The following is a 72089-nucleotide window of genomic DNA, read 5'->3' as shown; positions in this document are numbered from 1 at the left end:
TTGGAATATTGGGAATACAACGTGGCTGTCGAGCTCCTAAAAATTTAAGTATTTTAAATTAAATGTGACGTTGATTAATTATTCCTACATATTTGTTTTACAAATTAGCTAGGCTTACGATTTTTATAGATAAAACAAATTTTTTTTATAATTTAAAGTGCCATACTTAAGTTCGAAAACAAGAATTTTAAAAATAAATAAGTCCTTAGGAAAAATGAAATATAAACTCATTTCACCAACATATATATTTGGATTTTTAAAATTTTTGAAAACAAGTCGTATTTCTAAGTCTTAGAGAGCGGTACCTGAATTAAATTTTATAAAAATTAAACCTATAAAGCTGACCCTTTAACTTTTATTATTATTATTTTTTTTTTTCTAGTGCTTTAATCCATTTTTATCTATGTATGTAAAAAATTATCGACAACTTTATGAAATTTTCTAAACAAATGAATTTCTGGCTAAAAATTTCTAGTTATTCCAGTCTAACTAATTCTTTGTGCTTATTAATATATTTTTTTATTTTTTATTTTATTTTTTTATCTAGAAAACTTGTTGAGCTTTTTTTCTTCTTGAAGGCTAAATTAAAAAAAGTGTTTCAATTAAAAATAAAACTCGATATTGGTATTTGTTATGAAAATTCTAAACGACCAAGTTTGAAATGGTATAAAAACAAATTCATAAAAATTAAAATTAAAAATTTAAATTTTTACAAAAATTAAATAATATATACATAAATGTGAAATAAAACGAAAATTTCGCTTGTTTTTCTCATAAACAACATTTTAAAATTTCGACCGAAACACAACAAAAAAATACAAAAACAAGTAATTAAAAGAAAAAAATAAAACGAATATTCGCCAGCTAAATACTAAAGTTGAAGAAGGTGTCTAATAGTAAATTTGAAGAAGTTATCTAAATAAATTAAAAAAAAGAGAACCCTAATTTTTTTTGCGAAAACAATCACAAAAAAACTCAACCTTCTCAAATTCGGGTCACCTGACAAGGAGTCAGTTTTTTCAGCAGAAAAAGTTTTAACAAATTTTTATAAAAAATTAAAATCTTTTTCGTAAAAAAAAAAACAAACAGAAATATTACAAAAACAAAAAATTAAAAAAATACTGAAAAAATAAAATTTAAAATTTTTTCACCAAAATCAATTTATAATTCAATGTTTTAAACTGACAAAGCACAAAAATTTTAAAAAGTTTCTTTATACTTATTTGTTTATAATATATAAAAAAATAAATAATAATAATAATAAATTAAAAAATGTTTTAAAGCAAATAACTTTTAGTAAAAAAAATCCAAAAAATTTCCAGGTTATTTGACTAATAATATTTTTAAGCCAAAGGCCATTGATTGACGTAAGCCGTTAATTTGTATTATTCACGCTGAAAAAAAAGATAATTTTTATAATAATTTTCATAAAAAATTACGTTTAGTAAAAATCTTGCAATTTCTAATTAATAGTTTTCGTGCCTACTAGCGTCACTGTCAGTTATCATGGTTGTTGATATAAGTTTTTTAATCGTTTTTTTTTTTTATGTCTGACCCACTTTGCTTCGTGTCGAATGCAAAGCGTATAACCAAAATCATTATTTATTTTTTTAATTTTTTTAGTCTATTATTACACGGCCATCTCTTATGCATAGCTCAGTAAAACATTAACACTTCACACCCGCTTACCGCTCCACTGCACCCATATTAAGTGCCAATGGTTTACTCAAGCCAGGGATGCTTGTCTGCTGCCCGAGTTCACCAATTAGCTCTTTTACAATTCTGAAACCTTTACTCGCTTTCCTCGCTTCTTTTGCTGTTGCTTTATGTTGAAGCTGCTGTTGCTGTTGTTGTTGTTGATATTTTTCGAATGTAATTAAATTCGCACGCGGATAAATTCTTGTTAGGCGACGATTTGGTACAAGCTCCTCCGTTAACATTTTTCACACAGCAAATGCACGCAAGCAAAAAATGTTTTTAAATCGAAAAAGATCTTTAAATTTTAGTGTTATATATAATTGAATTTAATTGTTAACATTTTCTCATTTTCAACACCTCAGCAAATCAGCGATTATTTGCGCGTACACTTTCACTTTGCTGCGTTCATTGGCGCCGCCAACGATTTTATAAGCGCATTTAATATAATTTTTAGCCATACAAAGTAGCATACGGTGCTGTTAGACAGTTGCGTGAGTAAATCTAAGAGTATCCACCCACATGTTGCAAAGGGATTTGTTTGGTCACTTGATTCATATTGACAAGTGTCAACTGTTGATCTTTCATTACTCGAGCAAGTATGTGCATATGTAATGCTAATGTAACTATGCATAAATAAATATGTACATACATACATATGTACGTGTGTATGTATGAGTTATGTGGCCTGTGCTATTTAATTTATTGTATGTAAATATGAGTAGCGCAAATAGGGTTAAATTTGATTGACATTTGATTGTGGTTGAGCACTAAAAGGCGATAAACTTGTGGGCATACTTTGTTGCATGCACTGTGAATGCATGCAACTTTTTATTGGCCTACGGCAACACGTGCAACGTTTTTATTTTAAGATTGCGAAAGTATAATTAACTTTGTTTAGAAACGGGCAAAAAAAACGTACTACATACTTACTTTTGTTTGCATTTACGTGACATTTTACTACATTAAACCCAATGTGTTAAGCCCTGCTTAGAGCAAATTGCCGCTGATAAATAGGTACGCTAATTTCTCTGAATGGTCAACACAACTCATTCGCCAGCCTTTGAAGCCAAGAGCAGCAAAGATAAATCCTATTGAGGGATGGCATGAACCCAGGTTCATACATATTTACATATATCTGTTATGAACCTCAAGGATACTCAAGCAGGTATCCTTATCAACCGCTTCGGCGCGTCAAAAGGCAAGTTTGCAATTCATCCAATGGGCTGAAGAAAATTCCAAATGGAATTTTAAGTCGGAAAGGGATGCTTCCCACTCTTCTGAAAAGACTAGCCAAAGATCCCGCGCAGGAATTAAACCAGGCACAGATGAGAAGCCGGTTGCATTTCAAGGTTGCTTTGAAAATTTAATTAATTTCTACAGAGTTCACTCGATAATTCTGAAGAAATTCTGACACAATCTCATTTATCAATGTCAGAAGGGGTTAGTAGATGAGCCAAGAGCATCTTATTCGTCAGTCAAAACCGACAAGAGGCGGGAAAGGTCTCAATTTAGCATTATCTAAATCATTAGTTACTAGGGATCTAGGATAAAAAAGGTTAAGTAAGGAGGATTTTACCGTCAACAAAACCAAGAGTTGTACGCCATCGAACAATTCGGTTCCAGATAACCTTCCAAAAAGCTTTGAAGTCGTTTAGATTTGTCATCGCAGGGCGTTCAGGTCTATCATTTCTCGTTGGATAATACCAAAACTGTAATCTAACAAGGTTCTTAAGGCAGGTCTGCAAAGTTTAAAATGTTTATGTAAGTTCCGTACTCTTCAAAGAGATACAAATATATTCCAAATATGAAAGGAACTAACGAAAAGTACAGCTAAACTGTATAAGAACTTCGAATATAGGCTGGGGAAATTTAGTTCGCTAAGAATCTTTTGGCTAGGGTTACGATATTTATCAGGTCGAGCACAAGTAACTATCTTTTACTTAGAATCTGTTGGGTCATAGCGTGTACGGAAGATATCCGAAGAAAACTTACTCGAAGTCTGTCGTGGCACTGCAGACGTAGGCCTTTAAGAACTGTGTCGTGAAATATTTCAGACTCAGTGTTCGATGTTTTGGTCACTGTAGAAGCTTTGTGTGTCTCCTGCCAGAATTCGGACATGGAAAGACACAATAAATTTAATCCAATTTAGACTGAGCTATGGTAGGCCTAAACTAAAGCCCTTTAATTAGCAATACACTTTATACGTGTTAAGAAAATTAGTTATATTTCTCTAAAAAAAATTGGTCAAATAACTTGCTTCTCTTCTTAATCAGAAAAACTAAAAAACTTGGCCCATTTATTAAGTAGATCATTTATTATTATTGGGCACAACTTTAAATGTAATAGGTGTCATTACTACACTGTTCCACAAACAAAATCATCAAGAAGGAGGTACATATGTACATACATCCATACATATAATAAAATTGTAAAAGACCAATGTGTGTACATTATTTTTGTGGAGGGTTGCCAGCTATCTACTGTTTACTGTCGAAAATATTTTTGAGGCGGGTTGCCACCTATTTGAAAAATTGTATTCAGTTAAATCGATATCTTCAACTGGCAAATAAACCCCTGCTTCTCGGCGCCCTCAAAGAATTTTTGTTTTATTACTGTAGTATTTGTAAAGTAGGCATATTTTTTTGCAAATTGCCAAACAAATTGGACTTCCGCCTTTTATGGAAGATAAATATACGGTATTTGAATATTTTTTGCGCCAAATATTTAATTAACACACCTTTGAAGAAGGTGAGCGGTATGTAGTCTCGGTACTTTACCGACTTTCTAGATAGCTTCGAAAATATATTAACCAACACCCGCATTCATAAATAAAGAATTCTTCATAAACCGAAAATATGCTTGAAAATCTCACTTCATAAAGACAAAGAACAAGATAAAACTATATGATGAGATAGTTTATATTATGTTATGGTATGTTATGTTATGTTATGATATGCTATGTTATGTTATGTTATGTTATGTTATGTTACTTTATGTTACGTTATGTGAAGTACTGTAAAGCTAGGTTCTGTTATGTTACGTTATAATATGTTATGTTACTTTGTGTTACGTTATATAAAGTAATGTAAAGCTATGTTCTGTCATGTTATGTTATCTGTTATGTTATGCTATTCAACACATTTCACCTCAACTCACAACAGCTCAATACAAATCGCCTCAACTCCCCTCATCTGAGCTCAACTAATCTCACATCAACTCCTCTCAGTTTACCTCAACTCACCTTAACTTATCTCACCCCAGCTTACCTAATTTCATCTCAACTCAATTCATCTCACCTCACTTCAACTCCCCTCAACTCAACTCACTCAACTAATGTTATTTCACCTCAACTCACCTTAACTCACCTCAACTCACCTTACCCTATGGACCTTATTCTGTGTGCGATACCACCAGTCAAATTTTGTCACAAAGTGTTATATAATATTTTCCTTTCTTCTTTGTCTTTCTAGGGGGAAACCCTACTAAGTATGTTAAGATTTTTTACATAGCATGAATCATTTTATTCAAGGTTACTTTTAATCAATAAAATGTGATAAATGACACATAATGCTAGCAGTTAAGGCATAACTCTGAAATGAGCCAATCCCACAATTTGATTAGCCATATATTTTGTAATATATAATTCGATTTGTAATACATCATCAATTTTGTCTGATTTTCCAGTAGGTTATAATTATTTAATATTATTCTTATTTTGTACGAGTAATTTTTCGAAACAGTATCTAGCTTTTTACTTGTGAGCGTGGCCAAACTTGCAGTTTATAGCGCATATGCATTCAAATAAAATTAAAATTTTTAGTGCGTTTTTGCATAAAGAAAGAAAAACTCTTGCTCGCTATACGTACATATATATGTTTATGATTAAAAAATGAAAAGAAAAAAGTGGTTTCGTTTGTGGATTTTAAATTACCAAAACTAAGTACCAGTCCTTAACTTATCACAAATGAGTGTCATGGTTTTGAATTACCAACATTTATGTCCATTTTCAAGTGACCAATAATGTTTGTCCATTTTCAATTGACCAGAAAGTTAGACAGTTAAGTTTTTTAATGAAAAGAATTTATGTATAGGTATGCACAGTTTTGAAAATATGTACATACATATATGTACTATATATATATATATATATATATATATATATATCTATTTTTTATTCACCGAAAATGTATGTCCAATTATATCCAGTTTTAAGTAACCACAAATTCGTGTCCAGTTGAGTGACCCGTTTTTAAATGTTCAAAACTTTAAGCCCACTTTTTTAAACAACAAAAATGTATATCCGATTTTGAAAATACCAAAAGTTTATGTCCAACTTTTATATTACCAATTTTGAAGAGACCAAAAATATATGTCCAGCTTTTATATCACCAGGAATTATGTCCAGCGTTTAAATTACCAACTTTTTGCCGTTTTTTGAAGTAAAAAAAATTTAAGTCACATCTTAAGCGAGTAAATAGTTTTATTAAAAATTTATTCCCGGTTTTGAAAAAAGCAATAATTTATGTCCAATTTTTATATATTCAAGAATTATGTCCAGTGTTTGAATCAACAATTTTTGGCCTTGTTTTAAATGAACAAAAATTAATGTCCAACCCAGATGGTACAGAGTAGTAGTATGCCACACTAACCACTCAGCTACAACGGCAATTATTGCCTTGCTTGTGCTTATTTTTAAGTGAAAAAAATTTGGCCAATTTTTTTAACGAACAAAAATGTATGCTTAGTTTTCAAAAACTAACTTGCCTGTATTTAACTGAATATAATTGGCCGAAAATTTATGTCCATTTTTTAAACGACAAAAAATTGATGACCATTTTTGAGTGACCAAAACGGGAGGCTAACTTTTTTAACGACAAAACTTTATGGCCAATTTTTTAAATTACTGAAAATGTATGTCTGACTTGAAAAATGTTATATCAGTAACACAATTATGACCACTTTTGAGTGGCCAAAACTTTAAGCCAAGGTTTTTGTTAACATCAAAAATGTATGGCCAGTTTTTCAAATTAGATACTGAAAATTTTTGTCCAACTTGAAATGTATATCAATAATAAAATTAAGACCATTTTTGTGTGGCCAAGACTTGAGCCCACGTTTTTTTAACGGCAAAAATTTATGGCCAGTTTTTAGATTTTTGAAAATTTATGTCTGACTTTAAAAAATTTATATCAACCAAAATTTTAAACCAAGCTTTTTTAACGGCAAAAATGTATGCCCAGCTTTTAAAATAGCTAAAAATTTGTGTCCAACTTTTTAATGGCCAAACCTTATGTCCACTGTTTCGATGACCAAATATTCTGCCTATTTTTAAATTACCAAAAAATGATGTCTACTTTAAAATTTAACAAAAGTTTAGTGCAGTTTTCTAATTAGCAAAAATTTATGTCCAGTTTTCAAACTTCCCACAAGGTAAAGAAATATGCCACGACAGTCTTATTTTACCCGCTCAAAAAAACATGCATGATTACTTTATTTTAATAGCGGTATTCTCTTAAACTCGAAAAAGGCCGAAAGTCTCCAAAAATTTGCTAGTTCTCTGCTTTCTAAGTTTTTTGTGCATAAGATGTACAAGAAAACGTACATACTCGTGTATTTATATGAACTCAGTTATTTTCTGAATAATCAAGTTAAAATTTTTGTTGTGACTTGTAAAGTTCACGATATTCTCTTAACTTAATTTTGCTCTGCTCTACCCTAGATGGTCGGCGCTTAAAATTTTTAGGCTGACTACGTTCATGTTCCTTTTTAATGCGCCTTGGTGCTACGACAAAGAAGAAGTACACAAGCTCCACAAGACTAATCAGTGAACAGCCCAAAAATAAACCAGTTGTGCCACCAAACGACACTGAAAGAAGAAGGCGACAGTGATTAATAGACATACTTATCCAGTCCTTCGATAGTTTTTCACTCACCAATCAAATCAATCCAAGTGAAAACCAAAATCGTTTTATATTTCGTAATGGCGTTTCTCAGAAAATACACATCGAGTAGTACGACCGTTTTATTTTTCACAGATTCAAAGGGAGCCAAGTCTCTAGATTTTATAGAAACGAAATAACGCAGTGAATCACAGCTAACATGACAGCTACAAACTATGCCCGGATATTTGCTAGTCATATACTTTTCCTGACCAGGTATCTCAAAGTTAAGTAGATAGTCTGCGAAGAACAAAAAATTACTTTACAATTACTACTTAGCCAATAATCAACTGTGTGCTCGTAGAGTTATATTATGAAAATTGGTGCCAAATATCACTAAATTGACAATAGCTAAGCCTAAAAATATGCAATGACTGTACTTGATTTCATATTGTACATCTAAGGCGTTTTTGTCACATACTTTTAGGCACACCTGGTAGGTAATAAATATCTAGAATTATATTGCGGCTTAACTGTTATGTTCCGCCAAACATGGCAGGTCCACAAGTTTGCAGTGGGGAACAGGACTTGGTGGGAAAAAGATATCTAGAGAACAATTGCAATACTTCATGAGATGCTCCAGTTGACATTGAGAATGACAATTCTCGAAGCGATATCTATAGCCATAGAGAGTTTTAAAATCGTCACTGTTTTGCTCGTCCTATAGCGAAGAGGTAAAATTTTAAATTTTCAACAAAACTTAAAACCACATTTCCCATGCCTTCCCACTCACCTTAAATACGCAGCCCCGCTCGTTGGATGGCACACGTCTAGTCTCTTCTTCATATTTGTTAAGAAAACCATCTAAAGTTATGCGCGTACGCGTCTGTCCAGCAATATCCATTGGTGTATAATACCAAACGTTCGGTTCCACAATCATAGCCTGCGTGATTGAAAATTCATTTGTTTTAAAATACGTCTACTATTTTTAAATATCATTTCACAACTAACCAGTATTCCGTCAACGTCACGGTTAAAATGCTGCTGCGTACTCATTGCCACCTGTACGCTGAGTCCCGAATCAATGCCACCTCTGTCGGTGCGCAAAGGCCAATAAGATTCATTTATAAACGGTTTAGGTGATTCCATCGAATTAAATGCCAAGCAGAAACCCAATTGTGAACGTCTCTCAACGAATATGTCACAACAGTCACGCTTGTGACTACGCCATTCACAATTGGTGAGTATTTCCCAGCAACGCCAGGCCATAAACCGCGCCACGGCTGTAAAGTTTACATAATTCAATTCGTGTATTGGATATTTCTCCAACTTTGCAAAACGATCGAATGTGCCATAGGTAAAAGTGTTGTAGAGTGCAATTATTTCGGTGAAAAGCTCTTCATTGGATGTATTACGATGCTCTGGTAGAAGAAATTTAGTCTTTGCTTCTGGTAGACGCGACCAGTTCAGGCGATTTTTATTGCAAATGGCCACTTCGGGAAATTTCACTTTGTACAACGGATAGTGTGTGTCTTCAACGACTGTCTTGAATTGTCCCTTTGAAAAACGTGAAGCGAGAAATAGGCAAACACATACAAGTAGAATAAAAGCGATGATGAAGGCAACGGTGCTGAGGGCACTGAAAAGAAAAATATAGAAAATTGATGAGCTAAAAAGGTTTACTTCAAAAATCTTCTTCTAAATATCATAGTGCTACTCTCGGATATCAGTGGGCTTGAGCAAAGTGTTGAGATGGTTATCAACACCCTACTTTTTCTCGGATTCCTTGGTTTTTTTTCATTTCATTTCTTAGTTTTGAAAATCTAATCGCTGAGGTAAAATGTTTCATGCCTTAAGGTGCAAATTTCGTTGATAGCAACAGCTTTGTAGCCTTAGACTCACCGATGCCTACTAAAGCTTAAAGCTTATTGAAGATTAGGGTAGGATAGGTTGGAAAAATGTTTTATGTTTAGCTGTACCCACCACCCAAAAAGCGCACAAATCTCTTCTTGTCAGATAAGGGGCGATCAACGCAGCAAATTTCTACCCTGTGACCGAAAGTCATCGACTTTGACAGTCGCCTAAGGAATGACGATAGCTAACTCTCGCTGAAAGGGAATGGTCAAGGCTTACTTTCATCAACTGCCGGATCTAAAATTTGAGAATCTTTATGTCCGACCACCAGATGCGTATTGAGATTAATCATTGGAAAATATTTCCTCTGGCAAACTATGCACGCAAGTCGCTGCAGCCCTAATGTTCCTTGATGGTCCAAGTAATCAAATGTCTGCTACCAAAAGAGATACTAAGCGAGGTTTGAGTTGCATTTGACTGATTTTTCAGCCCTGCAAATTTCGATTAGCTACATGGGTTAGACGGTCTGAGGCACTGAAAGCCGCTTATTAGTTCGCCTACAGAGACTGGACTGGAGGGAAATAAAGGGGAAAAGAGAAAGGTAAAATATTACTTTAGCGAGCTCAAGGCCCCTTGTATGATATTTGACCACGTCGACCAATGGGCCATGACCGGAACAAGTTATATTTATGACGATCTTATTTAAACACGGATGAAGGCATACTTAGCCTAGCACCAACCAGCTCTTGATCAACCCATATCCCATCTACTGATGAGTGGATGGAGGGCGGTATATGGAGGGAGGCACCGAGGAACTTTTATACGGTTGGGTCGAAGCTTGACGGAAGGGTCGGTGGATGGTGGATGGGATGGGAAGCTCTCCATAAGCCCCAAATTTAGGCTTCAAGATCACTGTATTTCACTGATCACTGATTTTCAGAGCCCTGAGCTCACTTAGACCGCCCATATTTAGTACCGTACCCGGACCCTTAAGGAATTATCACCTGGAAGAGAGACGCTACGAGTTCCGTTGACTACATATTGATTTGTCTTGGAAATATGGGTCGCAACAAGTCAACTGAAGCGAACGCTGGACGATAACCAGGGCATGTGCTGCGGTCGCGAAGCCAGACTTCTCGATTCTAGTGGGTGCACTGAAAGGCCATTGTCCTTTCTGGGTGCACGCACTGAGATTAAATATCTTACCCGGACCCTGTTTGTTACACTGATACATTAACGAGGTGGAATCATCTCAGCATATCCTGCTAGACTGCCCAACATTTGCTAGATTGCGGCTTAGGCACTTGGATTCATATTTTCTGACACAAGCCCTTGGGAGCTCTCGGTGACTCAGATTTGCCGCCTGCGGAACTTCGTTCTCGGCACTAAGTGGTACTCGCTCTAACTTAGCACGTACCGTTCGCAGTGGTATTTCAAGGTCACCTGAATCTAATCTAACCTGACAGAGCTATGAACGGAACATCATTCTAACAGAACATTTATAATATTTTCTTTTCTACAAAATACTCATTGGTGCGGATTTTGTAGTAATTTTGAGGTTAGGTTTGCATAGGAGGTATGCTTTAAAATAAACCGAATACGCCCATTTTTAAATTTTTTCTTGATTTTTGTCCATAAAAGTTACAACTAAATAATCGACGCCTTATCTCAACTCTTTTTAATTTTTCCAAAAAATATATTGGGGGATCTCCCACTGTCAGCCGTAGAACCCCAAAACATCTTCTATACAAAGGCGATCTAATGTTCTGGGGTACCTAAATGCCCTAGTAGCACTTCCTTTGTGATCCAAAGGCAGAATATGACTACTGGGGTTCCATTCGTTGCATGCTACGAATCTTATCGAAGTTAATTTCCAATGCATCGGCACTAGAGAAGAGTTTCTAGATTGAGTCATGATTTTTAGGAAAATGCGTATTTAACAGAAAATTGCCAAAAACTTTTAATTTTCTTTCTATAAAGCTCTGGAAAATCACCCAATTTGCACCGTACCTTGTAGCTCATTTATTCATATTTTTGTAAAACAACATTTTTTTTAACACTTTCAACTCGACCACTCCACCATCACTTACCGCTCAAATTTACCTACACCTGGTGCCAACATAACGTTCATACCATGAAATGTAGTCTCTTGACTGAATTCCCGTACCAAGTTCACCAAAACTTTGCAATCCTTCTCACAAGGCCTTGACCTTTGACCGCTCGCTTTTTGAGCAGGTGTTAAACACCGCACACCCGGCAAAACTTTGATGCTGCGGCGAGGTTTAAAAATCTTGGATACCAACATTTTCTCTAACAAGCGCGGTAAATTTTTTATTCAGTTATTCCAAATGTCTACGCAGCACTCAGTAATGAGTACAACATCTGCGCAGCTACTAGTAAAACGTCGTATTTAGCAATGACGCTCGTAGGCAGTTGACTGACATTAAAAAGTGGAAGTTTGCATGATTTTTATACTTATACCGCACGCCTGGCTGACCTTGTGCTAATATTTATGGACAGTGCAAACACTCACATTCGAACACACTCAAATTTGTATTTGCAATGCTAATGTTTTGCTTTTCAGATTTTTATGAGTTCTTTACATTTATGCACGTTTAATTGACATTTGATTGAATTTGAAAATTTTCTGATAAACCATGGCACATTTATTAAAAGCCTTTTGACACACAATTCGCTATGAATAACGGTACAGACATAAAAGTACATTATGATTGCAAACACGTGGGAGTAAAGTTTACTTTTTATATTACAAATATGTACGTAGTTCGCACATTTCTTAGTTACAAAGTGCAAAGAGTTTTCAGCGACCAGTCAAAAAGTGGCACGCAGGCAATTAGGAGTAACGTACGTTCACAGAACATTATGGGTGAGTGAAATAGAAAAAATCAGTGAAAAAAGTTTTAAAATATCGCAAAAGTTGTCAAGAAAAAATTTTGAATAATAAAAACACCGAAGTGAAAACAAAAAACTTGAACTTCAACTGAAACTAAAACTTAAACTCAAACTTAAGCGCACACTCAAACTAAAAATTTGGCTTTTGCCAAAATCAACCTTAAACCCAAATTCAATTGCAAACTCAACATTAAACCGAAACTTAACTTCAAACGCAAACGAAGACTCAACCTATAACTCAAGCTAAAACCGAAACTCAAACTCAATTCAAAACTCTAACTCGAAAACAAACTGATACTCAAACTCAGTTTCACACTCAATGTAAGCTCACTCGAACTCTACCTCAAACTCAAGTTATTTCCTAAATTTAAACTCATATTTAAAGTCAATATCCAACTCAAAATGCATCTCAAAGTCAAACACAAACTCATATTTAAACGTAATCTTAACTCTAGCATAGACTAAACTCAAACTGAAACTCAAAATAAACTCAATTTCAAACTCAAACATAAGTACAAACTCAAGTGTAAATTCCAGCTCCAACTAAATCTCAAACTCAATCCCAAACTCAAACTCTACATAAGACTCAAACTCAAACGCAGACTCATACTCAAATTTAAGCTCAATTTCAAAAATTAACACTACACTCAATTTCAAACTCAAGCCCAAATACTAACTCAAGCGTAAATTCTAACGAAAACTAAATCTCAAACTCAAACCCAAAGTTAAGCTCAACATTTCACTCAAACGCAAAACGCAGACTCGCACTCAAATTTAAGCTCAATCTCATTAGCCCATAATCATATTAAAAATCAAAATAACTCAAACGCAAATCAATCACACTCAATCTCAAACTCAAGCGTAAACTCAAACTATATGTCAAATTTAAAACCAATCTCACACAAACTCAAGTTCAAACTCAAGATCAAAATTTTACTCCAGCTCGAACATAAACTCTCACTCAAAATTATTATTTTACTGAAGCTCGAACCTAAACTCACACGCAAATTCAAACTCAAAATCATTATTTTACTTAAGCTCGAACCTAAACTCACACTCAAATTCAAACTCAAAATCGTTATTTTACTCAAAGTCGAACTTCAGCTCACACTCAAGTTCAAACGCAAAATTATTATTTTACTCAATGCTCGAACCTAAACTCACGCTCAAAATCAAATTCAGAATCAGTATTTTACTCAAGCTCGAACCTAAACTCACATTCGAATTCAAACTCAAAATCATTATTTTACTCAATGCTCGAACTCACACTCATACTCAAATTCAAACTCAAAATCATTATTTTACTCAAGCGCGAATCTAAACTCACACTCAAATTCAAACTCAAAATCATTATTTTACTCAAGCGCGAATCTAAACTCACACTCTAATTCAAACTCAAAATCATTATTTTACTCAATGCTTGAACCTAAACTCACACTCAAATTCAAACTCAAAATCATTATTTTACTCAATGCTTGAACCTAAACTCACACTCAAATTTAAACTCAAAATCATTATTTTACTCCAACTCGAACTTCAGCTCACAGTCAAGTTCCAACTCAAAATTATTATTTTACTCAAGCTCGAACCTAAACTCACATTCAAATTCAAATTCAAACTCAAACCCATTATTTTACTCAATGCTCTAACCAAACCTCACACTCAAATTCAAACTCAAAATCATTATTTTACTCAACTCATATTCAAATTCAAACTGAATAATAAACTCAAGCGCAAACTCAATCACGAATATAAACTAAAATTCAAACTCAAATTTCGATTAATAACTCAAACTCCTTTATCGTTTGGGTTCTTTTGTATCTACATACACTGCTTACGATCTTACATACTCGTATACACATTTCGATACAAATCTAAATTATTTTCACTACGCAGTCTGTATGAACGCAGCGGCGGTCTTTTGTGCGGTGTAATTATCCTTAACTTCCTGGCGTTTGTCGATTTTCCTAGTCTTCGCTGTAGGGCCTTCACAAGGCCAAAATATATCAGCTCCACTACGCTGATGATGGAGCAGCCAAGAAAGAGCACTGTAATGCTGCCAAAGCTAACTGCAGTAAAATGTGTATTCATGACAAAAAAAAATAAAATTTAAACCAAACGTTTTCTACTCACATAAAAAATCCAGCCAGGTGTAAACTAGATCCGTTTTATAAACAATGATTGAGTCTTTCCTAAAATTTATATCCAGCAGCACTGTGTCATTAGTAATCCACCTCTCGGATTGAAACAATGCTCTGGAGCGCACCTTCACCACATAACGCCACGAGCGACAGTTGAAGAAGCAATTACAATTCATGCCAGGGTTATTAGCGGTAAAGGGTGACTTCGTTGGGTCTTCAAAGTATTTTAGTAGATCTACAGTGAAAATGCTCAATAAATATAAGAGTGTTTCGACCCGTAAACTTACGATTATGGCGCACCAAGCACGGCATATCAACCACCTGACATATCGGGTATGGCCCAATCGGAAAAAATATGTCCACGGTACAATTACAATAATGCATTAGATACTCCTGCATACACTCCGCTTGACAATTTTCGAACATGTAAACATGATGCAGAAGTGTTTTAAAATGGGGACTATTCGCTTCATCCTGAAAGGGAAGAGAAGAGAGTTTTGGCTTCGTTTTTACCACAGCGTATATTTTGAACAAAATTCTATACCATAAAAACGCACTGACGCACTTTTGATGGCACTCGTCTGGTGCGTGGATCATAAAAACTCATAAACGCATCAAGATGAACATGCGCATGGGCATTGGCAGGTATCTCGATAGGTGTGTAACTCCAAACTTTCGGTTGAACCGTCATTAACTTGAAAGTGAAGAAACACATCGGATATATATTTTACTCCTTCCGCCAGTCGACTCACCAAAATTCCCTTAGAAGCATTCGAGTCGGGCGAATGTTGCTTTTCATTCAGCAATGCACGCACCTGTAGACCCCTTTGTGGCCCTGCCACACTCACACGCCACGGCCATTTCGAGTCCATTTCCTTTTTTAATCTGCCGCCGGTTGACTCAACCGAATTAAAAGCCATACAAATACCCAAAGTCGAACGCCGCCGTATGAATATATCACAGCAGTTCAACGGTCGACTGCGCCAAATGCAATCCGTTAGCAGCTCCTCACAACGCCACGTCATATGCCGTGCCACTTCTGTGAAATTAATGTAGCTGAGTTCCGCAATTTGTCTCGACGCCAGCTTTGCAAAACGATCAAAGGCGCCGAACGCAAAGGAATCATACATTGCGGTAATCTGAATAAAAAGCTGTTCATATGAAGTATTATGATGTACAGGCCAGAGGAATTTTCGCTTCACTTGCTCCAGACGGTCCCAATTGAGTCGATTTTTATTGCAAATTGTCACCTCAGGAAAGGGTACCTTATAGAGGGGGTAGTTGGTGGAATAAATGGTAGTTTTGAGTTCGCTATGAGTAAAACGATTCGCTAAGTGTTGGCTGAAGTAAATGAGCAGCCCAATAGCGAGCACGAAAACGAGTGTCCATAGGGCGCTGCAGTTGGGAAAAATGCATTGGGTTTTTAGTTTGCTTTTGGGATTTATGAAACACATATTTCGAAAACTTGCCGCTCAAATCTTCCAGTTCGATTGGAGAGCATACGCCGCAATACAGGTGTGTTCGTTTCTTTTCCATATGCTTCAAGCTCCTGTAGACAGTCTTTTCGCCAGCGTCTCCCATTGGTACAATCGACTTTTTCACTTTCGCTGGTTAGCGCGCCATCTTCTTTTGGTTTTACTTCAATGACCTTATTTTGCCTCATTATTTTGGTTTGGCCCTGAAAACATGCAGAAAAAAGGGAGACATTTTCCAAATTCCTACAACGAATATGCTTTTGAGTGCCATAGATGGAGTACACCATGATAAAAACATAGCAAGGTATAACCGTTCTCTCAATTTGTCGGCCATGATTTTTTTTTGAAGTTTGCCAACATTTTAAAATCATATAAATGTGAAAATAAAAAAATGAAATTGTTCGAAATTGTTGTTGCTTGAGATTGAAAATGAAAATGTGTGTGTGAGTTTGTGAGTAAATTTAAAAATTAAATTGTTTGGAAACGTCAAGAATTTTAAAAGTGACTCTCAGCGGTTCTACCTTACTATATTTTTATCATGGAGTACACCCCACTGCCGGAAAAAGCAAAGATATTTAGAGGATTTTCACTTATAGTTAGTGACAAGAAATGTTTTTTTTTTTATGAGAAGCCAATCTATTTTACCAAAGCTTCCTTATATTTAATTTCATTAGTTATTGGGACTTCCTGAGCATCTCCGTGGTCTTCGCCGAGCCGGGACAATAGAACGTCAGGAAACTTCCGATCGATAATAGTCGGAATTTTAAAAATCTTCTTTTACTCTAAAAATTCTAAAAAGGTAAGCGAAGTTAGACATTGCAAAGACCACTTCGAATTAAAAAATAAATAAAAATTGCAAGCCTGCTGGTGCTACCTGTTTAATGTGCCTAGGGAGGATCATCATCTCTCTTATGAACGAAAACTCATTTGGTATCTGCCTCGAACCTGCGAACCGAGGTTGCTCGCCCTAAACAACAAGGGGGAACGAGTTTGCAGAGGACGGCTGGCATGCTCGTCAAGGGAGCACTGCCTACTAAACCCTTCAAATTTCTGGAAGTAATGTTAAATCATCAACCTGTAGATCTCTTCGGCAAATTTCGGACCGGCTGCAGTGCGGCCAGGTTAAATACGATCCAGCCGTGGAGGGACTCCAGATTCAGATACGCAAAGCTCCTTGAAATTTTACCGGATCATCTACGACAGTTAGATTAGGCCACTCCTCAACTCTGTTTAGACAAGAAATTCTCCATAAAAATCCCTAAGAGGAACGAAAAGGAAGGGGCCACAGACTTAAATCCAGGGTCGGCCAGATGGTTTCAACATTAACGAAAGAGTGGGTAGCGGGATATATTCTTTCGAACTCGCGCTAAACCTCAGTTTTCTCTTAGAGAGTATTTCTCAAGCAGCCCATAATGGAGATTGTTTGGATACTCATAATCTCTGATAGCCAGACTGCTATAAAATCTCTATGATCTCGCTGTTACGGCAAATTAGTCCCACGGTCTTATTTATCGCGTGTTCGAATAATTTTTGCGCTTAAGTAGGTATTCAATTTTGGGCTGTTATATGTAGTATACTTTTAGGTATTGTGTATCAAAACAGTTTTTCAAGCACCGCTTATATTACTTTCTTTTGTGAAAAAAAGAACTGCACTGCACCCGAAAATATTCCGCGTTCACTTAAATATGAAACAAACATTTAATGAAAATCATTATTATACTCACATACATATTTACATACTCATAAAAGGGCCAATGATCCTTTCTAAATACACAGACAATTTACTAAATCAATTAACAGCGCAAACATCAGTTAAGTGTCGCATTTTCCCTTATGCCATCAACATCAGCATTTAAACAAAATATAGTTCCTGCCAACAAGTGACAAAGCAAAACACAGAGTATAACTACGGTGACCATCCGTTCTGTTTTTTGCAGGACCGTACTGTTTTTCAAAGGTCGGTCCTGCGTAGTTTTCCAAACCTGAAAAACCTGAAAATGTACTGCTTTTTTCCAAGTGTCCTGCATTTGTCCCGCATTTTATCCGTTATTTTAAAATTATCGGACAATGGATGAATTTTTTCAAAAAAGTGTTTCTTGGTACTTTTCGTAGCTTTTCTTCAATATCTCATGAAAAAATCTCCCAATCAACGTAAGCGACTTACATCTCGAAGGGTATTGATGTGCCTCTTACCAAAATATATAACTTGTGGCGACTTCAATGGAAATTATTAGTGCTACAGGCGACCATTTGCATTTTGTCGTCAAAGTCGAAAAAAGTGAGATTTTCAATCAAATACGCAGTTTTATTTGATTATTTTTTTCATTCGTTTAAAAATTCAATAAAGAAGATATATCATTACAGTAAATTTTGAGCCAGAGATAATGAAAATCGGATTATAAATGTAAATGCAATGAAGTGCAATCTGCACAAATTATATATCTTTGTAAAGGGCACATAAATACCTTTGTAACTCGTCGTTTACGTCGATTCATGACGTCGATTTTTGACAAATAACTGCGAAAAGTACAAAAAACAACAAAAAAATGGTATTGTTTTCGTTTTGAACGACTCAAAATTTGCCTATAAAATAATCTTTTAAAGATTTTCACTTTTCGTGTAAGCTATTGTAATTATAATATGTTTTACTATACTTTTATAAATATTCATGTAAAAAAAGATTAATATCGATGAAGAAAACGTGATTCGTGTTTAAAGTTTAAAATGTACTAAGAATTTAGAATCATAAATACTCTTTTGATATTTTTATACTACGTAAATATATGTAGGCTTATTTTTGAAAAATTGTCCTTCATTTTGAATCCATATTTATGGTCACCGTAAGTATAACATGCAAATAAAACATACAAAAAAGTCGCTTCGAGTTCTCCCTCCCTCCTGCAACACAATGCACAGAGGTCCAGAATTAATTACTAATTTTTTATTCTACTAACCAAAATATACAGTATTTAAGGTAACTGTTAGTAAAATATTATATCAATTGCCTCAATATTGTGGTCACAATTTCATTTTGATTGAAATAGTTGTATTTGAAGTTTACATATCCGGTGTACAGTAAAATTCATTTTTTTTCCAGAATATAATAAATATTTTCCTTTTGTTTTTTCTTTTCTTATTAATAAGATACAGGAATACATATAAAAAAATAGAAAAACATAATTCAAAAAAGTCTTTGCTTAAAATAATTCGACATCTTTATTGAGCCAGGCGTAAACTTTAATTTTCAATTTTTTTTTCTTTTATTCGCCTTCTTCACCGGCGCTGTAACCGCGTGAGCGATTTTGGTTCGATCCTTCATATGTGTTTATCACTACCTGTAGATAATTAATTCTAAATTTTTAGGCCCTTATTCATAAAAAATAAAGTAGCTTTAAAAAGGTTTATAAATTGAAAAATGTATGAAAACGTCAATTTATAAGCCTCTTTAAACCTACATTATTTTTTATGAATAAGGCCATTAGTTTTCCGAGTTGCTGAGATAATGCACACTTTAATACTGTTTTTTATTTCAAAACTGAAATCAAAAATTTCTTTTTCTGAGAGAAGCGTTCAACCACCTTAATTTAATTAAATTAAAAATATACTTCAAAATAAAAAGTAAAATAAAGAAAAACAAATTCTAAATTCGTAATTAATGAAAAAAAAGAAAAAATACAATAAACAGCAAAATGTAAAATGGAAAATAGAAATAAAAAAGAGGCCTTATTTGGTTATTGGTAAAAAAATATAAAAATATATAAAAAAAAAAACAAAAGTAAACAAAACTACAAAAAAAAAATTAAAAAAGCGAAGTCTAAGTTCGTAATTCGTAAAAAGAATACATATAAAATATATAAAAAAAATGCAAAGTATAAAAAATAAAACAGTGAAGTCTACATTCGTAATTGGTAGAAAAACTATAAATATAGAAACAAAACCAGAAAGGTAAAGATAAAAAATACCGAAAAATTAAGAAACGAAGTCTACATTCGTAGAGTATCCTCCTCCTGGTGGAGGCTGACTAGGCAATTTCGAATTTTCTAAATCTAACTTCAAATTCGCGATCAGATTTTGAATTTTTAAAATCTAACTTCAGATTCGTAATCACCGACCCCAAAAACCCCCTCTGGCAAGTTTTAAGCCATTCCGATAAGATTTCGAATATTGGCCACTTTTTTTTCGTTTGCTGGCCCATAGTGCAATGCACTCGCACCCAACGCTGACCCACTGACCCGATTGTACCCGCACGTGCACCTGAAAATTTTTGCAAATACATACGAAATAAAAATGTTTATAGACAAACAAAAGCACGACTCTAACGGTAAATATTTGCATGCACAACACACACTTCAAAAGCATTAATTACCACGCACGCACAGAACTAAACACAAAGAAAAAATGCAAGGCCATGCGAATGGTGTGACATGAGTGTTTGCATAAGAAAATAAACAATTGGCTGCACAAAAATGTAACTAACAACCACACCGAAGACAATTGCGCTGAGCCACTATGCATACGTACTTACATACATATGTATGTATTTATGTGCGTTTCGGCCACCTAACGCAGTGCGTTACTTTCTTTTTTTTTTGTCCTTTCAGTTGGCATAGGACCCTCAATCAGCAACGAAAAAATGATTTATCCTACACGTTTTCAAGCAACACAAGCGAATGCGCTACAGCTGTCCTCCTCACGCGATACGCTGTTACAGGAGAAGCCGCATGCCGCAATACAACTGCCTTCTTGGCAGTCTATCAGACGTGCGGCCGGCGAGTTTAGTACCTCTGCCTGGGAATTGGCCTTTCGTTTTGGACAGAGCACAACAATACATGGCGTAAATCGGTTGTTTAGCCGTAGAGCCGGAAAATATGAGCGGTGAGTAGTAGTGGACGTAGATGCATAAGCAGCTTTTTCGAATTCTAAAAATTCTGCGTTGTTTTTTTGTTAACTCTACAGTTTCGTTTGGTTCTTGACCGTCATGATGGCCTTACTTGGCGCCGTCTACGTCAGTCACTTACTCTCCGAACGCTTCACTGAGGGCAGACTGGAGACTGTGGTCGATAGCACGCGTAAACCCGTTTATCATATCCCATTTCCAGTGGTGGCCGTTTCTAATGCGAATTCACTCAATTGGGAACGTTTTGAAGAAGCCAAAACGCGTTTTCTTCAACCCAACGAAACACCAGAAAATCAGCAAATCTTCGAACTCATAGTCGCCAGTTATGATACTGTAAAATTTGCAGAGTTTGAAAGTTTCAGTAAATTGCAAAATGTGTCTGTCGAGCAGCTAAATTATGTTAACTTCAGTCAAGTGGTTGAGTTCATGACGTGGCGTTGTGAAGAGCTTTTAAGTCAATGCTTCTGGAATCGCTTCTCTATGAGCTGTTGTGATATATTCTCACTGCGACGCAGTAAAAATGGCCTATGTTGGGCATTCAATACACTGGAAACGGAAGCTGGACGTGAAAAGCAAAAAACCGATGTACTATGGCCTTGGCATACTGGTGCTGCGGGTCCGGGTAGTGGTTTGAAGGTGCGCGTACATTTAAATCCGGAAAAACACTATCCGAAAAGTAACAGCGAAAAGGGTGTGCTGGTAAGTAGCAGAATAATTCGGTGCTGCTCAGAAGTAACGACATACATACCTTGAATTCAAAAGATTAAAAAATCGTACTACTGTTAAGTGACTCGTGTCTATAATTGTTGTCTAATTCATCTCTAATACTCACTAGGTAGTGATCAAGTGATCCTCACTACTTACTTTGGTAAGAATTGGACCTCGATTAGACAAGGACATGAGCGACTTAATAGCAGTAAGTGTTTCTATTGTTTTGAATTGTGAATTGTATCGTTATTGCTGAGGAGCATCAACTTAGGCTGACACGCAAAAAAATTCACTCGAACAGGTTATGATTGCGGAGCCGAGTGTATGGCATCAAGACGCTTTGAACATACCAGCGAATACTCGCACAATGATCGAAGTGGAGCCTGTCACCTACTACTATGACAATAACACGCGTGGATTGGGGTCGAAGTTGAGGGAGTGCATTTTCGATGTAAGCAAACAAATGACAATAACAAATTCATAGCAGTTTTAATAAGAATTAAATTTACCAAGAATAATTAAGTTGCACAATGTCGAAAGTAGGCCAAAATTCTACAAGCAAAGATATTGAGAAAATTTATCTGTCAAACATTGCACTGAAGGAAACTTTCTTAACCCTGGAAATAGACTATTGACTCAAAATTAACACAGCCCTCGGTAATAATGTACACTTCTGTCTGGGAAAGACTCATCTTTTTACGAAAAAGGGGTCAGAGAACTCAACTCAACTCTGTATAATCACAGTCCTGTCTTAACTTGTAAAGCAAAGAAGAGACTATATTTTCACGTCCAGTGGATGTTTCTTTCAAACAAAATAAGTAAGTGCGCCTTGGCCACACTGGAGAAGTGAAACTTACGTTACATATCCAGTTTGTCACACAATCGATAAAAAATCGATATCTTATTCTATAACCAAATCGAAAAAATATCGATAACAAAATCCATAAAAATATAGATAACAAAATCGATAAAAGTATCGATAAAAAATCGATAAAAAATATCGATACCAATATTGATAGCTAAATCAATAGCAGTATCGATAAAAAATATCGATAACAAAATCGATTATTATGTCAATAAGTCCCGAAAATATCAATCGCTAAAATCCCGAAATAGTTCCCAAATTGGTCCCTGTGTCTGCATTTGTTTCAGCCCCAATCATTTCAGTGTGCAATTTCCGTGTGCAAATTCCGTTGCACCATTTCCGTGTGCAATTTCCGTTGAATTTGCCAAATTACTCCTAAACAACTAACCGCCGCTAAGGAAGTTTCACTTCAAAAACTTAGTTCTTGCAGTAGGACTGAGGAGGAGAACTTCCGTGTGGCATTTTAATTCGCCAGTTCATGCATATACATAACTTCTGAGCTCTTTACTTTGAAGTCTTTAATTTATCTAGTCGAATGTTATCTTATGGCTGTGTGAGGTTAGACTATAGTAGATACGATACTCTAAGGAGAAATGATTCGTGAGGAATCAATCTTCAATGAAAATAGTCTCAACCAAACCTGCACTACCAACTTAATTCTGGCAGGCCTTGTATGTACTCCAATACCTACCCTGGTTTAATGAAACAGTGGCGAATGAGTCGTTGAATATGAAGCCGTTTAACTAAATTTCTCATTTACCAACCCATAGCCAAAGATAAACAGTATATCCTCAATCTGGCGCCTATGGAGTGGGCAAGATGCCTATTCATTAGAAGTTCTTAGGGCAAATCAAAGCTTAGTATTCGTATTATTCCCAACACTTCATCGTTAAAGCTACGGACTAGACACCACAAGTTTGTTCCTTGTCTTCACAATGCAGCATCGCATCCTAAAAGTAAAGAACCAGAAGCAGGCATGAATCCTTCAACTAGATTCTGGGTTTGTTTAGATGATTTCTTAATGTGCAACAAATTATTAAGATACTTGTTTGAATACATAATTAGTTTGGCCTTAGATAGGGTAGTAAATTTGTAATTTCTTTTTTCTTATTTTATCAGTCCTATGGTCCACATATCTCGTTTTAGTGCAGTTTTCGGTTCGTTATTCCCTTTTTCAACACATTTTATTTTTTATTTTGTGGTTCTATTGCAAATAAGGACTGCATTAGAGCCTTCTTCGGGGTTTAAAAAAGTTTTGGCCGCACTATGGTTTAGTATTTGATCTACGTGTACGAGTAAATGAAACTTTTCTCATTCAGTCTCTCCTCACTATAGTTCGCATCTGACGCCTTCAATCCTGTGTTTAAAAATTTGTTATCAAAAGAATTGCATTAGATTTAATAATTACATTAAATTTAAGTAAAGTTTATATTTTTGCCCCACAATTTTCTTCAATTTTGTCCTCATTCCAAACGCTCACCTCAAAAGGATGAAAATAACAGCAAGAACTTTCGCACGCTCCAGGGTTACGTTTATATGATTGAAAATTGCCAATCAGAGTGTCATCAACAGTACTTGGTGAAATATTGTAATTGCACAATGGATTTGCTATTTCCACCTGGTAAGCACGTACAAGCCATCAAAAAATGCATCTCATACTCAGTGATCGGCAGTAAAAGCATTTGTACATCCACCCACACATACTCCAACGCACCTACGGTGGCGAGAATGTAAATGGGTAAAGGGCATTTTAGCAAGTTTTGGCCACTTTCTTTGTTTAAAAAATTTTTATTACTTTTTGCTATCTAAAAAAACCATGCTAATCAAAATTTCAAACTTTGTAGAACATTTATAAAAATGCGACGAATTTCAACAAATGTTGATCAAAATTTTAAACTTTTTAAACAGATTTTTTTAATTTTTTTCATTATGCAGTTTTGCAGGCCTTTCTGTTTTAAAAGTATAACAAAGTGCAAGTTTGAAGTAGCGCATTTTTTTTCAATACAAACTGTGCTCTACAGTTTTTTTCGTATAGAGATAATGCGCAACACCTTCCACGAAAAAAATTGCCAAAAATCAATGACAAGTTTTAGCTACTTAAAATTTGCATTTTTTTATACCAAAATTTAATGGGCTATAAAACTGCATTTTCAGAATGTTTATATGAAATCTTAAAATGTTGATGAAACCTTGCCGAATTTCGCTAATTTTTGTACAAAGTTTGAAATTTTGACTTGCATGGTTTTTGTTGGATAACGAGCTACACTTTCATAAAGAATAACAAACATTAAATAAACGAAAGGGAAATAACCAAAGAACGCTAGAATATCTCTTTCCTATTCATATTTTCGCCACTGTACATATGTACATTTATAGATGCCAATGCCTTCTTCAGCGCATTTCCGCCAACTTAAAATCGTACCTTGTAACTCTTACAGGTCCGTATCCCACTTGCAAGGCAAAGGATTTGCTGTGTTTAGCGCAGAATAACGGTAACACTTCAATCGAACTGTTATTTACCATTTCATGCACTCACTTTAAAATCACTCCTCTTTAATCACTCACATGTTCTTCACTCTTATCTCTCTCATACCTCAAATTTTACCTAACTAAATACTTCTTGCAGAACGTTTTATGTATTCTCACAGTGAGGAAGAGGAGAAGTATGTACACAACTATCATGATGGCATGGTTTGTGAGTGCTTTCGCAATTGTTATTCGCTAAATTATTTGGCGGATGCACGTGCCTCATTTCTACCGTCGGAAACGCGCGGCAATCTGTCATATGTTGATTTAGATGTGCATTTCCGTTTCGAAACGATGATGGTCTATCGCACAAGTTTGATATTCGGTTGGGTGGACTTAATGGGTGAGTGTTGAGTTTATGCAAATGGTGATGATGTGAGATATTATGTTACATTGTTTAGTAATTCCAGTTAATAAAATTTTCAAATTATATACTTATAGTCGCCTTTGGTGGCATTGCTGGACTCTTCCTTGGCTGTTCGCTGATCAGTACAATGGAATTGGCATACTTTTTGCTAGTTGATCTGCCCACATTTTTGCTTCAGAAATATCGCAATAATAAGTGTAAATCACAACATGCATCTGTACCAATTCAATTGAAAAATAATATCAAGCAAATACATCAGCTGAATATGAAAAATCAACTCATTCAACCGCAAAGCTACGAAAGTCTCTTCTATAATAGCAAAATGAGTCGAAATCTACCACAAATTGCCGATTGGCAGACTCAGCACATAGCGAAGATAAGTTATTAGTGGGAGATCTACATATGTATGTATGAAGTTACAGATATCTATTGTAAACATAAATACTTATTAGATATACATATGTATATTGAAAACCAAGTTTATTTGTGTGTACACATAAATGCTAAAATACTAGCCTACTTATTGTTGTGTTGTTGTTATAACACAATTACAATTACATACATATGTAAGTACTTGATCACAAGAATAAACTGACATGTAATAATGTAATGTAATGTACTGTATTTTAACTGCTTTTCTAACATAAGCGCACATATCAATGTGACAATGTCACTTGTCAAGTTTGGTTTTTTTTGGTACATCTAGGGATTTTCCGAGCTCTACGGTATTTCTCGGAATATTTTAGAATCTTTCGGGATGTGCCAAAATTTTTCCCAACTTCTAATTGCAGTAGCCTACAAAAATTTACTTTTTTGAAGTGGAACTACTTTCGAATTCGGAATCAGACTTATTTAGATAAAGACCAATACAAGAATGAAAGTAAAGGTGAGTACGCACATACATAGATGAAGAAAAGGATAAAGGCAAAAGTAAAATTAAGAACAACAAGTAAATATGTATAAGTCCAGGCGAAAATGAATTTTATATACCCGGCGCAGGTATCAAGGGTGTTTATTCCGATTTCAAACGTTTTCGATAATATACTGACTTAATGAAATCATTCAGTCAAGTTTGGTAGAAATCGATAAAGCGGTTACCGAGATCGACCTTTGTAATCATAAAGTGGGCGGTGTCACGTTCAATTCCTAAAATTCCTATAACAGTCTTATTAATTGTTAAGAGACTGTTGTAAGTATTAACTTGGAGTAAATTAGTGTTCTCAGTTTTTTAAATATCGGAGTTTTTGAAATTTACCATTATGCGGGAGGGGGGTGTTATTTTAGTCCGATTTGAATAACATTTGCTTTTCCGTACCAAGGTTATGAGGTGTACCAATTTTGGTTGAATTCGATGAATCGGTTACCGAGATACACATTTGTGGTCATAAGTGGGCGGCGCTACGCCCATTATCCAAAAATTTATAAAAGTCTAATTTTCTGCTAAGTGATTATGCAATTGTCGATTTTGAGTGAATTAGCTTCAATAATTACTGTTTTATCGAAGTTCTCGCTTCGTACTAATTTTCAACAATTTTGATTCAATATTTACTGAAATATCGTAGGTTTTGTATTTTTCGAAAATACCGTTATATGGGAAGTGGGAGTAGGGTTGTCAACCGTACTATATACTATATATAGTAGTGTACTATTTTTTGGGTCTGCGTACTATATACTGTTGGAAAAAAATATGGTATGCAAAAGTTACTGTATTTCTTCAATCATCTATATATTAATACGCTAACATAAATTTTGTCTCCGTTCGTTTGGCGATTCTACCGAACCAAGAACACTGTTGGAAAGGCATTTTTCCGTAGATGAGCAGAGTTTTTATAGTTTCACAATTGGTTGAAAATTACGGCCAAAACCGTCGTTTAAACATTTTCGAATTGTGTATAGATGTTGCTGCAACATGTTCAATTTGACATGTTTCGCCTGTTGTTTCACTTCGCATTTGAAGTTAAGCTTTGAAATAAAGATAAATATGAAGATGAAGAAATATATGATAACGATGAAGTAAAAAAAAGAAGGCAAAAGTGAAGATAAAGACGAAAATGGAGACAATGACAGATACATAAGAATTAGGGTAACTGAAGGGGTAAGAACATTTCTTGAATTTATGAAGTGAAACTTCTTTAGCGCCAGTTGGTTGGTTGGGAGTAAATTGTCAAATTCAAGGGGAATAATGCACATGGAAATGGTTCTCAGCGGTTTAGCGGTTTGAGAATAAAAACAAAAACAAAGATGCCTAGAGGTACAGGCAAAACCGAAGATCAAAGTAAATTAAAACACTTTGAGGTAAAGGTGAAGAGGAAGATGCAAAAATAAAGATAAATAATAAATATGAAGAAAAGGATGAGGCTGAAAATCGATATTGTTATCGATATAAAGCTCGATATTTTTGTTGATATAATAATCGATATTGCTATCGATAAAATAATCGATATAGTTATCGGTACTGTTATTGATTAAATAACCGTTATTGTAATCGATATAATAATCAATATAATAATCGATATTGTTATCGATACAATAATGTATATTGTTATCGGTATAATAATCGATTAAACAATTGATTTTGTTATCGATTTAGTCATTTATATGTTAACGATAGGTACAATAATCGCTACTAATGATTGTTATATTTATCGATGAATTAATCGATTTTACAATCGTTGTATTTTTCTATATGTTTATGGATATTGCTATCGGTATTTTTCTCGACACAGTTATCAACAGGGTTATCGATACACTACATTACATGACATCACATCCACATCACATTTTATCACATGATATAAAGAGACATCACATGATACTACATCACATAATATGATATCACTTCACACGATATCACGTGACATGACATTATATGATATGACATCACATTATATGGCATGACATCACATGACTTGACANATGATATGACATGGCATTACATGACGTGGCATCACATGATATGACATCATATGGTATGACATCATATGACATGACATCATAGGATATGACAACACATGACATGACTCCTATCACATCACATAAAATCACGTCACATCTTATCAAGTAATCGCACCTCATCTCATCTACGTGAAAAGAAAAAGAAAAGGACATAAGCAAAGATGTGAAAGATAAAAACAAAGATGAAGACCAAAGTAAAGTTACCGATTNAAAAAGAAAAGGATATAAGCAAAGATGTGAAAGATAAAAACAAAGATGAAGACCAAAGTAAAGTTACCGATTTCAAAACCAAAAACACCATTGGAAAGGTAATTTTCTGTGGATGAGGAGAGTTTTTATAGTTTCGAATTTGTTTGAAAATCGTCGTTTAAAAATTTCCATATTTGTGTATGGTTGTTTTTGCAACCTGTTTAATTTAAGCTGTTTCGCATTTTGTTTTACTTCGTATTTGAAATTAAACTTTGAAATAAAGATAAATATGAAGATGAAGAAACAAGTGATAACGATGAAGACAAAAAAAGGCAAAAGTGAAGATAAAGACGAAAATTGAGATAAAGGCGAAAATGGAGACAATGAGAAATACATAAGAATTAGGTTAACAGAGCTGAAATTTTCCGATAGGAATCGAAATAAAATCAGCCATAAAGGTTACTGAAATTTATCGAATCATCGAAGTTTATTATCGCAACGTATCGAATTATTCCAACTGATCAATGTTTACTGAGTTGTCGAAATTTATAGACACAGAAACTTAGTTGTCCAAATTTACGGATAGTTATCGAGCTATAAAAACGTGTGGGATTAACGAAATTTGTCAAGTTAAAGAAATGTATCAAGTTATCGATATTTATTGAATTATCATTATTTATAGACTTAACGAAATTTATCGAGGTGTCGTAATGCATGGAGTTCTTTCAACTTACAGAGTTATCGATAATTATTGATCTACTGAAATTGGTTGGTTCAACGAATCGAAGTTTATGGAATTTTCAAAATATATCGATTTATCGAAATTTCAAGGTTATATAAGCTTATCGATTTATCACTGCTTATCGAATTTTATCGTGTTAACAGAGTGTAACGAGTTATCAAAATGTTTAGATAGTTTTCGAAAAATGTGGAGATGTCAAAAGTAAAAATTTATAAAGGTATCCAAAGTTTTTACATTTTTGAGTTACCGAAATTTACCGAGCCATCGAATTTCACAGTTATTTAAATTGGTCGAGTTAACGAATTTTGTTGAGTTATCGAATTTTATTTTTCTTGACATTCATCGAACTATCGATATGTATCAAATCATTGAAATTTATCGATACACTTGAATGTATCGGGTCAATTCCAAGTCTTGCCGAAGTCCTCCAAAGACCTTCTCAGATAAAAAAAAGTTTAGTTACGTTTTAGCAGAAGATTTTCCGGTTAGTTAATTTGTACCGTATAAGTTTTGCTACGTGTTAAGTTAGAGATTCTCCCCAAGGCTTCTAAAACTAGAAAAAACTGTCGAATTTCGACAGTAACTGGCACTCTAGTAAATATAAATGTATTTCAGTCATTTGTAAGAAAGAAATATTAAAATAAATATACTTTAAAACAAACAGATCAAAAGTGGCAACGTTTTTAAAAATACTTAGAAGATTTACCAAATTTACTTGAAGAGTTTTTTCTATTAAGATATTAAAATGGTAAGATGAGAAAAATAAAGCGAATATCTGACTAATAATCTCTCAAAAATGAACTTTTGATTTATATTAATTTAAATATTAATAGCGATAAAGCATATGATACTTTCAAAGAAATATATTTTATATTATATTTGTATTATATTAAAACATTTTTACTTTTTCTTTAAAAAAAAATACCATATATGTTTGAAGTGTACTATATTTTTTCTGATTTTTTTTTGAAAAAGTACTATAAATTTCTTAGAAAATGTTGGCAACCCTAAGTGGGAGTGGCCTTTACGTTGTATGAAAAATTTTACATGCATGAATCCAAAATGTTTCGCACAGAATCATGTGAGGTTGAGGATATAAATAAATACGGAATTAATCTAACACCCTTCAGGTTACTCTTAGTGGTTGGTACCGGGTTGAGCTTTTTCGGCCAAAAATGACGAAATTACATTGCTGTCAAAAAATTTCTCATGCACATACAACTTGTATGGGACCAACCGAAATTGAACGGCGTGCATATAGTGTATTTGCATTGTTCAACATTTGCGTTCAACTCAGCGCACGGTTGCACGAAAAAAAAAGTTGAATGGCTAAAAATATCAAAATATGAAAAAATATCAAAATATTCGCCATAAAAAGGTGTTTGCATTGTTCAACTTTTGGTTGAACGGCCTTTCAACAAATCGCTTTCAACAAAGTTGGTCGCCTTTTTTTTACGTGCAACCCTGCGTTGAGTTGAACGCAAAGTTGAACAATGCAAACTCTGCCATATGAAGCTAACTCAATTTCCAATTCTAAATTATTCGGTTTAAGGAGCATCGAGGTAAAGTACCTTGATTCGTTTAATATAAAGATAGGTTTTTAACAGTAATATTATGCACCATTCCATGAATATATAAAACGCTTGGGGATCTAAGGTAGCTGAGAGAAGATATAAAGCCTTTGATTTAGTCTCTCGAAAACTCTAGCCTCTCTTAAATTTCGTATTTTAACTCCGTATTTTGCTAACTTAATCGTCGATATTAAAACTTAAGCGTAACATCGATGGTAAGATTATTGTCATACCATTAAATAGCTTCACATGTGTTGATAAATAAAATGGGGTTAACAATATATCACTTACCGCCACGTATTTGTAGTAGAGATACGAGTTTTTTTTTTACTTTCATTACAGCGATTCAACTCCCTCTCCCTGTGTTCAAACACTGATTGAGTGGAAAAATATTTACGTTTGCTATTATTATTTATTATTCTAGATTAGATTGTCTTGTGTAAACACAGTGACTCAAACAAGTGTTGACGTGCGTTTTTTTTTTTAATATTCACAAAGTTTTCCAACTTAAAATTCTTTTGTTATTTTTTTATTAAAATAAAATTCACAAAGGCCCTAACCAACAAACGGGTGAATCAAAAAACATTATAAAAAGAGTATCAACAACAAATAGGGCTTTTAAAAAGTTGCAGGTAACTCCATTGTTTCTGGTACTAACACTTTAAAATTTTTATTGAAGGTGCATTTAATACAAAATCTCGAAAAAACGGAGTTTCGAAAAATTTGTTGATTAAATAGATCCCTTGTGAATTAAGGTAATGAAATGTGAGGCTCTGCAGTATCTTTGCTGTTCTAATGTTGTCCGAACTAAACACAGCCACGAACAATTTTCCCCGAGGGAATTGCGGAATTAATGGGTGTGCCTTTTTTGTGTTTGATAACAGTATAAATAACCAGGCACGGCGTCTTTTAGGACATAAGTTTGACGCTCGTTAATCGTGAAACACAATCAAACGATCCTTCAGCCTCTAGAGATTTTGTGACTTTGTCGAGACCGTGAGAATGAAGTGAGATTCCGCGACAAACCATAGCCACTTTGTTGGTTTAATTTAATTTTTTTGTTTTAAGATTCAGCTTTAAATTTGAGGTACTTTCCCTTATCTGAATAAATTAGACCAACTGTGCGCTCCTTATTAGTGTAAGAAAGGTGTAAAGAAAAGGACTGTAATGTATTTTTAACCAGAGATCAGTGGTGACTTTTGATCCCGAACTCGGGCGAACCGACAGTCGGACGCTCAACAACGGCCGGGATGATGTGAAGTGGTGAGGAGATTGCGGGCGAAGTTTGGGGTCGAAACACACAAAAACCCACTGGCCACTGCCGACCATAGTAGGGGTGTGGGGGTGAATACGATCGCCGGCCCCTTAACACCGTTGGCAGCTTATGGCCTACGAATAAGTTTGTCTATTCGAGAGTCAGACCGGTGGTGTACTTGGCAGTCTCATCTGCTATTTCATTACCCCCTATATGCTTGTGGCCGGGCACCCAATAGATATGCAGCCTTCTTTCGGCGGCTAGCCTGTTAATGGGTAAGTCACACTTGGTAACTTTTAAATTAGTCTTTCGAAAAAACGCTACATTTATTTGTTGCCGGGCATGCACTAGCAAGCAAACAACAACTAAAAGTCAATAATTACAACACACATAGCCAAATACGCGAGGGAATTTCACCGGAAGCGGAATAACATCAGGTAGTAGCTGCGTGGTCATAAATCAATAAGCGTTTGACATACATACATACATACATATCTACTAAGCAATGTCTGGATAATTTAGAGAGTTCGACTTTCATTGTTAACTCAGTATGCAACTGGACAACAACAAGTAGCGAGCAAGGGATTAAATAGCTTGTCCACCACACTTACAAGCGCCACTACAAAATATGAAGTCACAACCATCCTGGAAGAAATTAAAACCTTTAGCTGGTGAGTTTAGCAGCTCCTTCTGGGAGTTAAGCACACGTTTCGGACAGAGCTCAACAATACATGGCGTGAATAGGTTGTTCAATCCAAAAGCGGGAAAATGTGAGCGGTGAGTTAAATCCCAGCGCAGAAGAAAATTACGCGCTCGCAAATTAATGTCTGTAAAACCGATGATTTTCTCTTGACCGTAGCTGCATTTGGTTGCTGACCATAATGGTTGCCTTATTCGGCAGCATTTCTATTTGTATTTTAATTTCGGCGCGCTACACCGAAGGTAAACTGGAGACAGTGATTGATGCCACTCGCAAGCCCGTTTACGAAATTCCATTTCCCGTAGTGACCATTTGTAATAATAATCCACTTAACTGGCAACGTTTCGAAGCAGCAAAGCAACGTTTTCTCAAACCCAACGAAACACCAAAAAACCAAGATATCTTCGAACTAATAGTCGCCAATTATGATAATCTAAAATTTGGTGCCTTTCAAAATTTCGGCAAATTACGAAATCTATCCGTCGAACCGATGAATTATGTTAACTTCAGTCAAGTCGTCGAGTTCATGACGTGGCATTGTGAAGAGCTTTTAAGTCAATGCTTCTGGAAGCACTTTGCTGTTAATTGTTGTGATATCTTCTATTTGCGACGCAGTAAAAATGGTCTATGTTGGGCTTTCAATACGCTGGAAACGGAAGCGGGTAGGGAAAGGCAAAAGCTCGATCCATTATGGCCATGGCATTCAGGCGATGCGGGTCCAGAAAGTGGTCTAACGGTGCGCGTACTCATTAATGAGGAAAAGCATTATCCAAAAAGCATAAATGAAAAAGGTGTGCAGGTATGTACGTACATACATAAGTGAGAAAATACATATGTAAACTTTCAAAGCGCTATGTGGCTTAAACATTTCATTCGAGCAGGTGATGATTACGGAGCAAAATGTATGGCACTTCGAACCTTTGAGCATACCAGCGAATACCTACACAAACTTGGAAATAGATCCTGCGATATATTCTCATGACTCTAATACACGTCGATTGGGTCCAATATTGCGGAAATGTTGGTTTAATGTAGGTTTAATAATTTTAAGAGATCTATTTCGCGCGTTTATATTTAGATAAAAAAAAATTTGGAAAAAAATGCTCAAATAGGTTAGGCAGTCAGTCCTTTGATAGATGATACAGTTTTCTTTAGAATGAGTTTGCAGGAAAAAAGTCGATTAAGCGATAAAATATATTATTTCTTTGGAAAAATCTATAAATCGTTTATTGCACTTCAAACAGGAGATCGAATTTAATTAAACTGTTTTCAGAAACATCGATTATTCGGTTATTTTGTTAATAAATCTTACAAAAAAAAAATCAGTGGTAGTAAACTAAGTATGTAGGTTAATCGACCATGACTACACAAATCAAGGAAAATTATTTAGTATGTATAAAATAAATTCGCACCAAGAAGCATAAATAAAATCGATTAAACGGCTATAAATTATCTAAATCGATTTGTCAATTATAAATTCGAATGGAAAAATCGTTGAATCGATTATTTCTGATTTATCGATTAACTGACAACAAGTTTATGCGAGTAATCGATTTTAAAGGATAAATAAAATCGATAAAACGGCCATAAATTAAATCGATTTGTCAGTTATGAATTAGGAAAATGGTAATAATCGACCAAAAATATCTATTGGAAAAATCGTTGAATCGGTTATTTCTTATTTATCGATTAATTGACAACAAGTTTATACGAGTAATCGATTTAGAAGGAAAATTATTTAATTTGGACAAAGTATATTCGCGCCGAGAAGCATAAATAAAATCAATTAAACGGCCATAAATTAAATCGGTTTGTCAGTTAGGAATAACATAGGAAAATGGTAATAATCGACAAAAAAAATAATCAATTGGAAAAATCGTTGACACGATTATTTCTTATTCATCGATTAATTGACAACAAGTTTATACGACTAATCGATTTTGAAGGAGAAAATAGTTCTCCTTGGACAAAGTAAATTCGCACCGAGAAGTATAAATGAAATCGATTAAATGGTCATAAATTAAATCGAGTTGTCAGTTATGAATTAGGAAAAATGCAATAATCGACTAAACAAACCGATTAGAAAAATTGCTGAATTCCTTATTTATCGATTAATTGACAACAAGTTTTATCGATTACTTGACAACCAATTTAATCGATTAACCGATTCTTAATTCTTAAAAAAAATAATCGACCAGAAAATGAATATGCTCGGAAAAAGCGTTATATGTATCACTTATTGCAAATTGGCGATTAATAGACCATAATTATATCGATTACTAACTAAAAGAAAAAAATGATCTCCCTGAATTAATTTTAAAATTTGTTTATAAATCTATTCAGCTCAAAGAAAATTATTGGCAAAAAAATACAGCGTCGGCAATAAATTAAACCGATAAATTTATTTTGAATTGACCAAGAGGACGGATTCGAGTATCTATAACATAAACAGGCCTAAAAAGATGCTTGAATCGATCATTTCGACTATATTTTAAAGAAAAATGTAGATGGATGCAAAATTAAGCTGTCAAAAAACTAGAAAATGCATATATCGCCAGAGAAATAATAGCTGAATCGCTAGTTCTTCAAAAAAAAAAAATAAAAATTTATTAACCATTATTTCTCTAAGAAAAACCGTTTGTGAAATAAAATGTATGACACAAAATTAAATCGATTAATATATTATCGAAAAATATGTCCGCATGGAAAAAATTGATTAATCGATTAACTAATAAATTACTTTGATTAATCGATTTCAAAGAAATTTGTGAAATCACTTCATTCGCCTACAAAAATCTTTGGCAAAAGAAAACCGAAATGGCATAAAATTAAAGCGAGCAACCTGTTACGAATTAATCGAAAAAATCGACTAAATAATACATGAGCATGAAAAAAAAATCGATTAAGCGATTATCATTAATAACTAAAAAAATTCTTATACATAGTTTTCTTATCATTCTTTCTGCACTTAAATAGGATGAAATTCATAGCGAGAACTTTCGAACACTTCAAGGCTACGTTTATATGATTGAAAATTGTGAATCGGAATGTCATCAACAATATTTGGTGAAATATTGCAATTGTACAATGGATTTGCTATTTCCACCTGGTAAGCACGAATATCCAAAAAAAAAAACTCATCAATAGCTCATCATTCATTATTAATTAGACCAATTACCTACGCATTTACCAAGTTGCATCAATTCACTCCTCAGCGCATTTTCATATTTAAAATTCTATTTCTGTGTTATGTTTCAGGCCCTTATCCCATCTGCAAGGCCACCGATCTGTTATGCTTGGCACAGAATAACGGTAACTTAACATAATTTCGTTATTTTTTGTTATATTATATCTACAGTTTTCTTCAATGTTTCCCACCTACTTCACACACCCTATCAGATCGCTTCGCCTACTCCCAAAAAGGTGATGAGCGGCTGTACGTGCACAACCATCAAGAGTATATGATTTGTAATTGTCTTCTAAATTGCTATTCACTAAATTATGCGGCGGTTGCACGTCCCTTACTTGTTCCAGCGCAGAGACGCAGTAATAAGTCATTCATCGAATTAGACGTACATTATCGGCTTGATATAATGATGGTCTATCGCACCGGTTTAGTATTTGATTGGGTAGATCTTATGGGTGAGTTTAAGTATTTCGAAAAAAAATGCTGATGGTTACATTCGTGTTATTGTTTACCTGAAAATATTTTTCAGCTGCCTTTGGCGGCATTGTTGGTCTTTTTCTCGGTTGTTCGCTGATTAGTACCATGGAATTGGCCTATTTTCTTCTGATGGATCTTCCCAAGTTTGTACTACGCAAATATTGCTTTAATAAGAATAAATTACAAAGTAAACAGCAACTGCTTGAGAATCGTTTACGTAAGAAAAATATTAGTAAGCACACCCGTCAGTTGAATATGAAAAACAAAATGATGCAACAACAAAGCTACGCAAGGGTTTTCTATAATAACCAAATGCATAAAAAACTGGCACATAATTTTGACTCACAAATAGATATGTATGTAGAATAAGAGACAAGAATATTATTATTTAAATTATTATTATTAAAGTTATTAAAAGTTAAAGTTATTAAACTTGCTTGAAAATTATTTTGAAAAAAAAATCTTTCCTTCTGATTGGACAAAACTGAGAGCTGTGTTAGATCTGCTTTTCTTTTTTAGACAAGTCAAAGTTTTTTTTTAAGGAGTGAGCTGGTCGGGTCGACTCGTAGCTATGTTTCGTCTATGATACGCACACGAGCGTTCGTTCTTCTGCCACACGAATCATTCTTCAGTTGGTATTTTTTAATTCGTTTTCATCTGGCAACACGAAAGTAACTGATCGTTACGTTATTTTCGTCTCCTTTTCTAACCCGAAAAAGAGACGAAAGGGAGACGATAATCGTTAAAAACAAACGAAAGTTTATAAGTGATCATCGAGATGGATCGTTGAGCCTAAAAAAGTAAATACAGTGAAAAATTTATAATTTGTCAACCAAAATAAATGTAATCATTGTAATAAATTGTAATGATTTCTATTTTCAACACTTGAAAAAACCACAACAACACGATTTGAGGTGTTCGTTCAAGTGATGGACCAAAATCCGGATCTGGTGTTTTTCGAAATATTTCCAGTATTTTCCGCTGCTTTTCTAGTTTTTTTTTCGCATTTTTTCGAACCCTAGAGAACTTTTTTTAAGCTTTTCTTGTAAATTTTTAAGAGTTTTTCGCGACTTTTCGGAAGACGTTTGCATTTATTGAGGACTTCACGATCTTTTTCGGCGATGTTTCAGCAATCTTCAAATTTTTTTTGGCCGACATTTCGGGGTTTTCCTGACCCTTCTCTTCATGTTGTTGTATCGGGACTTTTCGTAATATTACGATTTTTCGAGATTTTCGGAATCATTTTGTTTTTCTTTCGGACAGCGCGGAATTTTTCAAATGTTCTTCGTAAGATTTCGGAAGTTTTCTTAACCCTTCATATTTTGTTCGAAATCTTTCGGAACACTTCAGAATTTTAGCTTGATTTTTCGGAATTCCTTTTAATTTTTTTTAGACTTCACCAAAATTTTTGGCATTTTTATCAGATCTTTTCAGTTATTTTTGTGGCATTTCATAGCTTTTCTTAACTCCTTCATGTTCTCTTCGAGACCTTTGGGAACTCTGCGGAATTGTAACGGGATTTTCGGGATTCTTTTTTATAATTCCGACTTTACAGAATTTTCCCAGCTTTTTTCAGAACTTTGCAGAATTTCGATGTGATATTTCGTGTTTCTTTTTTGTACTTGGTTTTGTGTCATTCACAACCTTTCGTTACTTTTCGGAATTTAATTGCGATTTTTCGGTAGTATTTTCGAGACCTTTTGCCAGTTTAAGTGACTCTTCTTTTTTTGTTTGAAACTTTTATCAATTTCTAGGGAGTTATCTGGTCCAACAAAAAATTTTTACTCAAATGCAAAAATTATCGTTGTCTATAGTATGCTAAAAGGTTTTGAGCATGAAGAGCATTCTATGCAATCTTTGAATAAAAAAAAAACAGGAATTATTACTGACTTCTTTAATTCATCATAAGGTATAATCCAAAATTTAACTCTAGTTACTCCCATTTCTGTTCCCCGTACTAAACAATTTCATAGCTGCATATAATTTATACGAAAAGGTATGTAGGTAAATATGTGCTGCTTAATGCTTAGTCCCTTCTCGTAGCATATGTATGCTAACAAAATACGGTAATTTTTCAAGTCTCCTCAATTTATTATATGTAAATGTAATGTGTCGCCTCCTTATCACCGCCAGTAAAGTACTATGTACTGAACACTAAACGCAACTGCTACTTACTCGCCCACGTTGATTACCATCAATTGATGAGCACTGCTTCCTTTCAACCTGCTTGTCATTCATGTAGCATATGTAACGGGTGATTTTTTTGAGGTTAGGATTTTCATGCATTAGTATTTGACAGATCACGTGGGATTTCAGACATGGTGTCAAAGAGAAAGATGCTCAGTATGCTTTGACATTTCATCATGAATAGACTTACTAACGAGCAACGCTTGCAAATCATTGAATTTTATTACCAAAATCAGTGTTCGGTTCGAAATGTGTTTCGCAAACCCAATTGCTGCGAACGGCGACGAATCGACATTTCACGGTCTTCAGCAACACTCTCAGAAACAGACGCAATATTCTCTTCTGTACGCACTGTACGCATTCGTGTGGTTGGTTTAATGTCCAATAAAGTAAACTGAGTGCGAAACTTGGTCACAATCGCATTAATTGTTTGCTCACTTGGTCGATTATGTAGACCATAAATCGGACGTAAAGCGAACCGAACACTGATTTTGGTAATAAAATTCAATGATTTGCAAGCGTTGCTCGTTAGTAAGTCTATTCATGATGAAATGTCAAAGCATACTGAGCATCTTTCTCTTTGACACCATGTCTGAAATCCCACGTGATCTGTCAAATACTAATGCATGAAAATCCTAACCTCAAAAAAATCACCCGTTACATACATACGTACAACATACATACTTGCATGCGACTACCTTCAGCTTTTTGCACTTTGCCTTGTTGACAACTCCATTTGGCAGACATTGTTAATCAAAATTGAGGTTAAAGCGCAACGTAGCATGCCCGTCGTATCTACACACATAGTACTTTATGTATATTTGTGTGCGCGTCGATATATATGTATAAGGAACCTGAAATTTTAGGATGACATCTAAATTAGCATCCCCTGAGGGCGTCGCTTAGAAAACGCCCCGAAAGAAATTTTTCACAAGGTTGCGCGTACATACTTAAATATGCGTGTACATTAGGATGGCCCAAATTGAAGTGTGAAAAAGTTAAATCGGAATTTCAATGCTCTCATCCCCTGGAATTGTTCTTTACCATAAAAAAAAAATCTCAAAAATACGCTCAAAGTTTTCCATTTATTTTATATGGGAAAAAATCAATTTTTCGCGGAAGTGGTATAGAAGTCTTGAAAATCTATATTTCGCGATCAGAAAACTTTGCTCTCTTCTGGAAACTTCCAATAATAATACCCAATTGTTTATTTTACCATTTTTTAATACTGTAGATTTTGTATGAATACACCTATTGCATTTCTTGGGGTTTTTAGGGGTCCCATAAACATTAGTTATATCAAAAACTAATAAAATAAATACTTCGGTATTAAAAATGAAAGTCTCCTCAAAATAAAAAAAGCTTTCCGATGGAAAAATATAGATTTTCAATCATTCTATACCATTCCTACGTAAAATTTATTTTTTCCCATATAAAATATATGGAAAACTTTGAGGGCTTTGAGCGGCCTCTAAATATTATTTTTTTTTTATTAAAAAAAAATGGGGGTATAATTTTTTCGGTATAGAACAGTTCTATAAGTAAGAACTTTAAACTTCTGACCGTACTTTTTTAGGACCACGCTAATGTACTCAAGNTACTAAGTATTGCCCGGTTTGTAGTTGCAGTTAAAGAAAACACATGAAAAGGCACGATTTTTTTTAAATTCGAAAAAATGTAAATATTTCAAAAACGGTGACACTTTTACCTGAAAATTTTTTGTTTATCAGTGAGCTCACCCCCCACCTACCTTGCCCTAAAGTTTGGCACGTTACTTCTGGGACACCCTGTATATGCGCCTCGGAATATACATACTTCTAAGCTAGTCTGCCTTCTAGCCATGATTGCCATTGACCATAAGTTGTGTTGCAATTAACCTGCTGGCCGTTGGCTGATAGCTTTAAGTGCACACAGTTGTAAATACATATACACATACATATCCATCTGTGTATGAGTATATGCTTCATATGTAGTACGTAGCTCCTTGGTAATGTCCCTAAGCATTAATGGCATCACAAAAACACTTGTCGTCTTAACTATTTTGGGGATTTTGGGAATTGCAAATGTCTTACAGGCGTCAAAGGGCATTTATAATGCAACAATGTTATTCCAAATTGCCAAAATTTGGCTCTCTGCTATTTGAAATACACGACGAGAATTTTTGATAGTTTGAAAAGATTTGTATCCAAAAAATATGCTAAATATTCAGCAAATGAAAGGTTGGCATGCAATTTCTAATACAAAAGTTCGGTTTAAGAATTTGAAGCCTTCAAAATATTTTGCTCCTTAAAGTCTAATACAATCACAAGTTCCCAACCTCAACGTCAGTTGTCAAAATGTCATTCCAACGGCAATTGTTGTGTACTTTTTAGTGCTTAGATACGGGTATATACGTAAAAAAAATAAAAGTACCAAAATACATAAAATTACAGCAAAATGTGTGAGCAAATCAGTGATTTTACATTGAAAAAGAACAAAAAACCCAGATTTCAGAAGCGCGTAGAAAAAGGCAACTCCATAAGTAGCAAATTCTACCCTAATCGTAGTATACCTCTTTACACCGCCACTTGCCTCCAACATCCCCAACTTGTTCTGTTCTCTGCTCTCTTTTTTCACTAGAAATAATAATATACTGGCTCTTACACTTTTGCTTAGTGTTTGGCCGAACTTCTACTCTAATAGGTGTTGTGCGTCCTGAGGTTGTTACACAAATGGATGGACCTACAATTTTGCTACGCCACCGAATGGCAAATGCTTTTTTATGCGAAACTTTTTCATGGCAGAAATACACTCGGAGGGGCGGCCGCTGTTGCAAAAATCGTTTCCTAATATAAATATTGCTCGGAACAGGGATTGAATCCTGACCCTACGGAGTGACTGCACGCACCTCTACTCACTCATCCATAGCGACCGTCACTGCTTTTTCCACTGCTCTGGATAATAATGGCTGTGGAAATGTGTAAACTATGGCGCAAAATGCAATCGCGCTTCGCATAGTTTAGAGCATAGTTTAAGGCGAAGTGGTGTGCTAAGTATTGAGTTTGTAGTCTACTTATTGACTCGTTAGCGTCGACGCGTCAACGTCAATGTGCAATCTTTTGCCAACAGTTGCTTTTGGCAGTGTGTACTTATGGATGTACTTGTGTGTATGAAATCGCTAAAATTGCTAAAGTATTTCTTGGTTTCCTTAATATACCGTTGTATGCGTAGTAAAATATGCATATGCGGGCATTTCCACCATGTCGAACATGGCCATCGTACACATCAAAACTTCAAAAAACCGTCTTATAAAACATTTTTTTTTTCTTTTGACAACAGGTTTAACTTATTGCTCTTAATTAACCCCGATATTTGGTGCTAAATGTAATTTTTGGCAATTTTCCATTTTCAGGGCAAAACCCAAGCCATTCGCGCGGTACAAAGCCAGCCATACCAGAGGCAATCTTCAATGTGACTAATTTTAGAATTTTATGCATTGATTTTTCTTAAAAATGGTTTTGATTTTACCCAAAAATTTTATGTAATTACTGTCGTACATATTTTCCATCATCTAAAGCAAAAGTTTCTTAGGCATTTTTATTTTACTCGCTCTCTGTGATGTGCAGAATTGTCGTTACCCAATACTCGGTACCCGATACTTCAAGAATATTTCGGTGCCTAATACTTCGTTTTGCGTACCCGATGCCGATTCTTTACATTAAACTTTCGCCATTGTATATACATATTTCAAGTTTAGAAAAAAGATATTTCTTTGCTAAATATTTTATATGATGTCGGCTAAAAAGATTGAACTTACCGCAGCAATGATATATTATTTTTTCAGTTTTCACCTTAGTACATCCAGGATTCAAGAAAAAGGCTTTGAGTGATGAAGAAGCCCATCAGGCCTGCAAATATAATATCGTCCATCTGAAACAAAAATGCTTCAAACAAGAAGTAGTTTCTCTGCATTATGGCCATGAACCGACATACATACATATATACATTTTTCATTTACAATTCGACTTCTGATTGGCTAGCCTCTCCTGGACCGGTTTTTCCTCTATATTTGGCCTATCTACGCTTTTATTAGAACTCTTAATATTTCTGTATAGAGTATCGAAAGTATTGGATGCTTTTTGAATCGGTACCGAGTATCGATCAATACTTAAAAGTATCGACTCAGCACATCACTAGACACACACCCAGATGCTATATACCAATGTAATACGATGCGATGTGTATCGCCGCTAGCACAATTGATCGCTCGGTATGAGCGCCTTGTTCATTCTAGAGTTCTGAAATGGAATTAATGGAGTGCATTCTTGTTTTCATACTAATCGAAAATCATGAAATTTTCATATCATTCCAATTTAATTTCATTAACTTTTAATATTTTCTATGCTGCGGACCTTCTGGCCGAATCTGGCCCATATTGCAGACGATCTTCAAAAGTGGCACAACTCAAAATTTGACATTTTAGAAATTATGCACGAAAAATGTGCACAGAGCTTTTATTTACTTTTCAGAAAAACGTGGAGCTAATCTTTCTTATAATTTGTTGAGAAAACCTAAAGTAAAGTCTATCTTGCCCATATGATTAGCATGTGCTAAGAAATAGTTTCCGCATTTCGTGACCATAACCATATACATACATACCATATACATACATCTGCTCCTATCCAACAAAATATCGATAAAAGATCCGATAAAAATTTTGATAGCAAAATCGATAATAATATTGGTAATTCGATAACACAATCGATAAATAAGCGATAAAAAAATCGATTAGAAAATCGATAAAAATGTCGATAACACAATCGATAAGTAATCGATAAAAATATCGATAACACAATCGATATATATTCGATAACTATCGATAATTAAATCGATAGCAAAATCGATAATAAAATCGATAACGAAATCGATAAATATTCGACAACAAAATCGATAAATTATCGATAACAAAATCGACAAATAATCGATAAAAAAATGAATAAACAGGCGAAAGCAAAACCAATAAATAATCGACAACGAAATCGATAATAAAATCCATAACAAAATCGATAAATAGTCGATAACAAAATCGATGACAAATTCGATAAAAATTTCTAAGCAAAGTTGATAATAATACTAGTAGCAAAATCGATTAGAAACTCAATTAAAATATAGATAACAAAATGGATAAAAATATCGATAAATAATCGATAACCAAGTCGATAACAAAAACCGATAAAAATATCGAAAACAAATAAAAAAATCGGTAACAGAATCGATAAATAATCGATGACAAAATTTATAACAAAATCGATAAATAACCGATAACAATATCGATAACAAAACCGATAAAATTATTGACTATTTTTTATAACGATAAGTTCCAGGAATCCTGAAAATCTCTAAAATCCCAAAATAGTTCCCAGAATGAGTCTCTGTGTCACTATCTATATCCTTTTCTCTATAATTACCTTTATTTTAGTCTTTCTTCTCTATCTTCATCTTTACTTTTAACGGTATTCTGATTCTCATTTTTTTTTTATATTTATCTTTGTTTTTACCTTTATGTTTATCATTTTCTTTATCTACATATGGCCCGTATATAAGTAAAGTGTTTAATTTACCTTGGGTTTAATTTTTGCCTTGGTCTTTACGCATCTTTGTTTTTGTTTTTATTTTTACCTTTGCTTTTCTCCTTTTCATTCATTTTACTTACTCACCATTACTTTTATTCCTGTATTGGTCTTTTTCTAAGTGTTATTCTTTAACCCTTTATTAGCAAGTTTTTGTTAAATTAATAACATACATTCAAGAAGCACTTGTTTCCATCCCAACCATTTCCGTTGCACCACTTCCGTTGAATTTGCAAATTTACTCCCAATAACCCAACCGCCGCTAAAGAAGTTTGACTTCAAAAATATTAAAATAAATATCCTTAAATATAAGCGAAAGCTCTAACAATTGAATGTCGTTTTCTATTTTTTAGCATTTCCCTAAACGGTTATCTAGATCACTGTCGATAAATGTATCGACATCGTAAAATGATTTTTTATTTGCGGATAGTTTTTTATGATAGTCTCGTAGTTTATTTTTGTTAAGATTTCTACCGGGTGTGGGGCGCACACATGTGCTCTTTTTAAGAAGTTTTACTTCTATTACGTGTACGATATTGCACTCGTGCTACTAAACTAATGCTTTTTTCTCAAGTAGTTTTGCTCAGTGGCAATTTATACATATGTATGTAAGTAGTAGCGGCACACTGGGTGAACTAAATGCATTCATATATACATACATATTTATGTACAACTATAGGTAATATTGTACGCGTCTTCCCAGGTAGGTTAAGTGCTCTAAAATACACACAAATTGTGGTTTCCAAGACATTTAGGAAGTGATTAGCACAGCTGCATCATTCAACTTATCAACTCGCAGAAAATTCCCCGATTTTCAGGGAAATTCGGTTTAAGTGGCAATCGGGGAATGGGCAATTTTTTTTGGGAACTGGGTAAGTTATTTTTATATCTTAAAATAACCAAATTAGACGGATATGTTAATTTTTAACCATTTGACCCTTTTTGGAGCGACATTTTTTCAATTCGAATCGCAATATCTCCACAACAAGAGTTTTCCCAGATATAAGCTGTATACCAGACATATAAGCGAGTCATTTCAGCACGCTACTGTGGCTGCTTTCGTCCCTCGCGTGCACTGCCGTTCGCTGTGATACTAATTGATATCGTTATCGATAGTTCCATCGATGTTGTAATAGATTTTTTATCGATACTTTCAGGATTTTAGTAATCGCTTTAGTCAACGTTATACTTTCACGATATTGATATTAGGCAACTCGTATGCATGATTAAATATCGTTTGATATCACTTAATTCAGGCCTTTTCTTTATTTTATATTATTTTGTGATCATTTGTGGACTAAATATGTGCATAACTATTATCATGTCTAACGATATACATATTATGACTCTATCGAAATGCGCGCAGATAGTTGTATCGCTATTTTTGCTTACCGCTATGTTCACCCCAAAATTTATTGATATTATTGCCAGTATAATTTAGAGTGAAAAGTTGCTGAGTATATTTTTTTACAAAATTTTACAGGAGAGAGAAAACTTATTATCGACACTTTCTTCAAAGTATTTTGCAAGACTTTGAGTACGACATTTTGGGTATTTAACCCCAACTTTTTTTAACTTCGCCAATTATCATTTAAGATAACCGGAAAAAATTAAACAATACCTAAAATCATTAGTAAATAGAAAATTTTTGGTTTATCTTGCTTTCTTTATCAGAATATGAGTTTTCGCAAAAAGTGGAATTGACAACTTTCGATATTCCCACTCATCTCTACACGTATCTCTTTCGTTCATGAAGTCAAGATATTAATCACTAGTTCTATGGGTCCTATCGGCGATATTTTTATAGTTTTTATCATCTACATAGTATGTATATAATTATAGTGAGTACCATCGTCAGATTTATCGAAATTATAATCGATATATGTATTTTCAAAATCGATAGCAATTTACGCTATAGATATTCACCTCTTTCCAAATCAATCGTAGTACAGTTCGACATCCCAATTTATACGAAAAGCGAATTAAAATTGCGCTGTAGCCTTTGCTATTTCTATCTCAGGTTACTCAGTTTATAAATTCAGTGGCAGCAGTGGGGTTAACATGCCTACGCATGTACAAACTGCAGCATCAACAAGAACTAAAGAAAGAAAATAAAAATGTCGAAAGCAACAACGAACGTGTTGACATTAAAACCCAAAGATGATATTTGACGAGACAAGTTCTGAACACATTGAAAACGACGAGCTACCGACCACAGCTTCCAATTTGTCATCTTTATTATCTAAGCGCTTTGTCGATGGCGACATGATTTCTTTGAACGCGGCAGCGACATCATGAATTTGTATGAGTTTGACATAAAAGAAGAGGAAGAACCTTATCTGTCGCCAGAAAAAATAGAAATAGATCTAATCTGGCCACAACCACAGCCGTCGCGTAGCCCGGTCGTCGCCAAAATAATTATCTACATAAGAGTACGTGTTAAAATAATTTGACAGCTGTGGTTTGTAGCTCGTCGTTTTCATTGTGTTCGGGCTATGAAGTGGAATAAAAATTATTGCACACAAACACTGCAAGCACCGACCCGAACGATCAATGCAAGCAAAGACACTCACATAGTTAGTATGTAGAAGCAAGTGCACACGAACAAAAGTAAAATGCAAATAGTGCACCGCTGTTATTGCATGGAAGCCGAAGTTAAAATAGTGGAAATAGTAAATAGTGAACGTGTTCAGACATGGAAGCAGCATGCACCTGTATTAGCTTAAGTGAGGCTACTTTAAAATTTGTACGTTTCGATGTGTAAATATATGTACATATGTATGTATGTACGTTAGTTCAGCGCGTAGTCGATTCAAATTGAAATTTGACAATTTCGTGCAAATTTTATCAAATAATTTATAATCAAATCAATTGAGAATGCGCGTGTGTGTGAAGTGAAATGTGAAAAAGTGCACACTAAATAAGCAAGGAGGTGAGTACTTATACTATGTGTTCTTGTTAGTGAGAAATGTGTTCGATATCTTGGTATGCAATAAATATTGTGCGCGTTTAACTTGTCAAACTGTCAAAAAATTTTAAGTGAAGTGTCAATGGAGTATCAATAAGTGCTGTATGTATGTAATAAAAATTATGCGTGAAATATATAGAAATATTAAGGTGCATGCGTGATCCAAGGGCCGTAACTTTTATGGTCTTTATAAAAACAAAAACATTTTTCAGACCGAATGTAACCGTTATTTTATGACTTTTGCAGTAAAGGCGCACTCATTCTTTTTTTTTTTTAACCAGAATAATAGCTATTATTTTGATTTTTATTTTTTCGATCAATTTTTGTTCGGTATTGTTAATTTTTATTCTTTCGTTTTTATTATAACCGTTACTTTCAGATTTAATTTTTTTGATCATAAAAAAATTAAGTTGGTCATCAAAACGCAGTCTCCATTAAAACGGTTAAACATTATAAAAAAATATTTTAAGACCACAAATAAAGTTTAAATTTGAGGGAAAAAATGAAAATAAAAATTTTACGATTATTTTTGATCGGAAAAATAAAAATCGAAAAATGACGATATTGCAATGATATTTAAAAAACCTGCGCCCCTATCCACATGACTCGAGCCTTTCTCTCAGGTACCGCAATTGTTTTGCTTTTAGGCTTAACAGTGCAATACCTCGAAGGCTGACGGCGCAATTTCGATAAAATTTTCAAACTGTCAGCGTCTTGTATCAGCATCATCTCAAGTAGCACACTGGCGGACAACTTGGTGTAAATTTACCAATTTTGGTATAAATCTGATTAATTGTATCAAAATTCACAAATTTACACCAAGTTATACACCAGTGTACTACTTGAGATACCAGTCAATAAACTAGTCCGTTTCGCTAAGTGTTATACCATTTGAGATATTTTAGTGACTGGTTTCACTCTTCAGTGCAGCGTGTGCATGTATGTATGTATATTAGGGTGNATCCGCCACTGGGTGTATATGTAACTCTCCATCATACAAAAAAAAAAAAATAAAAAATCGCTATTGTTGTCGCATTGAAAATTTAAAATTTATCATATTTTATGACTTCCTTCAAAATTTTTCGGAAAAAATATTAAAACCCATTTCGAAAAAAAACTCCAAAAATTGAATTTTTTATCAATAAAATTAGTTTTTGAAATCTTTTTTTCTAAAAATCCCCTTTAAAGCTTTGCAAAAAAATTTAAAAAAATTGTATCAACGGAATCAAGATATTGAAACTTTTAAAGCTATTTTGAAATCGGTCTAGCTTACGTAAATCCAAACATTTTTCCGCAAAATTTTGGCGGAAGCCTTAAATAAAATAAATTTAACAATTCCGTTGGAAAACCCGCAACTTTCTTTGGTGATGCACCCTAATGTATGCATACATATACATACGTACATACATATACATACATTCATACTTATTTATATACCTAGATAGCGAAAAAATATGTTACTGCTTTTCGTGACATTATCCCCGTGCACGCCTTTTGAATTTTAATAAAGCACGTGCAGCAATTTCTACACATATTTTCCATTAACAAAAAAAACTCCACTCCTAATTCGAAATCATGGAGTGTTGGAATTGTTTCCTTAATTCGGCAAAACCGCACAATTACCTCCCTATCGCAAAAAACTGCACGCACACAACTACATATAACCATTTTTTTCATACAGTAACAAAAACACGTAATAAAAGTATATTAAAAATTCATAACGTTACGCTGTTGCTAGTCCTGCTCCACCTTTGCTGAGTTTACTCCCACGGAAGCCAAGTGCCTAAGAGACACATTGGTAGAACAAAACCAAAAAAATGTTATCCCAAAAAAGTGAGCTGCCGAGCAAAAATCTGTAAAGTGTGTATGAAAAAATCGGCAGCGGCTATATTTGTACTATCGGTAGCAATGCTTTTAAGCTTTCAGCGAAACCGCAAAAAAGTGTTGAGGATAAAAAGTGGAGGGATATTTAAAAATATGTATGTATGTGGGTGTACTAGGTTGTGCCTTAAATCTGAGAATGGTGTTTACTATACATTACCGCTTTAAAGTAAAAAGTGGACATAACCTTAGGTAATTTAAAGTCCTGATACAATTTTTAGGTAATCTGAAAAATTTTAATTATTTTTTAAATGGACATAATTTTTGGTTACTTAAAAACTGGAAATAATTTTTTGGTAACTAAAACAGTGGTCATGATTTTCTGGTAATTAAAAAATTGCCCAAAATTTGTTATTCATTTAAAAACTGTAACATTTCTACTTCAGTTCATTATTGCAAAATAATTTTATTTTATTTAAGTCAGCATTGAAAAGTGTTCAGTTTTTAAGATACCAAAAATTCGGTGCGGATTTTTAAACATCGCAAATGCCTACTTCCATGCACTCATTTTAGCAAAATAATGTTAATAAATTTTAAAAAAATTTGGGGCATTTAAATTGCACATAATTTTTGGGTAATTTAAAATCTTTACATAGTTTTTGCATAATTTTAAAGCTTTCCATACTATATTTTTTGTATCAGCTGGATATACATTTTTGGATAATCTGAAAACTTCACATACAATTTTGCTATATTCTTTCTCATAAGCTGGACATCAATTTTGATAACTTAAGAACTGGACTTAATTTTTAGCTCATACAAAAAAGATATACATACATTTTGGCTTATAGCAAACTGGCCATATAAAATATAAAGTCCTTCAAAGTGTATTAAACAAGGTGGTGTTGGGGCGACAGCTGAGTTTTTCGCCGTGGAGGCCATTACGTCAAAATGATGTGTTTGTTGTAACTCATACCAATGACAGTATGGACATCAGCGTATAATTTGTTAGTGTAATTTTTTACTTATATACGGCCAACACCACCTTGTTATATACGCCTTGAAGCCCTTATAGCCAGTTTTTAAACTACCAGAAATTACAATGATCCCTGTTTAGTTCTTCTGAGGTTCCCGTTCTTTTCTTTAGCGTGCCGTATAGACTGGATTACCCTCATATCACGGGAATATATGTTCGTTTTTAAATATGTATGTATGTACCTACATTCATAAACGTTATACCCCTCCTGGGGCTATTTCCAAATATAGTTACAGCACATTTTGTGGCATATTCCATTGCTGCCAAAATCATGTGCCACATGTGGCAATAACGGAAGTATAAAAAAATAAAGCGCAACATAAAATCACTAAGTTAAGCGTCAATTGCCCTATGAGGGGCGTAGAAAAAAATATAAAATATATGAAAGGAATATAAAACCATTTCAAAATATAGAGACCAGCAGCAAATGAAAGCTGAATAAATAAATGTTAAGAAATCAAAAGCAAAATACGCAGCGCTGTCAACCGCACGCCCATTATGGCAGTTGGTTTTATTAAGCGTCATCGTCTTTTTTATGGTCCTCCCGACAGGTAAGCTGGTGGAGTAAAACAAAAATCATAAGAAGAGTTAACTTTGGTTGCAGCAGCGTGCGATGAAAAGACTTTTGCTAAATTGCTGGGGCGGTTTCAGCAACGTTTCGAACACACATGTATGTACATACATACATATGTACGAGTACCGAGCAATATTTCCGCTGAAGTTGACTACCCTGCAGTAAAATGCCAAACCAGATAGAAAAAATACTAGTTCATTAACTAGTATGTGCCTACCAGTTCGACAATTTCGAAGAACTTAAACGTTCAGCGACATCTGTCTTTGAATTTCCAAAGCCAAAAATAAAAGGCAATTAATTCCTGATTCTGAGATCGCAGGTTCGAGCCCGCTTGGGGGTAGTAATAATTTTTAAAGTAAAATCAAAGTAAGTAAAAATAATTATTTCAATTGAAATATAAATAACAAATTTCAAAATGTAATTACATTGCAGAAAAAACGTGCACATGGGAAGAAATGCTTGTGAAATATAAAAAAATGAAATAAAAAAAAAATATTTTTTTTTTTAATTAAAATTAAAAATTACAATAAACCATAAATAAAATAAAAATTAATTTAAAAAAAATTATTAAATGAAAAAAGTTTCCTTAAGCCAGGACTTGAACCCGGGACCTCAGGCATACCATGTGAGTGCTTTGCTCTGTCGGCCATTGCGACTGTTGGCGTGCCGCGAGCAAAAAGGCATACTTATGCTTTTCACGGGTACCAATACCATTCGCTAACATTGAAAGAGGATAGAACGTGAACTAGTTGGGCTGAAACGCAAACTGGTAGAATTCTACTTCACAACTAGTAGCTTTCCCTGCAGGGTAAAAGCTATCTTTCGACATAAAAGCAAACACAAAAACCTATATGTAGATATGTGTATGCAATGCACATATAAGAAGATGATTTTAACAATACCTATGACTTGAGTTTTCACTCTTATTTAAGTGGCTAAATTTTTTTCATTCTAGTGAATTCGCATTGATTATAAAGTCGTTTTTTATAACTAGCAAATACCCGGCGTGCGTCACTAAGCCTTGAAAGTACCATTTTTGTGTTGTTTGATATCCGTATTGTAATATTTCATTTACTTTATCAATTTTATTAAATACAATTTTTCAAACAGGTGGCAACCCTCCGGAAAATATGTAATAAGATTATAAGCGGGAAGATTACACAATTTTTCGGTGCTTATAAGCGAGAAATACTGTTTATCTTCCCATTTTCTTTTTTTATACGTTTTCTCCCCTTACTCAGAGATTAGAATTTGTAAAACATAATATCGCCTTTGTGCGTGCGTTTTTTCATACAAAAGTGTTTTATTAATTTTGCTGAACTATCAAAAATTCTAGAACCAAAATTTATGATTTTTAGTAGAATCTCGAAAATAAGTTGTATACCATGTTTTTTTATTTTAATATTTTAGTCTCTTATCAATATTATTTATTTTATTTTGAAAAATTTCATTATTTTTATTTTTTCACTCTTATTATCAGATCTTTCATGAAATTTATTGCGGCTGTTAAAATTTAAAAAGCAAATAAATCAAATTAATTAAAATAAAGTAAAATAAAATTAAACAAATAAAAAAATAAAACAAATAAAGCCAAGTTCAATATAAAAAATTAAAATTAAATAAAATTCAACTGTGTATTAAAAAACTAAATCATTGAAAAGAGAATGAGAAAAATTAAACTAAATTGTTAAATAAAAAAAATTATAAGAAATTATAAGAGAAGATGAAAAAGTGTGATAGGTAAAGTGAAAATAGAAATATCTATAATAAGAAGAAAATTAGAATAAAAATGAAGATAAAGAAAGAAGTTTATATAAAAGTAGAAATTAAAATTACAGTGGAGATAAATGTAAAATTAAACGTTAAATAAAAATAAAAGTTTAAATAATATTAAAAGCGAAAACAAATTAAAATGGAAGGGAAGTAATTATTTAGGTGGAATACAAATAAAATTTAAAATAAAAAAATAATATAAAAATAAATATAATTAAAGTAAGTGAATGGAAGGTGAAAATATTAATGAAAAGAAAAATAAAATAAAGTAAAAAAGTTAAATAAAATAAAAGTTTAAATAAAATAGAAAAGTTAAATAAATAATAGATGAGGGTGAAAGCAAAATTGGAAGTGAAAATAGTGCTGAAAATGCAAATGCGAATAAGGGAAAAACAAATATGAAAGTGAAATGAAGAAAAGTAAGAATAAAAGTTAAAAAGAGAAAAAATCTAAAAATAATGCTGATAGTCAAAGTTAAAAAATTCAAATGAAAGTGGTAGTGAAAAAGAAAGTGAAATTGAAATTGCATGCGAAAAAAAAATCTGCGTTCATCATCATCATCACCACCTCATCCCTCAAACTGCAACTTCACATCATTGTACACATCATCAGCGAGATATTTCATATATTTATTGGGGTGAGTGGCAATATATCTGAATTCCATCTTTATACTATATTTATTTTTTCAAAAATTTTTATATATGCAAATTTTTAGAGAAAACCTTAAAATCCAACTCTTGACAAAAATTTTTCTGCCAGTGCATCGAATATTTTGCTAATTTACAAGTTGGCGTAATAGTCATATTGCAATGAAGTCATAGATTTTAAGACGTTTAAAATTTTTTTATTGTTACTTGAAATCACTCAAAAACGTGTTTAACCAACATAAAAATTATGATATGATGGCAATTTGACAAGTTATGACATCTTGTGAATCACCCAGTAATGTTCTACAATAGATACATAAATTTGTTTTTTTTTTTATTAAATTATTTCACATGGCAGTTTTTCATAGTTAGACCATAAGTGGGGTACGAATTAAAAAAAAAAAATGGTATTTCGAACGACACCTTATATATACGTACAAATATCTCAAGAGAATTTTATAGGCATCGTTTTTCAGAGATTTGGGTGGCTTAGTAACCGACTGAGTAGCTGGTGTTTAACTTTAAGGTATATACATACCTATGTACAGACTTCGTAGTATTTTTTACTGAATTCTTTGTATTTTTTCAATACTACTGCACGCTGCTCCCATAGTCCTATATATTCCATATGTTCAACATGCTTTAGTACTAAAATCAAACTTCATTTGAATTTGCGTTATGTAATTATATTAAAAATACTTGATAATCTACTTTTAGCACTTTTTAAGCGAGAGAAAAAAATGAAAAATATTTCTTGTGAGCTGAATACTGAGCTTAACTCTTAACTTTTTAGCCTTTAAAAAAAACTTTCAATAATAATATACGTGTGTTTGTACGAAGCGATATTATATGCTTCTAAATGAAGTCCTAGAAACCAAACTTTATTGAAAGCTTAGAAAAATACTTTTGTGCAACAATGCTTTACTTCGAATATTTTTTTCTTATTGCATATGCTACTTGTATTATATGCACTTGCTTCATAGTACCACGTTTTTTTGAAAGCCAACCTGTTGCTCTGGTATTGTTTGGTTTCGCACTAGAGGGTGTGGAATTTATTATTTTTTTAATAATTTTTTAAGTTAATATTAAAGTTTTCTTATTGAGATTGATATGACAACTTTTAAGCAACACTTTCCAGAATTTTTAATTGTTTGCCTCTATATATATCTATGGCATGTGCTAAAGTGGACTACTTAATCAATAAAGGAGTTTCCAGTTAGAGGATCCGAATATTTCTAAGCGTAATTAAAACCGGTAACTTTTGCCCTGGTTAAACCTCTTCATGTTCAAATAAAATCGACCAGTAGCATAGTTACAAAAATTTTAGTTTTAGAAAAAGGTTTACAACGCGAGCATTTGTTCACCAATGCTTAGATCAATGGCGAATTTGCAGTCTTGTCCGCCCTAGGCCCTATAGTACCAACCGCCCTTTTCTCAGCTCCCATTCTTTACTTTTACTTTACTTTTTGTCTTTCTTTTAGCTTTATTTCATATTTTAGTATTAAATAGATAATTAAAGTTTTTGGAGTTTAATTTTTTTTTAAAAAGTCCTCAATATGATTACATTAAAAAAAATAAAAATTAAACTAATAACTGCATGAATTAAAAAAAAAAAAAATGAAAGGAAAATTCTACTGGCCGTGAGACTCGAAACCACGACCTCGCGGCTTATTAATCCGCTTTACGGCCATCTGTCAGGATACAATTTTGATCAGCTCAACTACACCGTTAATCCGGATTAACACATTGCTGCCTGTCTATGCTTTTACTGACATCCTCCCTGTTGCTGCCGGGAGTACACACACGCATACGAAGAGCGATGTTTACGTTTGGGTAAATGGTTTGAAGACCAAACTGATACCAGTGTTCGATCCTCATTTTGTATACTGTGGAGTGGAGACATTCTTCTGAAAGCCCAATATCTCAAGAAATATCGATATTAGCGGTTTGGTGTTCTAGAACTCTTACAAGTTTGTGATTTGAAATTTTTCTGCACCCTTTGTTATTTAAAAGATAGGGACAAAATAACGAGAATTTCATGAAAATATAGGAGTGAAAAACAATAGTCGCAGAAAGCACCCTTATATATATATATATATATATATATATATATATATATATGTAGAGTATCGGTCATGTCTATAAGGGGTTTGTTAGGGAATGAACTTTACTTTAATTGAAAATTCTTAAAAATAAATAAATAAACATAAGTGGCAAGCAATGTCACTTTGAAAGGTATGAAAAAATACGCCTTTTCCTTTTGCAACAAAAAACTCATAATATCCATTAAGTTCATTCTATGCAAAATAAGTAACATTAAATCCGGCTTTAAACTGACCCCATGCGGCTACCACTCAAACACGCACCTGAGCGCATGAGTCACTCACACATGCATGCAAACACACAAACACGCCTCACGTGAGCAAAAATGTCATTTCATTTGACAACTGGTGCGTGCTATTTAATTTGACATGACTGGCATATACTTACTTAGTTACATGCAATTTTTTAGCTGCATGCCACAAAAGTTTGATGGCGACACGCAGTTATGTATGTACATATGTATGTTTGGAAATGAGAACGCATTAAAAAGTTTTTTAACTAAATACAACAAAAGCCTATGAACTCAAAAGACTTACACAAAAACACAAGTAAATGAGCCACTTTGTGAATTAATTCAAAGCAATAGGCAGATGGTAGCGAGAGAAATGGAGGAATTTGTGGAGTAAGGTTCCCTCAATCTTTCGCATATGCAAAGCGGATTAAATTATACAAAGGCAAGTAAGCGGCAGTCAATCAGAAAAGTGTGTAAATATTTTATTTTTCGATTTTTTTTTTTTGGCTTTCTGAGTCATTTAGGCATGCAAACACACATGGGGCTTAAAAAGAAAGATTTAAGGAAAATTACAAAGCGAATGTCGAAATGAAAATAAACAAAAGCAAACAAATTTTCGCTACCACAGGTGTATTTTAATTAAATCCCTTACTGCATTCCGGTGATGTTTACGCCTTCAAAGCCATCCTTTATTTTACCTTTTTTCACATTCGCTCTAGACTTTTTCAATATTTTCGTGGCAAATTGCGAAACACAGCGGCATAACATATCCATTAATTTGCACGTCATTTTTGGTTGTTTTTTTATGTAACCCAAAATGTTGGAGGTGGCTTAAACATACCTAGAAGGATGGTGAATGTATAGAAGGTAGCTCAGAAAAACAAAAAAAAAAAAAATAATAGTTTATTTGTGTTTGCTTGATTTGTTGCGGCAGATGAAGGGTGAGTAAGCTAACTGACAAGCAGGTGGGACCGCAGATTATTTGAAGTATACATATTTTATGTTGACTTGGCATGCGAGCTTGTTGGCAAACATACAGTGGCTCAAACAAATGACCAGGTGTTAATTTTTTTTGAATGTTCATGATTTATGATTATTTTCAGATTACTTTTTTTTTGTTATTTTTCTATGAAAATATTGTCCAAGCCTTAACCAAAACCATATAAATCACAGCTTAAAACTTTATAAAAAATTTAAGAAAATTCAACAGATTTTCATTAAAGTTTAAATTTTTAACTCTGATTTGCCCTTTTTTTCATATAAGCATGAATTTCTTATGAAAGAGAATGCGGGAGACCATTTTCAACCAAATTTAAAAAATCAAAGCCAGTTTTTTAAATTGCAGTTGTTATATAAAAAAAAAAAAAAAAAAACAAAAAACAATCTCCAAAAAATTCTCAATAAGCAACGCGATTTTTTATCCGGTTGAAACTTGCCCTTCTTAGAGTAAAACTGCATACCCTAAAGATTCTGGTTAAAAAGTTGAAATTTTGATAAAAATTGGTTGAATTTACCTAAATTTTCAGTGACGTTAGAAAAACAACAAAAAAATTTAGCTCGAAAAAAATTACGAATATTAAATCAACACGTGGTCACTTGTTTGACTCACTGTATATGTACATACATACATATGTATGTAATACATAAGTTAACCTGTAGGCCAAATATGTTTTACTTTTGTTTTTTACTGAAACTATTCCATTTTCAGCTTAAATTAGGCAACAAGCTAGCAAAAATATGGGAAAATTTCCTTAACCGCCGGATATTAAATTGGCTAACGAGCACAGCAAGATGAGCCGAAACTACAACAACAAATGTTACAAATACTCAAGCTGAATTTTGTTTTTAGTATTGTTGTTTTACTTGTACGTCCCTCCTATGTTTATGTTCTTCGCCCCCTACCCCCACTTCCTCCGACCACCTTTTTTTGACAGTTATTTGTCATACTGACAGATAGGGCGGGTAATTTTGAAAAATTGTTTTGTAAATACTCGTACATCACTAGCTAACAAGCTATTTCACAGAAGAAGCTCATACACATATATGTACAGCTTTGTATGTGCAGAGCTATGTATGTTTGTAGGTGTAAATGAATAACGATGCTTACTAGCAGACAGAGGGTGGCAAATCAAGGCACCTCAGCTGCCAGTGCACCGGTGTTAGCTTTGATGGCGTTTGATGGGTGGTAACAAGTATGATTAATTTCTTTATTAGGGCAACAACGCATAAAACTTATACAGTGACTCAAACGAGTGTTGACGTGTGGATGATTTTATTTATATTCTCAATTATTTTCAAATTAAAATTTATTTGCTATTTTATAGAAATATTGTTCATGCTTTTTACCGAAACCATATAAAGCAAATTCACAAACTTTATAAAAAGTTTATAAAAATCTAAGAAATTTTCCTAAAAATTTTGAACTTTTAATCAGAAGGTTTAGTACAATTTTTGTTTCTTATTAGCTTTCCGATGAGCTAGAGACTTGAAACCTCAAACTTACCTGACAGCACGCTGACAATACAATATAAAGTGCGCTAGGTGACGCAGGTGTCGAGATATTTGAAGCGGTATGGTTCATATTTCAAATGTATAATGTCCGGTATGGTTCACATTTGAAATGTATATTGACTTGTTTCATATTTGGAACGTACATACATATGTATATAGCTTAAAAAGACAGAAAAAACTTCAGAAAACTTAAGCCTTGGGTGGTAATAAGAGCTTGGCTTTAAAAATATTTTATTTTAATTATTTGTTTTATAAGTTTTATATAACAAGTGCAATTTATAAAAACCGGCGTTGATTTTTTCTTTACACAAAAATTTATGTTTATACAAAAAGGTCGCAAAAATATATCGGAAAAAAAATTATTAAAAATCAATGCAATTTTTGAAGCTTGCACTTTATTAGAGTAATTCTGTGTACTAGAAAACTGCATAACCCTAAAAATTTATATCAAAAAGTTTGCAATTTTGATGAAATTTTTTTTTTTTCAAGTTTGAAACTTAATTTATACGATTTTGATAAAAAGCATGAACAATATATTTACGAAAAAATACCAAAAACATTTTAACTTGAACATTGTGAGTAATAAACTAAATCACCATGAGAACACTTGCTTCAGTCACTGTATATATACGTGATATACGTAAAAACATAAGCATACGTAACATGTTCTAATAAAAACGAATTTCGGCATATGAAAATATTAATAAATTTATAGTTAAAATATAAGCCTCCCAACTCGCCCACATCAACAGATCTTTCTTGGGATTCTCAAACCGTTATTCTACATTTTCGACTTCAAAATTCTCTAAATAGAAAGCAAGGCGCCTAAAAATAGAGAAATTCAAACTACGTCCACCTCATACTACCATAATTAGCTGATTCATTTCTAATCTTTTTTGTAGCATATTTTTAGACAACCCCACTTTTAGTTTAGAGAATTTTGGAATGTCGATCGGTGCGATTTTCGAAATCCCTCTACTATATATGGGGCGTTCCATACCAAAACGGACGGGGTTCACACTTCATGTGTTTGAGTTGTTTAAAATTTTTAGGGTTGAGGCATAAACATAAATAATAATTAAATATGAAATTTGAGCTTGATTAATACATTTTTAAAAACTTTTACAGCACAAAAATAAAAAAATTAAAAAAAAATAGCACACATCAAAATTCTCTATGGAAAGAAATATTTTTAAAAATTGTTTCTTGAAAAATTTTTCAAATATTTTTTAATTACTATATCTGATGAAACCAGTGAATATTATAATTGAAACCCGTAAAAGAAGCAGAAGCGATATGAAATAAATCATTTTAATGCGAGACTTGTAAATTTTTGGGTTAAAAACCATCAATAAAATGATCGAAATCGGGTCGATTTCAAATTTTCGAATTTTAGCACATGCCCGATAATACAAATTTTTTGATAAAAAAAAATAGTTTTTGAAAATATACCATCTAAAAAACATTGAAAAAAATAACAATGGTAGCTCTGATTATTGCGCAATATCTAAGCGTAGTATTATGGGGTGCACTCTACAACAATTTGAGGTATGCATTTTTTTTTACACCGAAGTTGAGTAAAATGAGTACATAACAAATTTACAAATTTTTTAATTTTTTTGAGTAGGTATGCAGTCGCTTTTAAGTCGGTTTTTTTTTTTTGCTAAAAATTACTTGTATATCTATCAGTTTCTCTTCTTGTAGCTACAAGTACCGGATCAAAGTAATAATAGCATTTCATTTTCTTGAAAAGTATAATTATCTAATTGTTTATCACTGTTTGTACCACCTCCTTGCTCTAGTCGTTTCAAAGTAAATGCGCCGTGTTAAGGAGACATGATAAAGTAGACAGCCATACGAAACCCTCTTAATGAATAGCAGATAGGCTTAAAACCATGATAACCTAATCTACATTTTCTAAAGCAAACGCAGCTATCCGAACTACATTGGCGGCCTATTGTGTTTATTGACCTGTCCATTACTTCTAAACACGAACAGTCATAGTTGTATTCAATAGCTAGATACTTATTAACTAGTGTATTAAGACTTATAAACTTAATAAAACTATGTTCAGAGCAACTCGAAGTAAGCGTTCCCAAAACACCCACTTGCAGCTAAGTGCGAGTAAATTTATTTAATTGCCCATTAAAATTAAGTGCACCCACCAATTCGAACAACCAAATTAGACGTAATTACATTTTAAATTCGACTAAATGATGACCATGTGCGCTCATGAAAATAAATATTTTATTATACAACACTACAACCGTATTATAGTATAGGCAACAAACAAAAAACCCGCGCACCAATTAATGTACGCCGCATACTTTGGCTTCGGTTAGCCGTAAATTAGCGTAGACCACCGCCGCCGCCGCCGCCGCCGCCGCCGCCGCCTCCACCGCCAGCAACAAACCGGTGAACAACACAAGCGTTTGCACCAAAGCAACCAAAATGACCAAATACAAAACAGCTGGACGAACAGGCAAAAAGCCAAACAACCAAACGTAATAGCTGCCAACAAATATGTTTATATAATGCAAGAGTAGAGACTGTTGACAGCCAAAGTGTTGGCTATCATTAGAATACACACACACACAAACACACACGCTTGGTAGGCGAAGGGATTGAAAGATAGTCGAAGAGAAGAGAGTGGAAATTTGGCAGTCGGTGTTTGCCGGTAAAATAAACATTTTTGGTTTCCGCAACAGCAATCAAATATGTATAGGTATGTGCATAGACAAATGTATAAATTTGAGTATGTATGTCTGTATGTCTGTATATGTGAAGTGAGCCAGAGGAAACCATAGATAGCAAGCAATGTCGCTTGCCGATCAGCATATAGCCAGCAAATATACAAAATGCAAATGTATGCTGTGAAGCGTGTTTATAAGTAAATATGCATGTATATACCTATATCGGTGAAGCCAACCAACCTCTTTTCTATACAGTATATTTGACAACAGAATGCAGAAAACGAAGCGAAATCGTTGCATATTTTCCTGCACTTAACCTCAAACATTTTTGAGCGGATGTATGGCATACAAATGGTCGACAAGCACTTTTCCGGTTGTTTGGCAACGTGCTCAGCCTGAAGCAGGGCAACAAAAAAAAAACAAAAACAACAATGTTAATAGCACCTACTCGAATGCCAACAATTGCCGCCGCCGCACAGTGTGTCGTGCAGAACAAGCTGGATGGACAAAATTATTTACGGTTAGTTTTGGGTATATTTAGGACAGTGATTTCTGATGTGCTATCCTTTTCTTCAGATTGGTTCTTGTTTGCGAATTATTGTGAATTTTGCCAAATTTTTCCATCAGCATGGGAAGAATTTATTTATGCAAACGATTATGATTTCATTTGAACTCGGGGAAGATGGGGGAAAAAAATTATTTAGTATACTCTTTTTTTACGCCAACAGTGTAAAAAAAAAATAATTTTTCAAGAAACCCTGGTCCATACTCATAAGTCTAGCTTTTACTTTGCTAAAAGTCACGCAGCTATAGGATAATATTTGTTAAAAATATGGCAAATAATTTCGATGCATCTTTTTTTTCAACAAAAAATTTCCTACAAACTTTCATGTAATTTGCAAACATAAGCGAAAGAAAGCATAAAAGCGTTCTAGAGACTTATATATACTCTCTCGATGAAGCTGTCTATTCGGTGTATAAAATCTAAGCCTTTCCAAGGATTTTCCAAGTACTTTTAAATAGGACTATGCACAATTAAGGATTCGCTCATTACTCGTCTCCCATAAGAACGTACGATTCCCGTGAACATCTTTGCTCATTCATATAAGTATATTTTTAAGTTACTTACTTAAACGTGTGTAAAAAATCGTTAAAAAGCGCTCTGAATACGCTCTGAAATTAAAGAAAAATAGTTGTTCTCTAGTATGCCAGATAAAATTAAAGTTTTTATAAATACAAATGATGCTGCTAAAATATATTCAAAATCTAGCCCGGTGACATGAAATGACATGTTACTTTCGGTCCCTCAAAGGTGTAAAATATTAAAACAAAATATATAAATTTTTTTAAATATTCGTTTTTTTAGTAATAAATACCACTTGAAATGTAATTCATTATTAAAAAATTACACAAAGTTAAAATAAATATTTTTAAGTTTCAGTAAGATTATAAATTGATTTCTGAACACTGCCACGACCCACAGTTGAATATAGGACGCACAAAAACATTTAATTCAGGGCTTTACGGATATCCTTTTTGTTAACAAGTTACCAGTAGCGGATCCAGCGGGGGGATTGTGAGGGTATATGGCGCATATGTATTAAAACACCCCCCGTGTGTCCGCCACTCACTGACACGTAGTGTCTCTATGTCGACAAGTAAATGCTATATTTTCATATGAACCTTTAACAAAAGCAATCAAAACAAAAGTTTTTAAAAAACCTCAAAGCTCAGTTGAACAAGTCTCAATAAGTTTTAGTTGAATAAAATTATTATGGATCTGCTACTTGTACTTTTTATAAAATGGTCAATTTCTTAAAAATTTTTAATGAATTTTTCTTATTCAAATAATGCTTTACAGGGCTAATGCTGAAGACAAATGACAAAGTCGGGCATTAAAAAATAGTCATTAAAATCACTTCCACATAAAATTTGCCTAGTGGAAATTTGGCTTAAACCATATATAAAAATTTAATGTTCAAAAAACCAAATTTTTTCTGCCAAAATTGCACTGTGTGCCGGATCGTGGGTCGAAATTGAAATATACTCTTCGAACCCGTCCATAGGCGTAATTTTTAACCGATTTGATAAATTAGGGCTGATAAAATTGGGAAAATATTTTGTAGGCCCGATATTTAATTTTTTATTAAATTAAACGAAAAAATCCACCAATAAAATTTGAAATGCTTTGAGAGAAGATTCAACAAAAATTATTATTTTTTTAATTTTTGGATACATTTATTGTGGTATGCGGTTTTATAGCCTATTAAATTTTAGTATAATAAAATGGAAGTTTCAAGTGGCTAAAAATCACGTTAGTTTCTGATAATTTTTTTTTTATTTCGAATTTAATTTAATTTTAGTGATAATTTTTGATAACATTTAAATTTTAACTGTGCATCTTTTTTTCATTTTGTGGTAACCTTTTATTTTTTTAAACTAGGTTTTATAACATAACATATACATATTTACAGAATCAGGAGAGTCGATTTTCTTCAAAAGTGTTATTTTCTCTGCACATCGCACTAAAAAAATTTAATATAGTCAAATAAAAATTCAAACAGCGTGCTCTACAAATCTCTCGTAAATTTTATTAGCTTCCAATAAACAAAAAAAAAAAACTTTATTAAATCAGTTGAAAAATTAAGGGTATTCTAGACTAGGTAAAGTCCAGATTGGAACCACTGTGCGCCGCCGCCGTCAGCAGCAACACCAACAAGCAGCAAGCATATTTTTAACATAAAAACAATAGCAACAACAAGCATATTAACAACAAAACAAAATCAGTCGCTAAGCAATTTGGTATGCCAATGTTTTGCTGTCACCTATTTTACATGCAGCCGGGTCATAACATAACAGTTTGCGGTGGCACATCCGACGCCGCCAGCCAACAACCAATCAACCAGCGAACCAGCGAAGCAGCCAACCCAACTGCCAACCAAGCAAACGTCCCACCAGCCAAGCGACTATCATCAACAACGAACTCTATGCCCATTGACTATCAACCATCGCCATTTAATTCGCCATTACCCGCCAGTTGTTAGTCGCAAGCCATTAGTGTGCCAGCGATTGTGAATGTGTGAATTTGCTAGTGAGTGATACACACACACACACACACACACACACTCATTGCGGGAATAAACGGCCTCACCTAGCGCTCATGCAAAAACAAAAAAAAAAAACTTTGTGTTTGCCTGCATTTTTGCATTTGTTGTTTTAAGTAAAATTTATTTTGCCATTTCACGTTAATTCTTTGCATGTCTTTGTTGCTGTGGTTGTTGTCGTTGATACTGTTATTGCTATTTTTTGTCAAGCAAAACAGCTGTTGCTGCTGCACCAGTTCATTGCCAAGCCCCAAAACGTCGTTGGCCACAAATGTGTGTGTGTGTGTGTGTGCTGGCAATTATAGGCGAAAATGGCGAAACGAATGACACATAAAATTGTGAAAATATGCAAAATGGCTAGCCAGTTGGCTGCCTGGACGACAGGTACTATGCACTAGGAAGTTGCAAACACATGCACGTACACTCACATATGAATAAACATAAATAATAGTCATTCAGCGGGCTCATTACCCCACTACATACTATGGAGTGTATTTGCCCGGCTAGGTTAGCCGCGGCGTATGAGTCATTTCACTACCCTTCTACATACCTTGAACGTCGTCTGCTTTGACCACCTGCCTACCCTGTAATGTGCTGCTGCCACGTTGGTGACCCAACTATTTTTTTTTTATGCCCTTCATTTCACTATCCGTGGAATTTGGTTGCACTTTTTGCCCTCAATTTACACATACCCTTTCGTATAGATAGTAAGTATTCGTCCTTTTGGTATGTGTGTGCGTACTTACATATGTAGTTGGTAGTTGATCATGAAGTGCACAAAATCTCTGTCGTCAACCCTCTCACACTCACTCATTAATTCTCTTTACCTAGGCTCCTTTTGTATTTTATGTTTTTGTAATTTGTTGGCGGGCAAAGTTTTAATGGAATGTCAGAAATTTTCACTGCACATTTTTTGGCGGGTTTCTGTAAAATTTTCGTACTCTATTTGTCAAGTGAAGTGTGTAAATTTTGTTGAAAATTATCTGGCGTGCTGGGCAACAAAGATTGCGAAGTCTTAATTGAGTGACTTTTTGCTGGCTTTAAACACATAAAATTATTACTGAATTTGGTAAAAATTTGTGGTAAATACACATATTTTTGTGACCTTTATTGAAACGTCATTACTTTATATCACTACAAAATAAGAAACACGGTTCGCCAATATCTTCCATTCTAATTGAAGATTTTTAACCTTTATTAAAAGCGGATTGAATTTGTTGATTGAATTTTGTAAACGATTTCGTGATTCCTCTTAGTCAGTATATATATTTCATAATAATGAAATAAACAAAATATGCCTTGCGGCAAAAGTTTGAGATTGATCTCGGAGGTATGAACTACACCGTCGAAGTAACCACCAAACTGCGAGAGAACACACCACACCACATTGTATGCCACCATGATTTTCATGAATCATCAATATACCGGAGGCAGAGATCTGCAGATCAAAACAAAACAACAGATAAAAATGGTGGCCAGAATGGCAAGTGTAAGTGGGAAAAGAACGCGCCTTTGGCAATTTACATCTCTGTTTTGCTAAAATAAGAACTGGAGAAAATACGCTGTCGACCTATGCAGATGACGTGGCGCTTATGGTTAGAGGAATATTTCTGGATACCGGAACTTAGTAACTAGGTAAACTTCTAATAGCGTCCTCGCTGCCACACCAGCAAGACGGAACTGGTATTGTTCACTAAAAAGTATAAGATCTCCGATGGTGCTTTTTCGTCGAACGAGGGTGCGGCCCTGCAGCTCTCTGACAGTGTCAAGTACGTACATAGGCCTGAGCCTGGACAGGAAGTAAGAGATTGTGCCAGTGTGAAATCATTGCTAAGCTTATCTCGTTTTACGAAGCGCTTGTCTGGCGGAATTCTTTAGAAACGACTGCACTAGCTAAGCTACTGGATCCCGTACAAAGGAATGCTCTAATGGGTATTAGTGGCGCATTAAGAACCACACTTTCTTCATTTTATTTGGCACTGTAACCGCCTAAGCGTATTTGTACCAGTTCTACAAAGCAAACCAGTCGTTTCTCTTATGTGCCAACTGACGCCAAATGGAAATCCCAAGTGAAACCAAGTCCTTACCCACCTGGTCGGTAGAAGAGAACTGCCTCTTCCTTTGTTACCAGCATTGAATGATTCAGAGCTGAGCGTTTCTGTCCATTCGAACAATAGGTGCGCATTCTTTTGCAACCGAGCTACAAAAGAACACTCGCTTAAATGACGAAATACACGCAAAGCAACAACACAAACTCGGCTATTTATCCGAGCTCAGCCAGGTCGGTTAAAAAATGCGCGACCTGAAAGGCTAGTGTTGGTAAGGGAAAAAATTGCTCTATTGTGAATTGTTAATAGGAAAGTGGAGAGGGAAATTTTTGCTTCCTTTTATACGTGACTTATATTTTAAAAGAGTATATATATTACGCAAATACCTCGCATAATTACTCATTTAAATTGGTTTTTGTATCTAAATCCCGTTAAACTAATCACATTTTCTTGCCAGCTACCAACAGGGTTGCTTAAGTAGCTAAAAGGAAATTTTACCCGAGTTGAGCGTTCTTTTGTCGCTCGCTTACAAAAAAATGCAGCTAATATGACCTAGCCAGCGTAGCTGCTGGATTTTAATTCGCTGCACTATGTCCATGTCGGTGTATAGTTCGTCCTGCTCATAGTTCCATCGTCTGAGGTACTCACCGCGGCTTTGCATTCGACATATAGGGAGTGCCGTTCCTTTTCTATGGTGTATTTGCCAGGTCTAAAGCCACACTGATAAGACTCAATACGTTCGTTGACGGTGGGCTTCGGTCTTTCACACAAACCTATGCTTAGAACACTAATCCCGCGGTAGTTGGCGCGAATGGCGGGGTCGCCTTTCTTTCGGATTGGGCAGATCATACTTAAATTCCAATCGCCGGGCACGCGTTCATCTGACTATATTCTCCATTAAAGTTGATGCATGCAACTTATCTACTCCTCGCTATTGTACTTAAATAGCTCAGGTGGCAGGCTGTCAGCTTCAACTGTTTAGTTGTTTTTTAAGCGCGCTGCATCGACTGTGTTATTATCGCATTGGGGCTCTGGCTCGTGTTCTCCACATCTTTCAGTGCTGCTACCATTCAGTATAGTGAAAAAATGTTCCCTCCATAATTTAAGTAGGTACATTCTGGACATAAGTCACTAGGTCGCCCTGGTCTTTAAATCTTTCGTAAGACGCCTAACTCTCTGGTACAATTTTCGTGCGTTTTTCGTATCGGCCAGCATTTCAAGCTATTCGCACTCACGTATTTCGTCTTCTCTCTTCTTATTGCGGCAAATATGTACATCGCGCTTCCCTCTTCAGTTCCCTATAACGGTGTTGCGCCCGATCGCAGCACGGCCCTGTAGGTGGCATCTTTTTTTTCTGAAGCTTCCTGACACTCCCCATCGTACCAGTTGATCTTTGGGGCTACCTGAATCCGACTATATCTTCGGCGTCGGCACTTAATAATCGGGAAATGTGTTTCCACTGCTCGCATAAATATGTCGATTTGTTGAACAGTGCTCTCTGAGAGCAAGTGTGCGAGTCGAGTAGTGAATGCATTGGCTGTCTGTTGTGATTGAAGCTTTTCGACGTTAAGCTTTCCTTGGATTTTTGCGGTTGCGTATCTTGGATGTAACAAAATAGCGGTCCGAGTAGATGTTTGGCCCTCGGAGTGTACATACGTCCAAAACAGTGGAAGCATGCCTTCCGTCTATCACAACATGATCGACAGATCTTTTTATGCTTGAACCTAGTACTGCATATGTCTCGTGTCCCGACGAAGTCGATCAGCCTCAGTCCTTCGTAGGACGAATGTTCCAACTAATAATGCCAATGCTTTATTTAAAAAAAATTTATAGTTATACCTCTAAAAAAACAGCACCGGATATTACAAAAAAACCCTTTAGCTGCCAATAGTGCCACTCGTATGCCAGTATTATTTCTTCATCAAGAGTATGTAATTCACTTTAAAATATGTGTTCGATATTTGTTTGCCAGCAATCAGTATGAAATCACCAAGGCATATAAATAAACTTAACTTAAGGGAGGGAAAAGGTAGAATTAAAACTCGCTATTATATTGCGAATCTAACATATGTAAAGAAACTTACATACTTATATGTACTTGCCATACCCGAAATGGTTAAATTTCCTTTGTTGGATTTATTCAATATTTACCAAGTTCAAAGGACAACTTAATCAAATAGAAAAAAGTAAAATATATATCAGAGGAAGTTCTTCATAACACGCCTTAATAATTTAATATTTATGCAAAAACATTTATAAATATTTATTTTTCAATGTTAACAGTTCTAAAAAATTTCAACCTTTTTCACAATTTTTTTCCGCTTCTTATATTTGGCCTCCTTCCCATTTTCTGCTTTATTTTCTTTTTTATCTATAAGTAATTCAATAAGAGGGCTGCTGACATTATTTCCTCGCCTCCATCTCACAGCAAAATGCTTTTAAGAGCGTAAATAATAAACGTCAGTATTTGTCCCCCAAAAAACTCCATGCATACATACGCCAAAAAATATGCTATGAAATAAGCAAATCCATTATTGCTCAACAATGACAATTGAATTGCGGCTAAAAGTGCGTTTAGCCATGAAAAAGGCTAACAGCGAGTGACGTCTAAGGCGGCAGAGTTGGAGGTTGACTAGCGCTTTGAAGTTTACGCTGTAGCCCCAGGCGGTGCACTGCAAGCTTTTAGGAGTTGCTTGGCGCTTTACTATGACTCACTTGTTGGGGGGCGCGAAATCTAAATTGGGGGGACTACAGGTTTTTATTAAAAACGAAGTACGCTATACGTTTTTTTATTTCACTTTGACACATGAAAATCTCATTCATTTATTTATGCGCAGAAAAATATGTTTGCGTCGTAGATTTGCTTTCAACAGCATACCTTAAGGGTTGCAAATATTTTAGAACTCCTAAAAGCTGACACTGCTTTAATGTCACGAAATCTGAATGCTCCTCAGCGTCTCTTTGGCGTCTGCGATTTTTCACTTCGCCTTCTTCCGCAAAATTACGCGAGTAAGAATTCAAATTTCGCAAGCATTTCATTTGTTTGTTTTTCTGTCGCATTGTTTGTCACGTTTGTTGTACCCCTAATCTTACATCCCGCAAGGCTTTTGACAGTGTCTCGTCATAATTCATTTTTGCGCCCTTAACAATTTTCTGCAGCTTTTTGTAATGCTTTTGTGTTCCTCTTTACCCAAATAACAACTCACAGTGTTAAATATTTTCACATACGCCGCAAACTATGCTGCATAATTTCGATTTGTTTGCTGTGCTGTTGGTTGTAAGCGCATCATAAATCACCAGACAATGCTATAACACTATCAACCCTGTTTTGATTTTTTTTTTTTCGTTTTACATAAATACATCCCGACACGTCTGCCATGTCTGCTGCGAGAAAAATCACTATCAGGCTTTGAGCTTAGCTATGCGCCTACTGGGCTTGATAAGCTTGCGCCAAAAACATGTTTTCTATATAAAAAATTGTGTTGCATACATTTGGGCTGATACTCATTGTTGACCCCAAGCTACTTGTAACATTTCGCTCAGAGCCACTTTTCCTGTAGCCATGAGTTTGTTGCCTTTTTCAGCTTCACTGAACCAAAATAATTGGAAAATGTGCACACTGTCGGCAATGGCAACAAAAACAATCAAAGCGGCAAGCCAACAGGCAGTGGAAGCTATAAGGGATTTGTTGCCACAGCTTTATTTGCCATTTGCTTTGAAGCTTCCGGCTAGCAGTTAGCAGTTGCTTTTTTTGGTGATGCGAAGGGTTTTCAAATGCTCGCTGGCTTATTTACAGACGACATGTTTATTGTTGTTGTTTTTGTTGGATTTCTTTTTTATTTTTTCACAATTTTCGCTCAAGTGCTTATGAGTTTGTTGATTTCTTTTGTGTTTTTGCCCTTTGACTTCTTATCGATTGGCTACATATTCACAGCTTACATTCGTACATAAATATGTCGCACATTAGAGCCATTTATTGCAGCGGATATCCTTGTATGTTTAGTTTACTGTCATTAATTTGATATTTTATAGCATTTTAATGCAATCTCTGGTATCAATTTCGCTTTGCATATGCTACATAGTGTTGACGTGTGTTGGTATATTTTTGTTTGTGAAAATGTGAAATAATATTTGCGCCTTTGCACTGAAACTCAGAGGTTTTGTAGGGATGAAAGTACATACATGGTGAAATTTGTTTCAAAAGGCTGTAACCAGGTTAAAGAATATTGATAGTGATACCATTATACTGCCTACATAAACAATACGAATGTCTCATATTCGAAGCAGCCGACGAATATTAAGGGATATACACCGGAATATATACAAACCTCCCACCAAGAAGCCTTGACGTAATCCACACCACTGCTTTAAACATACCGTCACACAATGGTCGGAGAAGCCATGTTTAACGCGGGAAATTAGGAGAACTGTTACGATTTTAATAAAACTACGGGATCATATTTAATATTATTGTCGTGCTAAATCCGAATATGCCATAAATTGGATAGGCTGACGGTTGACAACTGCCAATAAGTAGCAATAAAATCAGTAAAAATTGGGGCACTTGTAAGTTCTGCGTAATTTGGTAAGAATGGGCATTTTTTGAAGAAAATGCAGCTGTTTAGCCTTCAGGGTACAGGAGAGAAAAGTCAACAGAATCCAGAGCTATTCTAAAAAAACCTTGCATCTGGAAAATATATTTGAAAATGTTAAGATAAATAACATATTATTACAATATGGGTATCAAACCAAAGCGGCTTAAGAAAGCTTAAATCTCAGAATTTTTTTCGAGAGTGTTGCCATATGCTTGAAAACTTTAATTGTATTAGATTGATAAGGTAAGTGAAATGTTACAATAAGGGTATCAAAATAAAGTCGTTGAAGAAAGTTTAGCTTGGAAAATATTTCTAAAAAGGTTTGATATCTATTCGAAATATTTAATTCAATTAAATTGATAAGATAAATAAAATATTAGAGTTTTGTTATCAAATGAAAGGTATTTAAGAATTCTTCGGCTTTTTCCATTTGTGTTACACCAATCTAAAAAGTAACAATAAAAAATTTTAAATTTTATTTTAAGCTTTAATTTATTGTCCCATTTTACCCATTTTCAATACCAACCCACTTTGGGTAAAAGGCAACCTACTTACGAAATTTGGTTGATATACATATCTAAATTTTTTCTCAAGTTATCGTGTACACGGACGGACGAATAGACACACAGACAGACATCGCTTAATCGACTTCTCTTTTCATTCTGAGAAATTTGGTTTCTATATGTCTATATCTATCGAAATTTTTTTTTTTCTGGATCCGCACTAAAAACCAATATTGTAATAAAAAAAAAATTATGAAAAAAGTCAGTAAATCAGTAACACGACAGTTGAAACCAGCCCGAACTTTGTTAACATTTTTTGAAAGTATACCCATACAGTAGTAAAACACTCGTTAGATTTGCAAAAGTTAGCTCGTATTTTTTTTTTTATGGGCTAGTAAAGTTTTCATGTCGAAAGTCAAAGTCGAAAAACTGGTTAAAATAAATGTCTGAGAGAAATTGAAGTTTAAAACATATATAGTAAAATTTCATATGAAATATTTTCGTAGAAAGTTTAAACTCATTACCTCCCGCCTGAAAGGGTCGTTTTGGCCCTTACTTCAAGAAATCTCGAAAAAAGCAAATTGGAAGGTCGTTAGAGGATTGCTATATTCTAGAAAATTATTCTTCGGAAAACATTATTGGAGGTCTTCTCATGCGAAAACTTCCCGCCATCCACATAAAAGGCTCTATAAAACAAAAAATCTATGCCAAGAAAGAATAACAGAAAACTAAATTTTTAAATTTTTTTTTATAAAAAACCATGTTTTTTTTTTGAATTTTTATTTAATTTTTTTTCAAATCGGCCTTTCCAGACAGGAACTAATGGGTTAAAATGTTCTACGAAAATATTTCCCATGAAATTTTACGATATATGTTTAAACTTTTAATTTCGCTCAGACCATTTTTTCGACTATTTTGAAAACTACTTAGGCCGGGATAAGAAAACTTTAGTATGCCATAAAATAAAAATACGAGCTAACCTTTGCAAATCCATCGAATGTTTTATTACTGGATATGTATAATAATAATAATAATAATAATAATAATAATAATAATAATAATAATAATAATAAAAATACTAAAAATAATAATAATAGATTGGCGCTTACACATATGTTAGTGTTTGGTCGAGCTTCTCCTCCGATTTGTGGCGTGCGCCTTGATTTTGTCACAAAAAGAGGAGGGACCTACAGTTATACGTGGATATGTATACTTTCAGAAAATATTAGCAAAGTCCGGGCTGATTTTAATTGTCGCACAGTGTGATGTCATGAGTTCACTCGTAA

At 34.1% G+C, this 72089-nt stretch overlaps 3 protein-coding genes across 3 annotated transcripts in view; 2 read left to right on the top strand and 1 right to left on the bottom strand.

Annotated features, from left to right (window-relative positions):
- The window catches only part of LOC108366770 (pickpocket protein 19-like), an 8962-nt gene extending 7022 nt beyond the window's left edge, over positions 1 to 1940 (bottom strand). Inside the window, exon 1 of the mRNA XM_017621239.1 lies at positions 1690 to 1940. Within this exon, the coding sequence (XP_017476728.1) occupies positions 1690 to 1940 (251 nt within the window). The remainder of the gene's footprint in view (positions 1 to 1689) is intronic.
- An 18653-nt stretch (positions 1941 to 20593) lies between these two features.
- On the top strand, positions 20594 to 25711 carry LOC108366761 (pickpocket protein 19-like). Its single transcript, XM_017621227.1, has 7 exons — positions 20594 to 20835; positions 20917 to 21556; positions 21867 to 22016; positions 23919 to 24051; positions 24869 to 24922; positions 25057 to 25299; positions 25398 to 25711. Exons 1-7 carry the CDS (start codon positions 20594 to 20596, stop codon positions 25709 to 25711), a joined length of 1776 nt encoding a protein of 591 aa, XP_017476716.1.
- A 6952-nt stretch (positions 25712 to 32663) lies between these two features.
- On the top strand, positions 32664 to 63597 carry LOC108366752 (pickpocket protein 19-like). Its single transcript, XM_017621217.1, has 8 exons — positions 32664 to 32812; positions 32895 to 33534; positions 33617 to 33766; positions 35712 to 35844; positions 35994 to 36047; positions 36135 to 36377; positions 36452 to 36693; positions 63394 to 63597. The coding sequence occupies exons 1-8, from the start codon at positions 32664 to 32666 to the stop codon at positions 63595 to 63597; spliced, it is 1815 nt and encodes a 604-aa protein (XP_017476706.1).
- The last annotated feature ends 8492 nt before the right edge of the window (positions 63598 to 72089 follow it).

The sequence above is a fragment of the Rhagoletis zephyria genome, unplaced genomic scaffold (assembly GCF_001687245.7).
Source record: "Rhagoletis zephyria isolate East Lansing unplaced genomic scaffold, Rhagoletis_zephyria_1.1 Rzeph_scaffold_00041, whole genome shotgun sequence".
Classification (NCBI taxonomy): domain Eukaryota; kingdom Metazoa; phylum Arthropoda; class Insecta; order Diptera; family Tephritidae; genus Rhagoletis; species Rhagoletis zephyria.
The sequence above is the reverse complement of the archived record's forward strand: the minus strand, read 5'-3'. Positions and strand labels throughout refer to the sequence as shown.

What these genes read in the sequence shown, in the direction of transcription:
- LOC108366752 (XM_017621217.1), top strand. Translation starts at nt 32,664, where the DNA reads ATGAAGTCACAACCATCCTGGAAGAAATTAAAACCTTTAGCTGGTGAG. An exon ending in AAAGCGGGAAAATGTGAGCG is followed by an intron (nt 32,813 to 32,894) that starts GTGAGTTAAATC and finishes TCTTGACCGTAG; the next exon opens with CTGCATTTGGTTGCTGACCA. An exon ending in TGCGGAAATGTTGGTTTAAT is followed by an intron (nt 33,767 to 35,711) that starts GTAGGTTTAATA and finishes GCACTTAAATAG; the next exon opens with GATGAAATTCATAGCGAGAA.
- LOC108366761 (XM_017621227.1), top strand. Translation starts at nt 20,594, where the DNA reads ATGATTTATCCTACACGTTTTCAAGCAACACAAGCGAATGCGCTACAG. An exon ending in ACAGCGAAAAGGGTGTGCTG is followed by an intron (nt 21,557 to 21,866) that starts GTAAGTAGCAGA and finishes TCACTCGAACAG; the next exon opens with GTTATGATTGCGGAGCCGAG. An exon ending in CGGTTGGGTGGACTTAATGG is followed by an intron (nt 25,300 to 25,397) that starts GTGAGTGTTGAG and finishes ATATACTTATAG; the next exon opens with TCGCCTTTGGTGGCATTGCT.